Source organism: Eleutherodactylus coqui, chromosome 1 (assembly GCF_035609145.1).
Source record: "Eleutherodactylus coqui strain aEleCoq1 chromosome 1, aEleCoq1.hap1, whole genome shotgun sequence".
Classification (NCBI taxonomy): Eukaryota; Metazoa; Chordata; class Amphibia; order Anura; family Eleutherodactylidae; genus Eleutherodactylus; species Eleutherodactylus coqui.
In genome coordinates, this window is record NC_089837.1 from 177834974 (window position 1) to 177895921 (window position 60948).

The 60948-nt window shown below is 44.7% G+C and overlaps 2 protein-coding genes across 4 annotated transcripts; both read left to right on the forward strand.

The window, feature by feature from the left end:
• Positions 1-34333: 34333 nt before the first annotated feature.
• LOC136628356 (uncharacterized) lies at positions 34334-51042 on the forward strand. 2 transcript variants are annotated; one of them, XM_066604190.1, is made up of 2 exons: positions 34334-34630; positions 50495-51042. In XM_066604190.1, exons 1-2 carry the CDS (start codon positions 34418-34420, stop codon positions 50585-50587), a joined length of 306 nt encoding a protein of 101 aa, XP_066460287.1. In that variant the 5' UTR covers positions 34334-34417; the 3' UTR covers positions 50588-51042. The 2 variants fall into 2 exon arrangements, with proteins under 2 accessions (XP_066460287.1, XP_066460278.1); XM_066604181.1 differs by having other exon boundaries at positions 34354-34630; positions 50492-51042.
• PTP4A1 (protein tyrosine phosphatase 4A1) lies at positions 50911-58751 on the forward strand. 2 transcript variants are annotated; one of them, XM_066604162.1, is made up of 5 exons: positions 50911-51041; positions 52433-52525; positions 54999-55129; positions 55997-56071; positions 57529-58751. In XM_066604162.1, the coding sequence occupies exons 1-5, from the start codon at positions 50937-50939 to the stop codon at positions 57644-57646; spliced, it is 522 nt and encodes a 173-aa protein (XP_066460259.1). In that variant the 5' UTR covers positions 50911-50936; the 3' UTR covers positions 57647-58751. The 2 variants fall into 2 exon arrangements, with proteins under 2 accessions (XP_066460259.1, XP_066460266.1); XM_066604169.1 differs by having other exon boundaries at positions 57533-58751.
• Positions 58752-60948: the final 2197 nt, after the last annotated feature.

Here is a 60948-nt window from a genome sequence, read left to right on the forward strand (position 1 = left end):
TTTACGTGATCGCCATTATCCAATGAATAACGGCGAACACATGACCAGGAACTACATTCCGTGGCCCCGTGTGACATTTCCAGGCTCTCAGCTAAGTTTTGTAGCCAGAAGCAGGGAGATTTTAAATTACCCTGGCAATCCACAGCTTTTGCGCATGCGTCTGCCATTAAGGCGACGGGCAAATGCGCAGAAGCTGGGGTAAGGTCTGTGTATAAATCTGGGGGCCTTAGGTACGTCATTTCATCCTCCCTAACGGATATCCGTGAGGGGAGAGGAAACGTAAGCTTTTTAAACTTTTTTTTTACTTTAAATGATCCCCAGTGACATCTCTCTGCTTCTGGCTACACATGGTAGCCAGGAGCAGAGGGATTTTGAATTTCCCGGGGCGCAAGCCCCTCTGTGCATGCGTCCGATAAACGACATCGGGCGCGCATGCGCAAAATGGGAATTCGGGTCCCGGAAGACCAGGTCATCGCGGAGGTCTCAGGGAGAGTATTTTTAACCTCGTCCATGGATCCGATTCATGAGGGGAGGTGAAACTTAAACTTTTTAAAACTTTTTTGTGATCGTCGCTAATAATTGGATAGTGGTGATCACGGGCCGCTGGTTACCAGCTACCTTCAGGAGTCAGGAGTCAGGAGATTTTAAATTTGCCGGGGTTCCCAGCCTTCTGTGCATGCGCGTGATCATCAGGGCAGCTGAATCTTTAACTTTTTTAAACTTTTTCTTTACTTTATTGCGATTGGCGGGGGGGGGGGGCTCCCCGGGGGGGGGGGGGGACTCCCCACAGCTAAGGATGACAGATCCATGCTGTCGGCTACCTGTGGGCACTGACAGCATGGAGTTTTCACATCCTCAGCCAAGAGGGCTTTAATCCAAAGAGGATGCATGTCTTTACATCCTCTAGGATTAAAGTCCCCTTAGCTAGGACGTAAAAAGGCAATGGGGCCGTCACTAAGGGGTTAAAAGGGACTGGCTACATCCTGAGAAGCAGAATGAGCTGCATACCTTTACAGCTGCACCCTGCTGATTCCTTTAGTGTTTTTATTTTTGTTTCAGCCCTTGATCCCTGCAATGGTTCTTGTTAGCTTTGGGGTCTGATACTGGTCCATTGCCAAAGAGGTTGTCTCCAGCTCCCAGTGTCATTGAAACGCCACATCAGCTATTGATACAGGATTGTGGAGACAGTAGACTAGTATTAGGTTCCTAAATAATGGGACACGTTATGGGCCAACAGAGGGTCTAAAACAAAAGTAAAAACAGTGAAGAATTACTAGGAATGTGGTGCTGCTTGTCAGAGAATGTAAGAGATCCCTTTTAAAAAGAAAAGTGATTAGTTGTTATACTGCAGGTATCAGTTTGATATTGGCAAACTCGATAAAAGAGCTTAAGAGGGGCCTGGATGCCTTTCTTGAGCATTAAAATATTGCATGTTACGGTCAAAAAATAACTCAGAAAGGCTGTTGCTCCTGGGATCATTCCAAATGCCAGATTAGCGTTGGGCAGGAATTTCTTCCCCCTAAATGGGGAATATTGGCTTCTATCTCATTGGGTTTTTTTGAAGCGGGGGGAGGGGGGGGGGGGTTCTTGGTGCTGTACTATAACCATATAGTGACTGGTTTAGTTTGTCAAGGTCAATAATATTTAGTAAATTGTAGAACAAGCCAGTTCATCCTAGGCTTGGAAAATTAAAAACCAAATCTTTTTTTTCTTCTTAGTTTAAAATTTATTTCTACCACCTTTCAACACCCTCCACATTGGCACAGATATCTGTATTTCACAAAACTCAGCTGCCATAAAGTGTTGCACATGGGAAATGCTACCATGTGCTAAAAAATCATCTGTCTAGGGAAGCGCAGCCACACTGCCAAAGAGTCTTGCACACATACATTGCCTAGCCCGCATAATGAACTTGGTAGTCCAATGCTTCCTAAATAGAGATGAGCGAACGTACTCGTTTCGAGTACTTACGCACCTGAGTACCGCCATTTTCGAGTACTTCAGTACTCGGGTGAAAAGATTCGGGGGGCGCCGGGGGGCGGGGAGAGGCGTGGCGGTGCGGGGGGTAGCAGCGGGGAACAGGGGGGAGCCCTCTCTCTCTCCCTCTCCCCCTTACTCCCCACTGCTACCCCCCCGTGCCGCCACGGTGCCCCCCGAATTTTTTCGCCCGAGTACGGAAGTACTCGAAAATCGCGGTGTTCGGGCGAAAAAGGGGCGTGGCCGAGCACGTTCGCTCATCTCTATTCCTAAATAATACCCCATGTTTATATTGACTTCTTGAAGGGTCCAGGAAACTGTGTTCACACTTTTGTCATTCACACCCAGCCACCTTTCGCCTAGCAGAGGTGCAGCGACAGTTCGGGCTACCACCAAACTGCCTTATCTGTGATTTGCCTACATGGTAAAATTCAACATATGTTTAAACTAAGGACTTAAAGGGAGGGCAAACAGAAAGATAGGGGGGAAGACAGTGTAGACAGTGACCTGGGACTACCTAATGGAAATGTGGGAGAAGTGATGGGAGCGGTTAAAGCCCACATTACGAGAAGATATATGGGAGGGAGATGAACATGTGGATTGTCTATGGGTGGAAATACATAGAGGTAAAAACAACAATAAAATCCTCATTGGGGTTTTCTATAGACCACCAAATATAACAGAAGCTACTGAAAATCTATTGAAACAAATAGATGAAGTAGCAAATCACAATGAGGTAATTATTATGGAGGACTTTAACTAACTGGGAAGCTGAAACCTGCGGGTCTCAAAAGGTTACAACTTCCTGTTGATTACTAAAGATAATTACCTTACCCAACCTGTACAATACCCAATTAGGGGAATGGCCATTTTGGGCTTAATATTAACCAATAGACCTGATAGAAGAACAGGGGTGCAGATTGAGGGGCACCTGGAAAAACAGTGACCATAATATAATACATTTCAACTTGTCCTTCAAGAGAGAGTTTTATCGGAGAGCTACAAAAATACTAAACTTTAGGAAGTCCAAGTTCGAACAACTTAGTGATGTCCTTAACCTTATTGACCAGGACAATGTCCTCAAAAATAACAGTACAAACAATAAATGAGAAACATTTAAAAACATCCTAATTATTTACTATGAGAGCTTTATACCTCACAGGAATAAAAGACTTAGTGATAGGAGAAAACCAATATGGCTTAATAAAGATGTAAAACTGGCAATAAATTCAGAATCAGATAAAAGCAGCAAAGATGGAGATACAGAGACTCATTGCCAAAAAGCGTAAAACTAACCCTAAGCTGTTCTTTAACCATATAAATAGTAAAAAGATTAATACTGAAAGTTTTGGCTCTTTAATAAATAATGTAGGAGAAATTGTAGAGGGTGATGAGAAAACAAATCTATTAAATAGCTTTTTCTCCAGTGTATTAACAGAGGAAAATGAAATGTCAGATGTGATGCAGAGTGATAATATAAATTCTCCACTAAATGTCACCAGTCTAACTCAGAAAGAAGTGCATAGCCATCTTAAAAAGATTAAAATACACAAATCGACGGGTTCCGATGGCATACACCCCTGGGTTTTAAGGGAATTAGGTAATAAGATACACAGACCCTTGTTTCTGATATTTAAGGACTCTAAGGTGACAGGATCTGTTCCACTGGATTGGCGTGTAGCCAATGTGGTGCTGATATTCAAAAAGGGGTCAAAAAGTGAACCTGGAAATTACAGCTCGGTAAATCTAACTTCTTTTGTGTGTAAAATGTTTGAAGGGTTTCTAAGAGATGCTATACTGGAGTACCTCAAGGAAAATGGCTGTATAACTCCGTATCAGCATTGGTTTATGAGAGATGGCTCCAGTCAAACCAACCTGATGATTAGCTTCTACAAAGAGGTAAGTTCTAGACTGGATCGAGGAGAGTCATTGACTCTTGTGTATCTGGACTTTTCCAAAGCGATTGAGACTCTGCTGCATAAAAGGTTGCTATATAAAATGAGAATACTTGGTCTAGGCAAGAATATGTGTAAGTGGGTAAATATCTGCCCCAATGATAGAAAGCAAAGAGTGGTTATAAATGGTATATACTCTGATTGGGTCACCGTTACTAGTGGGGTACCACAGGGGTCCATTTGGGCCCTATTCTTTTTAATATATTTATTAATGACCTGATAGAAGGATTGTGCAGTAAAATATCAATATTTGCAGATGACACAAAACTATGAAAAGATTTTAACACAAGAGAGAATGCAAGGAGATTGGAAGAGGATCTGGATAAGTTGGGTGTTTGGGCAGAAAAGTGTTAAATGAGATGTAACACTGATAAATGTAAGGTTATGCACATGGGCAGAAGAAATATATGACATCGTTATACACTAAATGGGAAACCACTGGGTAACACTGACATGGAAAAGGACTTGGGGATTTTAGTTAACTGTAAGCTTAACCATAAGGATATTGTCTAAAAAGTTTATTGAAGTACCTTCAATAAACTTTTTAGACAATATCCTTATTGTCGAGCCCGGTTGTTTGTTGAGGCAGCGCAGGGGCAATTTTTCATTTTTTATAAACTCTCATCACTGTAAAGCAATAAGTGATCCACACTGTAAGGGGGGGCATACACACATCCCTAATGATAAGGAGATGGAGCCTCCAGCCATTAACCTTACCCATGTGGTTCTTGCTGCAGGGCTTGAACTGTAATTACATCAGGCCCGCTTCATGACATGTATATGGGGCCACGCCCACCAGCATTGGTCACGCTGTTCATTGCATCCCTTTCCCTTTTTTCTTGTGACACAGCCCCGCCCAATGATGCGCACCGCCCTGCATTGGTTGAGCGTTCCTGAGAGAGACTCCCATATCAATCCTAGACACCCTTCTTCCCACGAATCAATACTTGGGGCATAGATGGAAATCCCATTAGTCAGTAGTAGGGATCACATACCAAAGTAGCTAATTGCATAGCCGTGGTCCCGCTGTTATATACATAAGGACCCGCTTTGCTTGAAAGTGGGAACACAGTTGGGGTTGGGCATAAATGCCCCACTCAGGAGGTCTCTAGATAGTACAATTCTGGGGTCAGAAGCACTTACCCAGACGTGCATCCTTTATCCTAGGGGGAATATCAGGAGAGATGCATGTTATTGATATCTGTGACCACAGAGGTGACGTCAGTCTGACAGGAGTTCTCCTTATGGGGTGTCTCAATAGTGAGTGTGGACCGTCAGGACACCCAAGATAACAGAGGATGTAAGATAAAGAGCATGAGGAGGATGGGGGGGAAAGGCCCAGGTCCTGAATGATGACACAAATCAAGAAATTGGAGGAGATAACACTAAATAGGTGATAATAAACCGCTAGGGCACAGTTTGTCAAGGTATACCTCCAATGCCAAATAAGGCCAAGCAAAATAATTTCAAGTATAGGAGGGAATCAAGATAAGATTCTTGTAATGTCAGAGACTTCAAAACCGATACGGTAAAGTCATTTAAAAATAAATTACATCAAGTGATCACGCTGTTGGGGATAAAGACAAAGAGAGACCATACATGAGTTTCCAACGCATGGATAACCGGGAGAGGGAGATGAAAGGATATGACTAAATTAAGGATGCCTAGGAAGGAAGGGGGACCTCAAGCAATGAGAGAGTCACCCTTAATCCAATGAAGCTGCTGAACGATAAAACTTTATTCAAGCCATTCAGATGAATGGACTTCAGCCTGAAGGTTCACGCTGACTCTTTCTGCAAGAGTTTCTTGTCTATGTTACCATGTCTCCCAAATGTCCTAACTACCTCAAGCCGTTGGAATTTCAAATCCTTCACATTGCCCCCATGCACCTGCTACATGTGATTAGCCAACAGAATATTATCCCTCCTTCTGATATTCCTGATGTGTGCCTGAATTCTTCTCCTTAGTTGTTGCGAGGTTTTGCCCATATAGTTCATGGGACAGGTGCATGTGGCCATATAGATGACATTGGCCATTTTGCAATTAATAAACTATTCTAAAAGACTGATTTTGTTACTGCACATGTGAAGGATGAGCTTTTTGTGATAATCTCACAGGCCAAACGTTCGGAACAGGGAAAGGTGCCCTTAAATCTTGTTTTCCCAAGCCACATGAGATCAGACTGCCGGGGAGAGAGGTGGCTCTTGACTTCTTCCTCGGTGGAATATGATAGCTGTAGTTGCAGGGATCCAATCCCTCACATCTTAATCATTCAGCAGGGTGTCCCAATACCTTCACAGAACCTCTCTAACTCTTCTAGCCCCTGTGTCAAAGGTACCAATTACTTTAATGATATTTGTTGACTCGTGTTTTTGTGGATTTAGAAGGTCAATCCTATTCTGTCTAGATGCATGAAGAAAAGTATCCTTTACTGTTTCAACCGAGTAGTGTCTCTGAACAAAGCGTCGTTTTAATATTTGTCCCTCCTTCAGAAACTCCCCCTGTGTGGAGCAGTTACGTCTTGTCCGGATTAACTGTCCTCTAGGAATCCCTCTCCTTGGTGGGGTTGGGTGAAAACTGTCCCAGGATAATAGGGTATTAGTCGCCTTGGATTTGCGATGTAGAGTGGTAGTCAATGTACTATCCAGAGTTTAACTGATACAAATATCTCAGAAAGATTTTGATTCATTTTGCATTTCTGAAGTGAACCTTAGCCCCAGATTATTAATTTTGAGATGATTCGTGAATTTCAAAAAGGAGGCATCATCACCTGCCTTTTTAGGACATTATTCATCTGAACGTTAATGCCTATTTACACAGAGCGATGATCACTCAAAAGCGATTGTTTGAGCGATAATCATTGCGTCTAAACGCGCGGGGAGTGCTGATAGCATCGTTTCAGCTATTTAACCTGTCTGAGAACAAAGGAGCTCCAACTATTTACTACATTCAGATAAAGGCTTCATTTGCACGCTAATAAGCTATTAAGTAGCTGAGTAGCTACCTAATAGTTTATGCAAAATGATTGCTCAAAGCTGTCACTCAAACAGTCGTTTGACCGATTTTTGAGCAATTATCGCTCTGTGTAAATGGGCCTTTAGTCTGTCTCTTTAATTGGACTTAGCATTTTTTAGGAGGAGATTGTGCCTCCTGGGATCTTAGTTTGGGATGGGTGATTCTGAACCTTATCCGCCAGTACAAAGAGCAGTCTTTTGATATGAACTATATGATCTTGTAGCACTTGAATCAATTTTTATAAAGACAATTAGGTTCCTGATGAGTTGTAGGTCAAACAGAAATGCGTCGAACCCACTTGAACCTCCTCATTAACTTTGTCTTTGGCTTATCTGTTTTGAGTCAGGGATTAATTACCAAACTTCAATTCAGATTCTAAGGGGTCAGTCACGTGCGAGCCTGGGCCTGCAGAGCCATCAATAACTCTTAGCCTGTGTGGCTGCACTTCGCAAGACATAGAATCATAGAATGGTAGGGTTGGAAGGGACCTTTAGGGTCATATGGTCCTACCCCTGCTCTGTGGAGGATTCACTAAATCATCCCAGACAGATATTTTTCCAGCCTTTGTTTGAACACTTTTTTCTCTTAATACATCCCAAAATTGTTTTTGCCTTTTTGGCTGCTGCATCACATTGTTGACTCATGTTCAGTCTATGATCTATTAGTATACCCAAGTCCTTTTCACATATGCTGCTTAGCATATGAGCTTTAAGACAGAATTTTGTTTTTTTCCATGTGCACCACTGCAGGGAGGCCTTTGTTACATACAGATGTGTGCACATGTGAAAGCAGCTGTGCAATGCTTGTGTTCAGGTTTGTGGATGGTTGGGGTGGTATTGTTAGGTTCCTGAGGGATGGAAGACTGGATGCCAACCTGGGACTTGCTGGACTATGGGGTAGATGTCAATGTCAGTGAAGGTGGTTGTGATGGTGGCAGTTCAACTTCTACTCTTGTCAATTGCGGAGGAGAGGTTTAAAGTAGGCATGCTACTGCCTCTAGACAAAACTGCCTCTCTGTGCCCAGAGGCTGCTGCATGAGCAGGGAGGGAGATGATACAAGAGACAGCTATTTACACTATTTAGATTAGCTATTTATACTCACAGAGGTGAGTATAATTTTCTTTTAATTTTTAACACATTCTATGAATGATTTTTCAAGGTAGGGCTTATATTTAAAGCCCTTTCCTGAAAATCCCTGCAGGGCTTGCCAGCAGCCCATTGCTTTCAATGGGACTGCAGAAGTGTGGGTCCTATTGAAAGTAATCGGAGAACATCGCGACCCTCTGCCACAGCTGTGGCAGGGGATTCTTTACTCCCCGCGGGGAGTTCCCTTTGGCACTGATCACTGTGACAGTGCTGTCATGGTGTTCAGTGACAAGGGGACTCCCCGTAGGGAATATTTACACAGCAGCGGCAAAAAGGTGAGTATTTATTTTTGAATTTTTTTTAATCTTTTTTTTTTGCACAAACAGGGATGATTTTCAGGGAAGGGCTTATATTTAAAGCAGGGGTTGCCGGCAGCCCATTGCTTTTAATGGAGCCGCCGGCAGCAGCCGCGGCCCTATTGAAGGCAATGGGCACGGACCTGCATTCACGCGTGTTTGTGCATGTACATGGGTGTGAGGTTTTGTGTGCACCTATGTACGACACACGCACACGCTCATGTGAATGCACCCTATATGTTATATCTAGTCATGAATTCATCTAGGAGAAGTGAAACAGTAGACAGCTTGTAGAAATAAAGAAATGAAAAAAACTCCTGTGCTACTTCGCATCATTGTCAGATTAGCATTCAAAGATTTTACTTACTCCAAAATATGTGCATGTAATAAAAAATATTAAATTAGAACTAAACATATAACATATAGAATGGTAATGGTACATGTAAAGTATAAACACACACACACAAGCATAAAAGTGTTAGTAAAAGTATTTTTAAAAAATTAATTAAAAGGGGAGTGGCAATTCTGGCCAGATCAGGAGAAAATTGGTGACCTTTTCTCTATTTTACAAACAGAGATAAATTCTTTAAAAATTCTCAAGGACTTTATTTAATCCTTTGGAAGATAGGATATCCAAGCGAAAACTCCAGTACATTTCCTTTCAACATAGTTTATTAAATTCACGTATCCTTATTCTGGTACATAGAAAAGTGGTAGGAGACACAATGTTTAAGGAATATCCATTCTGAATATTTGATAAATGTTTATTTACTTTAACCCTCACTGAGTTGATAGTCTGTCCTATCTATTTTAGGCCATGAGGGCATTTTAGCAAATATATAATATATTTGGATCCAGACTTAAGTAAGCTTTTTTATCATATACGAGTTTCACCACCTAGAGGTATCTCTTTTCTTTTATGACAGATGTTCATGCAGAGCTTGCACCTCTTAACACCACATTTGTATGTTCCACAGATACGCTTGCCCCATGTGTCAGATAAGGCTCTGTTCTTTTTTCATGTTGTTTCCTAGGTAAGGAGGGTGCTAGTATATTACCTAGGGTTTTCTTCTTTCTAAAAACTACTTGAGGTTTATTTGGGAGGTGGTCCGATAGTAGAGTTCCCCTTGTAAGGTCTCCCAATGTTTTGCAAGGATACCTTTCATAGACATATGATGTGTATTAAAGAAATTATTTTCCCTTTTTTCACCATTGCTCTGAGGTTTCGGACTCAACGTTTGGTTTTGGGCTTTTGTTATAGCTGATGTTAGTAGGGTTTTCGGGTATCCTTTTTAAGACGTTGCCTTAAAAAACTAAACACTATCATGAATAAATGGTGAAATCATCCTAGTGATTTACCATGTGCTACAATATCTCCTCCTCTTAAATATTATCTATTGCTCCCTATTATCAGCGATTTCAGCATGAGAAGATGACTGTAGTGGGGTATGAAACAAAATCATATTTCCATATATATGTGTGATTTTTAATACAGGGTGAGCCATGAAAAAGTAGACCGGCACCACACTCTTATGAAAGCTGTCTAAAAGAAAATCTGGTTTTGTTGCCAGTGGCAACCAATTACAGCACAGCTTTCACATTACCTCAGCAGCATAAGAAATAAAAGCTGCACTATGATTGGTTGCTAGGGACACCGCACTCTTTTGAAAGCGGTCTAAAAGAAAATGTTTTTTTTGCCCATAGCAACCAATCACAGCACAGCTTTCATTTTACCTCAGTAGTATAGCAACCAATCACAACGTAGCTTTCATTTCTCATACTACTGAGATAAAATGAAAGCTGTGCTGTGATTGGTTGCTATGGGCAACAAAGATGGATTTTATTTTAGACAGCTTTCATATATTTCATCTAGTTCAGAGTTGAAAGGAATCTCATGAATAGACTGTGTTTTACTTCTTCACAAGATCTTTATAACTGACATTTTCATATTTACCTGCCTTATGAAGTTGTGTCGAACACACTCCCCATTTCTCAGCTTGAAGGCACTTCTAATTTTGGTAAAACTACTAGAAAACACTCAGGTAGATTTACTGATGCGATCAGAAGAAGACAGCTCAATGAAACCTCTACTAAGTGCACAAAAAAATAGGGAAGTTCACTGTGCTTTGCTTGATAAAGGGGCAGCAGAAGCTCCAAAACGCGTTACCAACCTTATCCATTTCTGTATCTTGTTTTTTGGAATATTAAAATTTTTACTGAACCTTTAAGACAAGTACTCTTCTTGGGAATACTTTTGGGAGGTCTACAGAAGTGAGACCTCCTACGCTGTAAGCGCTTTCTATACAACACTTATTTGCACCTTACCCTGCAAGCATTTAATCAATTTTCCTTATGGATTCACAAGAAAATAAACCCGAGATGCATAGAGCTGCTGCAGCTAATTATCAGCAGAATAACCCCAAGGCTCATAAAACTGCAGCAGCTAAATACCAAGAGAATAAACCAGAGATCCATAAAATATCATCAGCTAAATAATCCTGAAATTCACACAGCAGCTGTTAATACATTTGACAGAAATAATCCAAGAGGACAATCGGAAAGCCAATCGGTTCCATGGAAGGTAAAAGCTTTGTCCAGAATGTTGTACGATTTGGATGGTTATTATGAATCTGATAAAACTGTTGCTCTGGGAACTATGACTCATAAATGTATATATTGTAATGCCCTAAAGTGGACAGAAGAGGCTCATAGTATGTGTTGAATCGGTGGTATGGTGCAAATTCCAACTTTTGAGCCTTTGCCTGGGCTGCTCTATAACTTATGGGTCTTCATTCGGAGTGCATACATTTCACCATTGAAATCAATGGTATAACCTCGGATAACTGCTGGCTGATGCCTTATAATCCTGTTCTTTCACGTACATTTGTTGTCCATATTAAGGCCTTAGTCACACGGGCGTAAATACGCGTGTATATACGCGCATAAAAACCCACGGGCGTTTTTACGCGCGTATATACGTGCGTAAAAACGCACCTACAAAAGATAGAACATATTGGTGGCAATGGACATGGTCACGCATTTTTTTTACGCGTGTGACTAAGGCCTAACAAAGCGTATTGCAGTTCTGTAAAATCTATTAAATACATATGCAAATATATTAATAAAGGCAGCAACCAGGCTTCACTTGGTCTTGAAAATGATACTGATGAGATCAAGTTATATGAAAGCGTTCGATACATTGGCAGTTCAAAAGCCTTCTGGCATTTCCCATACACAAAAGGTTTCCAACAGCCGTTCATCTCGTTGTGCATTTGGGAAATGGCCAGTATATCTATTTTAATCCAAATGACAACAATAATTTGCTATAGAAGGTTAACAGCCCCCAGAAAACTACACTTTTAGCATATTTTGACCTATGCAAAACAGATCATTTTGCAAAAACTCTTCTTTATGTGGAAGTTCCTTCCTACTATGTATGGAAAAGGTAACAGATTTGAGAGGAGAAAACATGGAAATGATGTTGATGGCTGTCCAGCAGTTAAAAGGGATCGAGCTTTGGGCAAAGTGTACACCGTCCACCTTAATAACGCTGACTGCTATTATCTTCATCTTCTACTTCATGAAATTAGAGGTCCAATGTCATTCTTGAAGATTGTTAATGGTATTGTTCACCCGACATATCAATCAGTCTGTAAGCCTCTAGGCTTGCTATAGGATGACAAGCACTGGAATGCTACTATGCAAGAAGCTTCTCTTTGTGATTCTCCATTCAGACTATGGGAACTTTTCTCAGTATCGTTGATATTTTGTCAACTATCAGACATTTTATGTCTTTGTGAAAAATACAAAAATACTTGCAAGAAAATGTTCACAAACGTGGATAAAATGTATAATAAATTTCTGATTTCTATTGAAGAAGCAGTGTTGTCTTTGGGAGGACAATCTTTAGAACACTATGGCTTATCTCAACCTACAAGATATGATACAGTTTTACAAAATAGAATCACAGAGGTGAGGGGAAAAAAACAAACACATTATTCACAGAAAAAGCCAAAAATACAATACCTGAAGGTCTGCAAAGCAGACCTTGTCTGGCTAACTGCATATCTTCAGGGCTTATGGCCATTGTGCCTGCCCTACGGCGATTGTGCCGGTGGCGATTGTGCCTGCCTTATGGCGATCGTGCCTATGGCGACCGTGTCTGCTTTGCAGACCTTCAGGTATTGTATTTTTGGCTTTTTCTGTGAATAAAGGTTTACAAAATAGAGATTACCTTAGACAGAACAGTTATGACACAATTTTCTTGGTACAAGTAGGATTTAATAACAATAGTTTAACTAAAGTACAGTTTTAAGTTTACAACCAAATTTTAGAAAGCGTTGAGAAGGGCACTGGTCAAATATTTTTCCTGGATGCTCCTGGGGGTACTGGTAAACCATTTGTCCTAATTCTACTACAAGCCAGAATCCGGAAAGATTGTGGGATTGCCTTGGCTGTCGCCTCTTCTGGCATTGCTGCCACGTTACTAGATGGAGGTAAAACAGCTAATTCTGCTTTTAAACTGTCCTTAAATCTGATGTATGTAGAGACACCACTGTGCAACATATCAAAGCAGAGTAATATGGTGCAAATGCCTAAAGAGACTAAGCTAATAGTATGAGATGAATATTCAGTAGAACGCTGAAAGATATAAGGGCAAATGATGGCTTAATATGAGGTGTTACGCTTCCCTTAGCTGGAGACTTTTGGTAAGCTTTACCAGTCATGCCAGGGGGATGAAGTAAGATCATGTTTAAAATCTCCATATTTGTAGCCTTATAGTCAAAAGCTCACCCTAATAACAAATATGAGAGTTCTCTTTAGAGGTGACGGGTCAGATGTGCATTTTTCAGAGATGTTACTTAAAATAAGAGACGGAGAAAACAATACACTTGAAGGTAAGATCATCATAACACCAAACTTAGCCATAGTGTTGACATCTCTTGCAGAATTGGCTGCTAAGATGTACCCCGACATCTCTGACATCATAGCGAAGTCCATATATTGGTTATGCAAGCGTGCAATTTTAACTCCCAAAAATGACAAAGCAACTGCTATTAATGATCTTTTGTTTAAATCATTCTAAGGAGAAGAAATGCAATATACGTCTATAGATTAAGTACTACAAACCGGTGACGAAGTAAACTATCCCGTGGAATTCCTAAACACCCTCAACTCAGATGGTTTTTCTCCCACGTAACCTCATTCCTTAGATTAGAACACCAGTTATGTTACTAAGGAACCTAAACCCTCTGAAATTGTGCATTGGGGCAAGACTGCAAATAAAAGTTCTCCATTGAAATGTTATCAAGGCCACAGCAATCACTGGTTGTGCTAAAGGGTAAACTGTATTTGTACCACGAATACCGTTAATACCCACTGAGTACCCATTTGAGTTCAAAAGACTGTAGCTCCCTCTCAAGGTCTGCTTTGCAATGATGATCAATAAATCGCAGGAGCAATTGTTGCAGGTAGCTAGAATAGACTTGATGAAGGACTGTTTTTCACATGCTCAGTTCTATCTGGCCTGTTCCAGAGTCAGTTCCGCGAGCAGTCTGGTGATCCTTGAACTGAAGGTAATACTATGAGTGTAGTCTAAAAAGAGGTTTTTCACTAACCAAGATTAGTAAAGCACCTCTCATAATGCACATATTTTGAGAACGGTTATGTATAATAAAGAAACACCAAAGATAAATAATAAAGAAAGATAAAGGTTTATAACATAAGTTAATCAGCAATGGGTTAGCAACATAATAATTATGAAGATTTTTATGATTTGTATCATCTAGAAAGTGTAATAAGAATTTCACACGGACGAAGTTGCAGGCAAAATTTTGTTATTTATATTAATCAAAAGTTCCAATCCCGAATTGTTCCTATTAAGACCAGAAATGAAGGTCACTTTCCAGGTCATTCCATATTATCAGTATATCATCAATGAATCGTTTTTAAAAATTTATGCGAGAATCTTTCATGTAGGCCTCTTCAAATATCCCATGTATAAATTCGCATAACTTAGTGCTAATTTAGTGCCCATAGCCATACCTTTGATTTGAAGATAAAATTACTGTTATCAATAAAAGAATTATTAGTTAGAATAAATTTAATAGCATCAAGGATAAAAAAAATCTTTTTGTGGGGGAACATAATGGGATCAAAGGCAAGAAAGTCGCAAATGCATTGAATCCTTTCCTCATGGAGGATATTTGTGTAGAGGGATTTCATGTCCAAGGATGCCCAGAGATATGAATCCTTCAATTCAAAGTCTTTAATTGGTTTTATTAAATGTTTAGTATCTCTTGGTACATGAGAAATTGGTAGGTACATGACAAATGATTGTAGGTGATGCTCAATGTATTCAGACAAACTACTGGTTGTCGAACCCATAACGGCCATAATGGGAAGTAAAGGTGGATTTATAAGTGATTTGTGGATCTTTGGTAGAAAATAAAAATAAGTTTCTGAAGCATTAATGCAGATATAATCCCTCTCAGCTTTTGTCACACAATTTGTATCAAATGCATCCTGTAAAAGCTCAAATAAAGCTCTCTTTATGTCAGAACTGGGGTTGGTATGGAGTTTCCGGTAGTATTCCTCCTCTCCCAGAATTTTCAGCACTTCCTGGTTGTATGAATAATTATTTATAATGTCAACCCTGTCATCCTTATCAGCTTTTTTAATCACTATATTGTGATTCTCTCAGAGTTTTTTCAACTCTGATTTACTTAAATTCTTGTGTTGCTACATCTTTTGTTATTAAGTGTTGTAAAGTCATTCTTTACTTTACTGTAGAGAGTTTTGATAAAGGGGCCCCTGTATTCGGTTGGATAGAAAGAGATTTGGTTTTTTAAATCGGTAGTTAATGTTTCTTCAAAGAGAAAGTGGGCAATGTGTCCACCTCGGAAAGATCTCAGGGCTGTGCTTTGGGAGAGATTGCCATAGTTGTAGGAGTCTCAAGTTGTTTTGCATTAAAATATCTTCGCAGTATTCATTTTCTGATAAAATTATTTAGATCTACAAACAAATCAAAAAGATCAAGGCCTCTGGGGGGGCTGAAAGAAAGGCTTTTGCTCAGGATCCTCAAGTCCCATCTTGTGAGGGAATATAATTGGAAACATGAGGATACCAGCTTTTTTGGCACCCTCATTAGTTATTTCATGGGTACGTTTTGTTTTGGTCTTTTTATGTTGCTGCTCTTGTTACCCGCTCCTTCCACGTGATTTCTTTTTTTGGGAGTAGACAGGGTTGCTTTGAAGTATTGAGTGATCCTCAGTGGAAAAGGATGGTGTGACTGGTGATGAATATTTGGTTTCAGATGATGGATATCTTATGGCATTTGGTCGCGTTTTTCTAACTGCAGTTGGTTTTGGATTTCTTGTGGGAAGGATGGAGTTTGAATGGGTTGGGTTAACCTCTAAAAAAAACCTTTGTAGTCGGGTGAGTAATGGAATCCTGAGGGAGATGGCAGAAGCCTACGGTAGTCAAACTGATGGACTCAGTCTGCTGGGGAAGGTTGTAAATGGTAGATGGGTCAATAGATTGTTATCTGTAGAAGGAAGAGGAGTAGGAACTGAGATAAGAGGAGAGATAGAGAAACAGCCAATAGAACAGAGTTCGGTAAGCTGGCTGGTAGATGAGAGTGTGGAGAAAACCAGGTGGTTGAAATTGATGGGGGTCTGGATGAAGGCCAGGTGGTTCCAATGGAAGAGGGTTTAGAAAAAAAGTATTGCTGGGCATCGGAATAAGTCTGAAACCTACTATTGGTATAGGTCTTTGTATGACCTGTCCATGACTGATAATTATTGTGATTCCTAGAGTTGGAGTGGCTTTTTTTTAGATTCCCAGGGGAAAATTTGTTGCCAACAGTAGACAGCTTGACATACATTTTTTTTTTTGTCAGCTGCTATATTATACTAGTAGATAGCCTGCCCCAAGATGGTGACTCTAATTGAAAATGCATCCACTTAAAGGGGTTGTCCCGCGCCGAAACGGGTTTTTTTTTTTTTCAACCCCCCCCCGGTCGGCGCGAGACAACCCCGATGCAGGGAGGTAAAGAAAGCTTACCGGAGCGCTTACCTTAATCCCCGCGCTCCGGTGACTTCAATACTTACCGCTGAAGATGGCCGCCGGGATCCTCTGTCTCCGTGGACCGCAGCTCTTCTGTGCGGTCCATTGCCGATTCCAGCCTCCTGATTGGCTGGAATCGGCACGTGACGGGGCGGAGCTACACGGAGCCGGCATCCTGCACGAAAGGCTCCATAGAAGAAAGCAGAAGACCCGGACTGCGCAAGCGCGGCTAATTTGGCCATCGGAGGGCGAAAATTAGTCGGCACCATGGAGACGAGGACGCCAGCAACGGAGCAGGTAAGTAAAAAACTTTTTATAACTTCTGTATGGCTCATAATTAATGCACAATGTACATTACAAAGTGCATTATTATGGCCATACAGAAGTGTATAGACCCACTTGCTGCCGCGGGACAACCCCTTTAAGGGCACAATTTTTTATCCCAAGACAGCTGTAATATATTATATCCATTCTCACAAAAATTACTTGGTGGAACTTGGAATAATAGTTGAGTGCAGGACAATGTGGAGTCAGTTTGGATGAGATGGCTTACCCTCCCACCCCCCGCTTGGTGTCGCCTACATTATGGTATACATCCCTGTACAGCACTTTAATGTGGGTGCTGACTGTGAGAGTAGCCACTACACTGGTGAGTGGGTGATGTGGCATCATTTTCCCTAAACCCCCACACCACCCCCAGTGTTCTGTGTACCCTGTATTCAGTACTTCATATCTGTGTCCTGTCAGGGAAAGTTAGTCCCAAGGTTCCAGTGAGGGGATGCTCTCATCAGGACACCTACCCTGCATTTAGGCAGGGGTCTTCCCAGCTTCCTGATTAACTAACAGCAAGATTCTCCACCTCAGATTGCCTTGCAACTGGGTTCAGCTGCAAGCCACAACAGGTCTGATCCAAAAGCCAGGCTGGTTGTTTAGCACAGTGGGTTCACATTCGCTATCCATAACAGTCTGACTTTATTTGAACAGTTTTGATAACTGTTTTAACAGAAAGTGAATGAGAATGCATATTTTAAATAAAATGTGAATCTTCACTTCCTAAAGAAACAAAATCATATAACCATTTTATCATATTTCTCCTTCTATATTAGCTGAAATAGATAGTGAGAGTCTACCTGTGACTTTCTAAATATCCCAAAATATATTGTTTTACAGTTCACTTCGATAAAAAAATATTCCATTCCATTCTGTCCCCTTCACTAATAACAGGCAGCCTAGTGAATAGAAATACCTTTATCCTAAAGCAATTAAAATCCAGTGTTTCATATTGGCCAACTAAATTCAAAGTTGACCATGTAATACATGGATAGACCACATATGCTTTAGCAGAGCTATTGGACTTGGGCAGAACAAAGATAATTTGCTTCCTGATGTTCGCATGGATGCAGTTGAACTACATATCGCAGGTCTTTCTAGGTTTCTGCAGATTGTAATAGGACATCAGGCAATTACTGTGCTGCCAAGGCTTTCAGCTGTCTCTGCTCCCAACCCTTAGGCCTCATGTCCACGGGGAAAATAAGAATTAAAATCCTCAGCGTTTTTCCCGCACGCGGATCCGCGCCCCATAGGGATGCATTGACCACCCGCGGGTAGATAAATACCCGCGGATGGTATTTAAAAGTGATTTTAAAAAATTCTGGAGCATGAAAAAAAATGGACATGCTCCATTTAAGTGCGGATCACGCGTGCGGGAGCTTATAGAGCACATAGCTCAATTGGGCCTCATGCCCACTTACAAATTGGGATTTAAAATCCGCAGCGTTTTTCCTGCACGCTGATCTGTGCCCCATAGGGATGCATTAGACACCCACAGGTAGTTAAATACCTCCGGATGTCATTTTTCCCTGCAGACGCAGATCCACGTGCAGGAAAAAATCCGGACCACGCTCCATTTGGTGTGGGTTTCACGCGCGGACGGCTCCCGCAGGCTTCTATTGAAGCCTATGGAAGCCGTCCGATCCGCGGGAGACCTAAAATCAGAATATACTCACCTGCTGCGAGCCGTGTGTGTCTTCCCTTCTTCCCGGCCGGATCTTCTTGCTTCGGCCCAGCGGATGTGCCCGGCGCATGCGCGAGGCACGCAGCTGACGTGCCGAGCACATCCGCCGGGCCGAAGAAAGAAGATTTGGCCGCGAAAAAGGGAAGACACGCACGGACCGCTGCAGGTGAGTATATTCTGATTTCAGCGCTCATGTCCGCGGGGCAGGAGGGACCCGCTACGGATTCTCCATGGAGAATCCGTAGCGGGCCTGATTTTCCCCGTGGACATGAGGCCTTAGTCCTGCTGCTTTACCCAGCCGTATCTTGTTTGCTATTGGGATGTACACATGATACACCTATTCTTCTAAAGGGCTAATATGTGCCAAATAGTTCCTGCTCAGAAAAAGGGCAGAGCATTCCTTTCTATTTAAACCTTCCTTTGCTAACTTTACCTTGCCGAATCAACAATGTTCCTGTTTGATTGCAAAAGTGTTTTTTCATTTTCTTAATTTGAAATTTCTGACCTTTGCGTTCCAATTACTGACTGCCCTGCATTTGGGTTTCCATAATCATTTAACTAGGCCTCTCCTGACTTCAGATTTGTATGGACATGATTTTGTATTACAATTTAATAGCTTGCTTCAGAATATCATCATCAAACGGTCAGTGGTTATTGACCGAGACTATGCAATAGACACAACCTTGAGATTCCGTATTTAAAGTCCATATCCCCGTGAGGGGTGTTTTAAAGTGGAAATCCATTAGACTCTGCCCCCTGGTTTAGCCCTAAGCGAAATACAATATTAACATTCCCTGTCAAGAGGCCTGTCTGTGACACAGATGTTTGCTTTTTTTTCTAGCTGTTTTATATACACCTCAGATTTGTACTTTAATTTACCTCTGGACCTTACTGGCTTAATATGTAGAGCATCTGGCTACTGAAGGACACACTCTGCACTTCTTTCTAACTTGGCCCTCTTCTCTATGCTCTTAACCCATTAAGAACCAAGGACCAAGCACTGTAAATTCACAGCGCATGATCCAGGGCTTAAAGACTAGCTGTATGTAAAATTACAGCAGGGATTAAAGCCTCCTGCTTCTGCAATCAAACAGAAGCAGGACGGGTTGTCAGCTGTTAGTCACAGCTGATAACACAGAGGAGGAGGGAGAAGTTGGTTTTAATCCTTTCTGCCTCCTCCTTTATTTAGCACACAGTGCTCAATGAGCACTATGTACTAAAAAAGTGAAAGTGGAAATCTTTCACTACGGGAGCCGGCAGTCAGTGACGGCCGGGTGACCTCTGGCACAGCAGAGCTGCAGGGTCCCAGCGGATCCTGATCAGCTCTGCCAGTGACTAATGTCACTACAAGGGATGTTTCTCCCTGTAACTGAGGCTCCTATGGATGCCCCAGCTACAGTGGAAAAATGTCAAATTAAAAAAAACCAAAAAAACATGTGAATGTCCCCCAGAGGTCTTGTATGACGTCATGGGGGACATAGACAGTAAAAATAGTAATCACATACATAAATAAAACAAAATTACAGAATAAAACAACAATATATACATAAAGAAAATAACCCAAAGCCGACGCCAACCAAAACCGTCGTTATATCCATCCTATACTCCAAAACCATACATATTATATATCAAAATGTCTGAAACTAAATGAGGAACTCATTCCCATACTTTATTTTAGCATAAATATACTAATTAAAAAAATAACTATAAATGCTTAGCTTTTTACCCCCAAAAAAACTAAAGAACTGAAAAAAAAAATCTGTGAAAAAGCTATTAAAAAATAACCTTATATGTCACGGAAAAAAAAAACAGCAAAAATAATTTTGGTAGCTAAAGGAAAAAAAATAGGGCACTAAAACTACCACATGGGTAAAATCCCTAAATGGTGACTGGTCCTTAAGGTACAAAACAGCCTGGTCCTTAAGGGGTTAAAGCAGTTGTCCCACCAATGTAAATTATCCCTTATTGATAACTTACTCAACGTGGGGATCCAAGCACTGGGACATCACCAATTCCGGGAAAAGCTGTCTAAAGTGTCCTTGGATGAATGGAGCAGCGGTTGAACATGTGGGCTGCTGCTCCATTCATTTCAATAGGGTCACTGGAGATAGTGGAGTTCAAATGCTTGGCTATCTCTGGCAGTCCAACTAAAATTCAGCGATATCATGCATTTGTGGCAGCCACTTCATTCATTCAGGAACACTTTGGATGGCCGTTCTGAGGTTCGGTGGAGATCCAAGTGGTTGGACCCTGATTATTCCGCAAGTAGTTATGCCTATCCTGTGGATAGGGACCACTTATTTTGGTGGGACAACCCTTTTAAGATCCCCTGCCAACATGACACCATATTGCATTTTAACCTCTGGCTTATACAAAAACACTCAGGATTCTCTTCCTCACACTAGCCTCCCCACTGGTCTATAAGATCTAGGCTCTTACCCTATGCTTGTAGCCTGCACCAGAATATAGCAGACCTTTTCTGTTCTCCTCATAATGTTTTATCACTTGGTTTTATACTTGAACTCTGGAAGTAAACAACTACTCTTCTATTCTAGATGTTTATGGATATGTTGAGGACGTACAAATTGTTTACACGTCTTATTAGGAGTGTCTCTGGAGTTCCCACTTCTAGTCCTCAGACACACACTGATCACTGTTCTGTTAACCATGCAAATAATTTGGGGCTTAGGGCTCATGTCCACAGGCGGTTTTTTTCACCGCATATCATGCATACGCTGCACGGCTGCGCGATAGGCAGTGAATGAAGTCAATAAAAGTCAATGGACGTTCATCAATCTATTCACATGTGCTTGTAGACACTGTGCATGTCCGTGTGTGTGTGTGATACGCGGGCATGCGCAGTGCACTCACAGCCATATGCTCTCTCTGCTGGTAGAGCTGGTATTCACAAACATTGGCATTGGACATGAGGCCTAAGCATAAGACAACAGAGGGAATAAGCCTTTAGTTTAAAGCCTTTTTTACTTGGCACTATTACTGTGCAAACAGCTCTTTAGATCAAGTGGTTTGCACAATAACTGTGGAGCATAAACACATGCAGTGAAAAACCGATCATTGATAAACCGCTAATCAGATCTTTCATGTAGACCATAAAATCATTGCTGGACTGCTGCTGCATCTGCTTGTATAAACAGGCATTCAATCATCTATAAACGACTGCCTGTTTACTGTGAATGGAAGCGGGTGGACTAAAACAATCCCTGGCTTACTCTGCCTCCAATCACTGAGCGATGATCACTCCTGTGTGAAAGCACAAGAGCGATCATCTCTGGGACAGCTGTGGGGAATTGCCGGAAGTGTAAAGCCGCTTCAGCTCCCATTGACTTCAATAGGAGTGAGGCCAGCTAGGCCAGTTCCACTCCTGTCTCTTATGATGCAAGTCCAGCCCCAGTCACTGCCAGCTGATCCCTAGGGATCCCATGCAGTGGGTCCCCGGCGATTAACTTTTGATGACCTATCCTGAGCATAGGAACCAAACCATAGCAACCAAACACAGCCCAGCTTTCATTTCTGAAAGTCCTCTGGTAAAATGGATGCTGCTCTGCGATTCGTTGCTTTGGGCAGCAAAGCCCATTTCTCTTTTAATCAGTTTTGATATAATGTATTCGTTATAATTTTGTCCTTGAGAGTTGTCCTCTCGGCATGTGGCTGAATAAGAAACGCTGTTTACAAGTGATGAGTTCTAGCTGAGCTACGAGAGGGGCATTCATTAAAGATTTCCCCTGATCCACTTCTATTTGTTGCAGGATGCTGAAAGTGCAGGTGTAATGATATAGGTCTCTATAAGTAACGTGCCAAACTGATAACGGTCTTTCTTTTACAGGTGCTGAAGTGGTGTGAGGTCAGATAATGGACCCAGTGAAATACAGAGCAGTCATCAAGTTCCTTTATTTGAAAGGCCGCACACCAAGGGAGACGTTCAATGAGATGAAAGAGGTTTATAGGGAGGATTCCCCATCACATGATCTAGTCAAGAACTGGCATGTTCAATTCAAATGTGGTTGGACTTTCGTGGAAACGCCCCTATATTATGCTTTACTGCTGCAGAAATTGCGGGAGGCCATCTAAACCAAGAGATGTGGCATGCTCACCAAAGGTGTTCACCTTCTGTAAGACAATGCCCAGTTCACAACTCACATATTGCCCAGATGGAAGTACACTGCTGCAGGTATGAAATTCTACCGCATCCCCCTTTATTAACCCTTGCACCATTGGACTTCCACCTCTTTCCAACAACAAAGTCATTTTTGAAGGGCAAGCATTTTCCAGATGATGAGACTTTGATTTCCGAAGTCACAACATGGCTTTTGAAGCAACCCGTCGACGTCTACAAGCAAGATGTTTACAGTTGCATAAAGAGATGGAAGAAGTGTGTGTCCCTAGGTGGCACCTATGTAGAGAAGATCTAATAACTGTGCCAAGTTTCCTTGCTCTCAGTCCACAGGAAGTGGGTCAGGGGAACTCTTCAATGAACGCCCCCCTTGTATGTACACATAACTTATCTATGGACCTACTGGATTTTGAGAAAATGCATTGTCTATGTACTTTATGTTGCCTATTGTCTTCCCCAGTTGACTTCACAGAATGTTGTACACACTGCCAGAAGATGATGTGCTCAGTTATTTATTATGTCTAAACAAACCCATTAAGATAATCACACATTTGTACAGCGCAAAATATCTCAATAACTTGTATAAAATGTAGCAAAGTTTAAGGGTACTTTTACGTAGACCAACATCTAGCCGAAAAATTACTCAAACAGTTGATATTAATCGATAGTTGTCCTGTGTAAAAGCAGGACCCAACAGGGTACTGAATGAGAAATCGCTGATTAGTCGCTTTGTTTTAGGTCACTCAAACAAAGCCACTATTGAGTGATTTCTTGCTCAGCTTCAACAGGCAGTCACCTATTTTTGAAAGACTGCCTGTCCATATCCATTCACTAAACGACCCCTGGTCATGTATAAAAGCACAGAAGGGATAGTCGTTGGAACAATTGTCTGGCGCTTCTGTGGGCTTACTGCACCCCTCCTAGTGAGGAGGAGAATGATTGGAGCAAGAGTCGCCCAAGCCCACTGCCATCCATTAATTTCAATGGGACTGTGGAGATACCCAAGCAGCAAGCACCTGGGTATTTCTGTCAGCCCCACTAAAAATGAATAGAGTGTCAACTACGCATTTTCGGCCAGCGCTCTATTCACTATAATGTCACTGCGGGTGGGAGAAGCATCTCTGCAGTGATGAGAACAGGGAGACATGGGACTCCTGTTCTCAGTATGGGTAGGGGTCCCCACTGATCAGTTTGTTATCCCCTATCGTGTGGATAGGGGATAATTGTAATTCTAGTACAACCCCTTTAAGATTGAGTAATATGTTGCAGGAAGATATCACAGGCAAATTAAACTTTGTTACATCTATACAAAGCTTTCTGTTTTTTCAGTTTTAATAAATATATCTACCTAACATATTAGCTTTTTGCTGTTTTCTATCTATTTTTCTAATTATTTTTAATATCGCTACCTGCAAGTTATCAGCTATTTATTGGTCTTATTACAACGTATTTAAAAACAAGTGGAGAAGGAGATAAGCAATATATATTCTCCAGCTCTAGCTGTATGAATGAGCTATGTATACAGATGCATGCAAAGCAGCCTTAGGGTGCTTACCCACTAGCGATATGTTTTCTAGCAATGAGAGAGCGTGTGCCTCGCAGCGAGGGGGGATAAAGGAATCCTCTGCCATAGCTGTCACGGCTGTGGCAGAAGTCTGTGATGCTATCCCATTGCTTTCAATGGGGTTGACATTGCTGTGGCCCCATTGAAAGCAGTGGGTTGAGGACAACCCCCGCAGCAATGATTTTCGGCGAAGAGCTTGAAATATAAGCCCTTCCCCGAAAGTCAGCCCTAGCTGTAAAAAAAAAGTTTAAAAAAATTATACTCACCTAGAAGAGCCATCCGGTTCTTCTGTCAGGCCCCGGCAGTCGTCTTCTTGAGGCCGGGGTTTGAAAAATCCCCGCCCCCAGAAAGTGCTGGTCTCATTGGCTGAGTGCTCAGCCATTGAATGACAGCTGAGCGCTGCCTGCAATTTGCTGAGCGCTGTGACCAATCACAGGCAGCACTCAGCTGTCATTCAATGGCTGAGCGCTGTCTGTGATTGGCTGAGTGCTCAGCCGGTCTATTGAAAACACTGAGTGATATCACAGATTTTTTTCTCTGCGTTGCGAGGCTTGAGAGTAAAAATTGCAAATAAGTATGAAACCTTTAAAAATCATTGGTTTCATAATCATTGCTCTCGCATCACAGGAAAAAATATCGCTAGTGGGTAGGCACCCTTACAGCATTGCTATTTATGGACCCCAAACAGGATATAACCTGTACTCAACTGTTCATCAAGAGCCCACCCAAGCAACAAATTTGAGTTATGTAAAGAATGTTAGGTCAACAGGTGCACGATCAGAAAACATAATATTACCAATTAAATTCAATCAATATTTTTATGAACTACTGTAATGTTAGAAAAAGTAAATAGTCACAATTATTTATGTACATATCCACCACTAGTTAAGGGTGTGTAACATTTTTTAATGCAATGTAATGGGACATTAGTTAAGTGAAAGGGTCCTCTTGAGATATCCTTTAATATCAAAGGCAAAATGAGAATTCTCACCAAGGCTTACTGAGAGCAATCTGATAATGAATTGGGATGTAAATCCTAGTTTATGTGACTAAACAAAGGGCTAGTCTCTTGATAAATAAAAACCGACCATTCACATCTTGCGATTTTCTAATAAATTGACATGGGAGTGACCAGCTAGGCCACTTTTGCTCCGGTCACCTATGACACATGTCCGGCCCACTGCACTGACAGCTGGCCAGGTGATCGCTGGGGATCCCATATGGTAGGTCCCCAGCAATTAAGTATTGATTATCTATCCTGAGAATATGTAATCAATCATTTTTGCCCAGAAAACCCCTTTATAATCTGCCAGTTCATGTTTTTTTAATAGAACATTTTTCTGATCTTGAAGGAGTATGAATAAATTAACAACAGGTGTTACCATTACCCTTGACAACACTGTGTAGGTGTGTAGGAACTCTCCCAGGACTTGAAACACCCAATTGTCAATTTATTCAGAAATTTCTAGTAGGAATAACACAGTATTCCAAGCAAAGGTGCCTAGAATTGTTATGTTATGGGCACTACAGTTATTTACTAACTCAGACATGTCAAAACCAGCTGCCAAACCCTATTAAGGCCCCCTGTCCACAGTCAAGGCGGAATATAGCTAGCGATATTCCACCGCCGGGGAGCAGGGGAGAGAACTGACAGTTCTCTGCGGTGAGCCTATCTGCCAGATAGGCTCACCGCAGAGAATCGTGGAAAATCGCAGCATGCCGCAATTTGAGTCCCACGAACGGAGAATCGCTATGATTCTCTGCTCGTGGACAGGAAGTTGCGCTTTCCATAGCAACGCTATGGAAAGTGTGCACTGCGTTACTCACAGCCGGATTATCGCCGCAAGTAACGCAATGCACTATCATGTGGACAGGAGCCCTAAGCCAAATAAACAGTTAGAATTTGGCAGTTTTTAGAAATGGTCATAAATAGTTCAGATGCAAACAACCACTCCCTTGGTCTGCCTAGAATGCCACCAAAATTACAGTGTTAATTTGAATAAACTTGACACTTTTGTAGTCTAATTTGTGGAAAAGTCTTGCAGGTATGTATACTTTCCAATACAGTGCTATAGACTTGAAAGGATTTGTCCCACTATGTGTTTTGATGTAGAAGCAGATAGCTCTATACATTGTGCAGTGGCCAAGGTTGGTACTGCAGGTTGAGTTCTATTGACGTTAATGGGACTCTGTCTTTCCCTAGTTCCAACCTGGGCCACTGTGCACTGTATAGAGCTTTCTGCATCTCGCAGCAAAACAGCTAGGAGCAGGACTATAAAGTCTATAGCACTGTATTGGAAAGTATACATTCCTGCCAACAGACACATTTTTCATGAGCTTTTTCCACAAATTAGACTACAAAAGTGTCAGGTTTATTCACATTTTTGCATACCCTCTCCCCCCACACTTTAAAAAACACAGAACACCATAAAAACATATCAAAACACTATGGTGGAGTTTATTATGTGATTTACGTCTGTTATCTGACGCAAAAAGTCCCAAAATTCTGCATACGCCTTTTTGCCTAAAAATTGCTACTTTTACACTTTTGCGCTGCTCTTAGCACTTTTCAAAAAAAGTAGATGGAGCTCAGTTGATGAGGCAGAGCTTCTTTCTCGTGCTTGGCAGATTTATGATAGTTTAAGGGCTCATGTCCACGGGCAAAATATGATTTAAGATCCGCAGCGGATCTCCCGCATGCGGATCCGCATCCCATAGGGATGCATTGACCACCCGCGGGTAGATAAATACCCGCGGATCGTCAATAAAAGGGATTTAAAAAAAAATGGAGCATGGAAAAATCTGGACCATGCTCCATTTTCGTGCGGGTCTCCCGCGGGGACGGCTCCCGCGGGCTTCTATTGAAGCCTATGGAAGCCGTCCGGATCCGCGGGAGACCTAAAATAGGAATTTAAAGTATTTACCATCCGTAGCGGACCGGGAAGGTCTCCTCTTCCTCACGGCCGCATCTTCCTTGCTTCGGCTCGGCGGATGTGCCCGGCGCATGCGTGCGGCACGTCGACGACGTGCCGCCGGCGTCAGGAATTCATCCGCCGGCCGAAAATGAAGATCCGGCTGTGAGGAACAGCTGACCTTCCCCGCCCGCGCCGGATAGGTAAATGCTTTTAAATTGCTATTTTCGGCGCTCATGTCCGCGGGGCAGGAGGGACCCGCTGCAGATTCTCCATTGAGAATCTGCAGCGGATCTGATTTTCCCCGTGGACATGAGGCCTAAGGCCCAGTGTCCACGGGCGGATTTGAATAGCGAATCCACAGTTCAAGCCGCCCATAGGGAAGTATGGTGCGTCTGCACCTCAATTAACACATCCGGATTTAATTTGCGGATGCCCCATGCGGAAAAGAAATCACAGCATGCTCTATTTTAGCACGGATTCCGTGCGGAGGAGCTCCATTAATCTCTACGGAAGTGAGCGATCCACAATGCATCCGCAATTCAATTGCAGATGCATTGTGGATTTGTAGGTAGATACCTTTCTGGTTGCTTGGAGACCAAGCAGGGAGGTGGGGAGGAGGGGGAAGGCAATCACTTTGGGCTTATGATTTTTTTTTTCAGTGCATCCGTGTGGAAAAAAAAATTGCATACACGATCGCCGGTAAGCATTTAAAAATAATTTCTGCACTGACTAGCAGGTCTTTCGCTGCAAAAATCCGTGTGCGGAATTTGACTATATCGTGGACATGAGCACACTCCGATCTGCTAACACACTCAGACTAAACACCCCTCTAATACGAACTTCACATGCTCGCCTCCAAGACTTCACCAGAGCAACACTCATCCTCTGGAATTCTCTACCCGAAGGCATCCGGACAATCGCCGATGCAGGAAATTTCAGACACGCCTTAAAAACGCACCTCTTCAGGGAGGCATACCAAATCCCCCTGCCCCTCCCTATGGCTCCCCTTTCACCCTGCCTATCGCACACGACCTCTACCCCTGCGCCTCCTAATAACTGATTTCCACATGTAATTCCCATACTGCCTGTGTTCCCCCATGCCTCGCTCCCCACCTTGTACCTCCTGTATCACCCCCACCCCGTTTATTTCAAACTGATTGCATATCACATGTAACTGTTGTATTGTCTGTGTTGTCCCATGCATGAAAGCGCTGTGGAATAAGTTGGCACTATACAAATAAAGATTATATATATGCGTACATATATACATACATACAAAGGATATACAAAAAGGTTGTTACACGGGAGTATAAGGGAATACAGGTATACACAACAAGACAGTATTTAAAAAAAAAAAAAAAAAACAAGGAAAAAAGAAAGAGATCAGATTTGGGATGTCCGGCCCAAGATTCTGATCTGTGAAGTCACTGAAGCAATGGGAGCAGCCTTACACGAAGGCATATCTCTGACGTCTGGTTTATGGTGACAGGGAGTCTGCAGGAACTTACTGAGGTGCTAAGCCTCACTGGCAAGGAGGTCAATTAACATCTACCTGTCACTGACTAATTTATTGCCATCATAATCAAAAGACTTCCTGAAGCCCAACGCATATCAGAGGCCTTTCAGATGTGAGGGAGGAAGGGGAGATTAACATTGAATTCATCTTTCCTAGAATCAGTGGCAAGTTGCTATGGATATTTGGGGACACTTTATCAATATCTCTATATTACACCTCCCCTTTTTGAATGGGCGATGGTGGTTAATCTCTACAGATCACTTCCAAAGCCTGTACCTGTCACCTCGTTTTGACAGGACAGTTCATCTGCATTACCTTCCTTTGTTGTGCTGGATAGTGAAGTCATAGGACTGCAGCACCAGACTTCAGCGTAGGAGCTTGCCATTTTCTCTGGTCACACAGTTCAACCAGCTGAGCAGGTTGTGATCCGTGACTACCATGAAGTTACACCCATATAGATACGGCTGTAACTTCTGTAGGGCCCAGACTATGGCTAAACATTCTTTCTCGACCATGGCGTACACCACCTGTCTAGGCAGGAGCTTCCGGCTGAGGTAAAGCACAAGGTGTTCTTCTCCATTTGCATTTACCTGGCTTAGGATGGCCCCAAGGCCATAAACCAGACTTCCCATAAGCTATGCCAATGATGCCTTTCAGGATGGAATATGCATCTACTGTGTCCTATTTTGGTGTATGTACGTGTAACGCTAAATGAGTACTGGTGCGAACTACATAGTAACATCGTATGTTAGGCTGAAGGGAGACAATGTCCATTTAGTTCAGCCTGTTTCCACCCCGCTTGTTAATCCAGAGGAAAGCGAAAAAATCCCAATGAGGCTGAAGCCAATTTAGCCCATTGGGGGAAAAATTTCCATAATTGCAGTCAGAATAATCCCTGGATCAACATTTTGAAAGTTCCTACCTGACTCCCAAACCCGGATTAGCAACCCCGTTGCTTAATGTTTTTATTCTCTAATATAGCACTCTAGAAAAACGTCTAGCCCCCTCTTAAACTACTCTATGGATTTTGCCATCACCACGTCCTCAGGCAGAGAGTTCCACAGTCTCACTGCTCCCACAGTAAAGAACCCCCTTCTATGTTGGTGATGAAACCTTCTTTCCCCTAGATGTAGAGGATGACCTCTTGTTACCATTGCAGTCCTGGGTATAAACAGATCATGGGAAAGATTCTTGTATCGTTCCCTCATGTATTTATACATAATAATTTGGTCACCCCTTAATCGTCTTTTTTCCAAGGTTAACTATCTCAATCTTGATGGCCTTTCTGGGTATTCTAATCCTCCCATTTCGTTTATTAGTTTAGCTGCACGTCTTCGAGCCCCCTCAAACACTGCAATGTCTTTCCTTAGTACTGGTGTCCAGAAATGTACATAGTATTCCATGTGAAGCCTGACAAGTGACTTATATAGTGGAAGAAGGGGGCCCATAAGGCCTCTCTTCTCCATATAGAGAGCCCAGTACTATGAAAAAAGCATACAGATTTTGCATTGGGGCCCAGGAGCTTTAAGTTACACCTCTGCCCTCGCCCCTATACCTCTTTTAATGCACCCCAAGACTTTATTTGCTTTTGCAGCCGCTGACTGGCATTATTTGCTCCAGTTAAAGGGGTTGTCTCGCGACAGCAAGTGGGGTTATACACTTCTGTATGGCCATATTAATGCACTTTGTAATGTACATCGTGCATTAAATATGAGCCATACAGAAGTTATTCACTTACCTGCTCCGTTGCTAGCGTCCCCGTCACCATGGATCCGTCTAATTCTGATGTCTTCTGGCGTTTTTAGACGCGCTTGCGCAGTCCGTGCTTCTGGCTGGTGAATGGGGCCGCTCGTGCCGGAGAGCTGGTCACCGCGTCGTCATCGTAGCTCCGCCCCATCACGTGTGCCGATTCCAGCCAATCAGGAGGCAGGAATCGGCAATGGAACGCACAGAGCCCATGGTGCACCATGGGAGAAGACCCGCGGTGCACCATGGGAGAAAACCCCAGTGCATCCCTGGGAAAGGACCGGCGGCCATCTTAGCGAGATTTTTATAATTCCATATTTCGTCGGATCGGTGAGTAGCAAGCGGTTTAAAAACTGCTTTAAATTGCTATTTTATGCCAGGGGGGTGACAGGGGGAATGGGGTAATGTAAAATTTTGATGTTTGCCGCGAGACAACCCCTTTAAGTCTACAGTCAACTAGTACCCCCAGGTCTTTTTCCATCTCACTTTTCCCTAGTAGTAGCCCATTTAGTGTATATTGGTGACATCCGTTTCTCCTGCACATGTGCATAACCTTACATTTATCGATGTTGAACTACCTTTGCCATTTTTCTAAAAAAAAAAGCCTCCAACTTATCTATCTCCATTTGTAGCCGTACATTGTCCTCTGTTGTATTAATTTCCTTTTATCATTTTGTAACATCTGCAAATATCACTATTTCAGTCCCTCTATCAGGTCGTTGATAAATATATTGAACAGACTGCGGCCTAATACTGAACCCTGTGGCACCCCACTAGCGATGGTGACCCAATCAGAGTACTAACCATTTATTTCCACCCTCTGCTTTCTATCTCTGAGCCAGTTCCTTACCCAGATACACACGTTTTCACCTATACAGAGCTGTCTCATTTTATATATCAACCTATTATGCGGCAAGGTGTCAAATACTTTAGAAAAATCCAGATATGCGAGATCAATAGACTCTCCCAGGTCCAGCCTAGAACGTACTTCATCGTAGAAGCTGATGAGATTGGTCTGACATGATCTGACATGATCGACTTCTCATGAACCCATGCTGATAAGAAGTTATGCCATTGTTTTCCTTGAGGTATTCCAGGATGGCATCTCTCAGAAATCCCTTGAATATTTTCCAATTATTAAAGTAAGACTTACCGGTCTGTAGTTATTAGGCTCTCTTTTAGACCCCTTTTTGTATATTGGGATCCACATTGGCAATACGCCATTCCAGTGGTACAACCCCGGTCTCGATAGTGGCCCTAAATATAAGAAATAGCGGTCCAGTTATCATGTCACTTAGTTCCCTTAGAACCCTTGGGTGTATTCCATCTGGTCCCGGCAATTTGTCGATTTTAATATTTTTTAACCGACTCTGCACTTCCTCCTGAGTAAGGCAGGAAATATTTTGTTGGGGGTTCGTTTTATCCCTCTGCATCTTATGTGACATTTCGTTTTCCTTTTTGAATACACTTGAGAAAACTGATACCCTTGGACCTGTATTGCAAGACTCAATTGGTACTTTTTGAGATTTAGATACAAAAATAGAAAGTGCCACGTCTGAAACCTGGTGAATACAAGAATATCTAGAACTGCCCACCTGTCTGTACGGTGTCCGATGCACGGAAAACTTACGCATAGCCTGCCAGCTCACATGCGTGCAAAACATCCCCGCCCTGATTTAAAAAGCTATTTAGCCTAATAAGGTCCAGATGTGTTCTTTTTCACAAAATTGCATGTTCTTGTGTTTCACGCACCTCCCATAGACTTCTATGGACCCCTTGATGCGCAAATAAGCAGGAAAATAGAACAGCTTTGATTTTTTTCAACAAGTGCAAAATACAGAAATGAGAACTAACCGATTGAAATCAATGGGTTCTGTTCTTTGTATATTGCGTGCGCAAATATAGTCATCTGAGGGAGCCCATAGCCTCTTTTTTAAGCAATTCTCCTTATGAATGAGCCTAAAAGGAGGGAAACCGTGTTTCCTCAAAAATAAGACCCTGTCTTATATTAATTTTTGTCCCAAAAGATGCGCTAGGTCTTATTTTACTTACCTAGCAAGCTCGGTCCAGGTCCCTCCTGCTGCTCTCCGGAGCTCCGACGTGCTTCTTGTAGTCCTCTGTCGCCCACAGAAGATCCCTTCCTGGCTACGGGATTCATAAATCCAGTCACCAGAAATCGAGGGCTCTGATTGGTTCTCAAACACTGCTCAGCCAAGCAATGCAGCGCTCAGAAACAATCAGAGCCATCGCTTCTTGGAGGTGGGATTTATGAATGGGCGGCCGAGGACTGCAAGAAGCACGTCGGAGCTCCGGAGAGCAGCGGGAGGAACCTGGATCGAGCCTGCTAGGTAATGTATTTCGTGTGTGTGTGTGTGTGTGTGTGTGTGTAATGCAGCTACGGCTTACTTTTGGGTAGGGCTTATATTTCAAGCCTCCCCAGAAAATCAGGGTAGGGGTTATTTTTGGAGAAACAGGGTAATTAAGTGGGGCGAGATCAATCAAAACTGGTGCAAAGGAAAACCAGTTAAAGCCAGGCTCACAGGAGCGCAATTTGAGTCAATGAAAGTACATTGATTTTCATTGATCCATTCACACTTCTGTATATTCCTTGCGTATAGTAAGCACGAACAAAAGAATACAGTATTCTCTATTCTACTGCTTATTTACCCTTTCCAATCCAATTGTTATCCTGATTTTCCTAGGGGGCTTACTCTTTTTTTGCCGTTATACAACGGCGCTATAAGCTGGCTAAAGCCAGTACTGCATGAGGTGACACGTTGGATAGGCTCCAACAGCAGAGAGGTTGGCAATATACAGTAAGAGAACCCCGACGGACGTCTTCCAACATCGAAGCTGTACAGCCTTAAATCATAATGTCTTCAGAGGTCAGACAGTGGATTGGAAAGGGTTAGGCGCGAGAGCCCTATTGTTCTCTAAGGCTGGGTTCACACGGGGCAGATTTGCCGCGGAATATGGGAGCGCCGGCCGCAGTGGAAGAGCGAGCGGCCAAGCCGCATCAACACCTGTGGCTAAGTGCCACGGGTTTTGAAGCAGCGCTTCTCCCAGCGGAAATCTCACGGTTTTTCGCTGCAGCCAAACTGCGAGATTTCCTCCAGTCTAGCGTGAGAACCCAGACTAAGGGTGCGTATGAAACCGCTGTACATACATTACATTGCGGCATTGCAGATGTGTGGTATTTTATATGCATGTTGCTAGGAAACAAAACAAAGAAAGTAAAAAAAAACAGAAAAAAAACAAGGAAGCCGGTGGGACACCGTGCAGGAGATACACAGTCATACACAATCAGAGTCGTGGCGATCACAGCTCCACACACCTTGTGAGCCTGGCTTTAGTTGCCCATAGCAACCAATCAGAAGTCTGCTCTCATTTTTCAGAGATGCAATCTGATTGGTTGCTATGGGCAACTAAACCTTTGCAGCAGTTATAACCCCCCCCCCCCCCCCCCCCCCGAGCTGATATAGTGCATACACTCTTCTGGGGCACTCTGCATTTGTCTGCTTGGCCATAAAGCTTCGGCCTCTACAGTATTTTTTGCTTTCCTTGCACACAAAGGTCTTCCCCGCACGCGCTACCTCTGTAGTAACAGCTGCCTAGAGACAGCCGTGTGGTAACGTGTCCCCCGCAAGGACCGCGTCACCACCAATCAGCTCTTTCATCCTGCCGTGGAAACATGAGAGATTCAATCTGATTGGTCCGTCCCGCCAGCAACAGCTCTTCTAAATCACCTCAGCGCGTCACACAGCAGCCGCTGGTGATGTATAGCAAGGCCCGCTCTATCACACGGAGACGTGTCACCGCCCCCCACAAGCCTGTCTACCGTTATCTCAGCGCCCCTCCCCCTGCCCATACACTACGTGGGATCTTTGATTGTTCAACCGGTTCGCACCGGCTTTCAGCGGACTGACGTCAATGCCTCACGTCTCCCGCCGTAACACCCCTTTCCTGCTAGTGAGCTGCGCGCTGATTGGCTGGTTAGACGTTCACGTCACCATCTCTATATAATGCAGGCTTTGTGACGCGGCGTAAGTGTGAGTCGTGCGTGAGCCGCGTCCCATGCTGGTTACTGGTCACGGAGGAGAAGTCAGCGAGAGAAGACCGGGGCCGCATCCAGCCCGTCACAGGAGCCGCCACCACCGCGCCCTAGCCTCGGGATACAGCCGTCTGCTGTATGCTCCATCCGCGCCCGCCCCACGGCTCCAGCACCGATTCTTCCTAGGGACCGGCTGTATGATTAAGATACAATCTTCAATGAGTAAGCATAGCCCTGTAAGTATCGGCGGGGGCTCCTCCGCTGCCGCCATTGTGCTCCGTCTCCATTACTGGGAGGCTAGCCTCCGCTGCGCTCAGCACGGCCGCCATGTCTGGAGCGCTGCTGCTGTCTCCTTCTTAGGTCTGTAGCCGTGTGGGACATGTCGGGGCTAGTCTGAGCGAGCGCGTCCGTCAGCAGCTGCTGGCCCGCAGCCGAGGATTACAGGCGGCTGTGAGGGGGCTCTGTACATCAGCTGGGAGCCGGCCGCACATAGCGCTTGTCTGTGAGGGACTCGGTGCACTGCTCTGGGGGCCCGTGTGGGGGCGCTGCAGGGAGCCGGCTGTGCTAAGACACTGGCTCGTCTACTGTTTGCAGACACAAGGAACTTTTTTTGTTTTATTCATTCTATATCTATATCTTTTTTTTTTTAAGCAACTAGAATAATCCCCCCCCCCCCCCCCATATTATCTTGCTGCCCTCCTGGTGTGTGTTACCTTGGTTAATCTGGAACTCCTGGCTTTCCTCAGATGGTCATGTGATTGCATTTCTGACCAGCTCAGGTTTAGGCTGCCACGCACAAGGCATGTGTGGATTTCTGCGGCAGAAGACTTACGAGTCAGTGCTGAAACGTTTTTTTTTTTAAATACTTGCTGGTGATCTTTGCATCTGTGTGGAAAAAAAATAAATAATTGGAAGCCCAAACTGCTTTCTCGCTGCTTGGTCTCCATATCTGCATACAAATCTGCAATGGAAGTGCGGATCACTTGCTTCCTTAGAGTGGATCCTATCTGCATGGAATCTGCTGTAAAATGAAGCATGTTGTGATTTCTTTCCCGCATGTGGAATCCACAAATCAAAACCGTGTCTGAGAAAGCTCCATGCTTTCCTATGAGCGACTAGTACAGCGGGTCTCTCTTGCGCGGGTGCAAATCAAATCCCCGCCCCTGTGCGTGAGGACTTAAGCCCGCTGCATACGACTGGATTTGCATTGTGGAATCCGGATCTGGCGGCCGCCTGCAGACGGCCGGGTTGGATCCGGCTGCAAGAATTCTCGCAGTGGGACCCGAGCGTCTGCAGAGAGCAGCTTGACACTCACCTGCTCCCGCGGCCCCGGCTCTCGCATGCGCAGAGCGGAGCCGGAGGCTGGTGAGTGACGTTTCTGTGCAGGGCTCTGCACAGAAATAGAGCATGCCACGGTTTGTTTTTAGCGCGGTTGTCTGCATAGGATTGCGTTTGTTAACGCAATCCTATGGCAGCTTCCAGGGGTGGAAATTCCATGGGACATCCCGTCATGGAATTTCTGCCTGTCTGCAGGCGGCCTTGGGGTTCTGCAGCAATTACCTTCCATAGCGTGCAATGGAAAAGCACTTTCAGCTGCGCAGGAGGACAAATCGCAGCCTGGTCTAGTTTTGAGCGAAAGGTGCGTGGACGGAATCTGTCTTACCTGCGGCCCTTCCAGATGCTGTCAAAAGCAGGGTTTTTTAAAAAATCTGTATTGCCCATGTCTGACGGTGAGCTGTACAGACCATACGCAGCACAGAAAATGACAAGTATGTTCGGTCACCGGCCGAGCAGAGGGTCGAATTCTGCATGTTGGAGGCCCCAGCGGAAACCGCCCCTGTGCCTGGCGTCTGTCTTTATACTGTGAATGTAACTGGCGGCTCGCCGTCGGACATGTGCATCTTAAAATGCCCCCTCCACTTGTAAAAATCGCAATTTGATTCCATGAGTGCAGGAAGAAGCAAGGCTTACCTGCAGATTGCACAGTGCAAATCCGTTTGTGTGCAGGTGGCCCTACCTGGTTTAATGATATTTGAAACTAGTCAATTTTCTCCTTCTGTATGATTTATACATGAACCCTACACACAAACTGTCTACAGGAACACCTGTCACACCTCATTATGTTTACATGGCTCCTGTGACAGTTATAATAGAGGAGGTCACAACTCATCCTCCTTACTGTATACTTTTGGTTTGATGCTTATTTAGGTGCATATAGAAGGTAAAGATAACTGAACTCCCATCCCCCCTCTCCCCAAGTGAATATTTCACTTGTTGGCTTGCATTTAGAACAATTATCATTGAATTTCGCTAGTTTGAACAATTTTGTCCAAAAGCACCCTTAAAGGGGTGGTCTCACGAAACCAAGTGGGGTTATACACTTCCGTATGGCCATATTAATGCACTTTGTAATATACATCGTGCATTAAATATGAGCCATACAGAAGTTATTCACTTACCTGCTCCGTTGCTAGCGTCCTCGTCTCCATGGTTCCGTCTAAATTCGCTGGCAGCTTGCTTTTTTAGACGCGCTTGCGCAGTCCGGTCTTCTCCTTTCAGCACGAGCCGCTTCAGTGAGCTCCCCGCTACAGCTCTTCTGCGCATGCGCAGACGAGCTGTCACTGCTCAGGAGCGCGCTGGAGCGGCCATTCTGTACCTTCCTCTGTTAGAGGAAGGTGCAGAAACTGGAGCTGCCGTCCGGAGAAGCCGCCCAGCTGTCCTGCCGTCCAGCCGTCCAGGTAAGTGATGGGCTGGGGGGGGGGGGGGGGGGGTCTGTCGTCTGTCGTCGCTGTGATGCGCCGGGGGGGGGCTGCCGCTGCGATGGGGGGGGCTGTCGCTAGGCCGGGGGGGGCTGTCGCTAGGCCGGGGGGGGGCTGTCGCTAGGCCGGGGGGGGGCTGTCGCTAGGCCGGGGGGGGGCTGTCGCTAGGCCGGGGGGGGGCTGTCGCTGGGCCGGGGGGGGGCTGTCGCTAGGCCGGGGGGGGGCTGTCGCTAGGCCGGGGGGGGGCTGTCGCTAGGCCGGGGGGGGGCTGTCGCTAGGCCGGGGGGGGGCTGTCGCTAGGCCGGGGGGGGGGGCTGTCGCTAGGCCGGGGGGGGGCTGTCGCTAGGCCGGGGGGGGGCTGTCGCTAGGCCGGGGGGGGGGCTGTCGCTGGGCCGGGGGGGGGGGCTGTCGCTGGGCCGGGGGGGGGCTGTCGCTGGGCCGGGGGGGGGCTGTCGCTGGGCCGGGGGGGGGCTGTCGCTGGGCCGGGGGGGGGGGCTGTCGCTGGGCCGGGGGGGGGGCTGTCGCTGGGGGGGGGGGGCTGTCGCTGGGCCGGGGGGGGGCTGTCGCTGGGCCGGGGGGGGGGCTGTCGCTGGGCCGGGGGGGGGGCTGTCGCTGGGCCGGGGGGGGGGCTGTCGCTGGGCCGGGGGGGGGCTGTCGCTGGGCCGGGGGGGGGGCTGTCGCTAGGCCGGGGGGGGGGCTGTCGCTAGGCCGGGGGGCTGTCGCTAGGCCGGGGGGGGGCTGTCGCTAGGCCGGGGGCCGGGGGGGGGCTGTCGCTAGGCCGGGGGCCGGGGGGGTAAGTGATGGGTCGGGGGTGATGTTTACTGACAGGTGAAGGCCCCGGAGCCCAGCGCTGGGCTCCGGGGCCTTCACCTGGGCTGAGGGTCTAGCGCTGGGGAGCCGGGGGCTAGCGCCGGTTACCTGCTGCCTGGCGGTGGGCGTCTGGTCGGCGGCTGCGGGGCGTCTGGTCGGCGGCTGCGGGGCGTCTGGTCGGCGGCTGCGGGGCGTCTGGTCGGCGGCTGCGGGGCGTCTGGTCGGCGGCTGCGGGGCGTCTGGTCGGCGGCTGCGGGGCGTCTGGTCGGCGGCTGCGGGGCATCCGGTTGCCATGGAGACACAGCTGGCAGCGTCTCGGGAGCGCGCACGTCGGGCTGCAGCGAGCGACGGGGAAAGAGCCGGCGGCCATCTTGGGGAAACTTTTATAAGTTGCTGAAACGCTGGAACGGTAAGTAGAAACCAGCTAGAAAAGTAATTTACAGGGGTAATTAGTAATGTATGTTTAATTAGGGGGATTGGGCAAAAAAAAATCACTGCTTCCTCGAGACATCTCCTTTAACTATTATATCCAATGTCACCACCTTTAGCTTGTGCAATTCTAACAAATTGTGGTACTTGGTGTAGTATAAATTTATCTTTATTTTGTGGGTGAATAAGAATCTGGCTTTTTTTAAATTTTATTTTAGTTCTACCTTTGCATACTAAACCCCTTAACGCCACAGGACATAAGTTTACGTCTTAGCAGGATGGTACTTAAAGGGGTGGTCTCGCGAAACCAAGTGGGGTTATACACTTCCGTATGGCCATATTAATGCACTTTGTAATGTACATTGTGCATTAAATATGAGCCATACAGAAGTTATTCCACTTACCTGCTCCGTTGCTAGCGTCCTCGTCTCCATGGTTCCGTCTAAATTCGCTGGCAGCTTGCTTTTTTAGACGCGCTTGCGCAGTCCGGTCTTCTCCTTTCAGCACGAGCCGCTTCAGTGTGCTCCCCGCTACAGCTCTTCTGCGCATGCGCAGACGAGCTGTCACTGCTCGGGAGCGCGCTGAAGCGGCCATTCTGCACCATCCTCTGTTAGAGGAAGGTGCAGAAACTGGAGCTGCCCAGCGGAGAAGACCAGCCCAGCCCAGCTGCCCCGAGAAGCCTCCCAGGTAAGTGATGGGTCGGGGGGGGCTGCCGCTGCGCCGGGCTGCGCCGGGGGGGCTGCCGCTGCGCCGGGGGAGCTAGCGCTAGGCCGGGGGGGCTGTCGCTGCGATGGGGGGGGCTGTCGCTGCGATGGGGGGGGCTGTCGCTAGGCCGGGGGGGCTGTCGCTGCGCCGGGGGAGCTAGCGCTAGGCCGGGGGGGGCTGTCGCTGCGATGGGGGGGGCTGTCGCTGCGATGGGGGGGGCTGTCGCTAGGCCGGGGGGGCTGTCGCTAGGCCGGGGGAGCTAGCGCTAGGCCGGGGGGGCTGTCGCTAGGCCGGGGGGGCTGTCGCTAGGCCGGGGGAGCTAGCGCTAGGCCGGGGGAGCTAGCGCTAGGCCGGGGGAGCTAGCGCTAGGCCGGGGGGGCTGTCGCTGCGATGGGGGGGGGGCTGTCGCTAGGCCGGGGGAGCTAGCGCTAGGCCGGGGGGGCTGTCGCTAGGCCGGGGGAGCTAGCGCTAGGCCGGGGGAGCTAGCGCTAGGCCGGGGGAGCTAGCGCTAGGCCGGGGGGGGGGCTGTCGCTGCGATGGGGGGGGGCTGTCGCTAGGCCGGGGGGGCTGTCGCTGCGCCGGGGGAGCTAGCGCTGGGGAGCCGGGGGCTAGCGCCGGTTACCTGCTGTCTGGTCGGCGGCTGCGGGGCGTCTGGTCGGCGGCTGCGATGCGTCCGGTTGCCATGGAGACACAGCTGGCGGCGTCTCGGGAGCGCGCACGTCGGGCTGCAGCGAGCGACGGGGAAAGAGCCGGCGGCCATCTTGAGGAAACTTTTATAACTTGCTGGAACGGTAAGTACGAACCAGCTAGAAATGTCATTTACAGGGGGGCTTAGTAATGTATGTTTAATGGGGGGGACTGGGCAAAAAAAAAAATTAACTGCTTCCTCGAGACATCTCCTTTAACACATCAGAAAGTAAACTTGTGTCCTGTGAATGGTGCAGGCGTAGAAGTGAATCTTTGCCATCCTGCAGCAGGAGCCGGATGTGAATGATAGATGGGCTCCTGTTGCCACAGTGGGGATCAATGAAAGCAGCAATCCCCATGGTTTTAATCTTCTACATGCTGTGATCTATGTAGATTGCGGCATGTAAAGGGTTCGGAGGGAACGTCGTCGGCTGTCACAGTGGGCCAGTGGGTTGCAATGGCAACCATACACTGTTGTCTGGGTCTGCCATAGCCTGTGATCACTATTGTAAGCGATAAGGCACCACAATATGGAAGTACCACAATGCATGATCATGGCTGTTATGGTTTAAGTCCCTTACAGGGATCTAAAAAATGGTGTGTTTATAAAAATAAAATATTACCAGTTTTGCATGTTTTCCAGTTTGTATAGATTATACCAACTATGTGGGTTTTTTTTATCAGTAACAACCTTAACACGATTGAACACCCTTATTTAGGGCACCTACACACGAGCGAAAATTCTGCGGTGGGATTTTCGCTGCTGCAAGCCTGCATAGGATTGCGTTAACAAACGCAATCCTATGCAGACGGGTGCGGTTTGGTCGTGCGGCAAACAAACCGCAGCATGTCCTATTTCTGTGCGGGGCTTGCAGAGCCCCGCACAGAAAGGTCACTCACCCGCCGCCGACTCCAGTCTGCGCATGCACCGGCAGTCGGCACAACAGCCGCAGGCGCCGATAAGTACACGCTGCTCTCTGCAGGCGGCCGGGTCCCGCAGCGACAATCCTCGCCACCGGATCCGACCTGCCCGTCTGCAGGCGGCCTTATCCTGCACATCCTATCCTGGTTTTTCAAGCAAAGAAACAAGTCTGGCAGCAGCTTGCTTCCCTCTCCTCATCTGACCATATTTTAGGGGTCATGAGGGGTTGTCCAAACAAGCTTTCTAAAATGTACAACCAGGCATGTACTGGGGCTTGAGTTGCTTGTTTCTAAGTAAGCATAATTTCCAGTGTAAATCGGCAAATGTGACCTAGCATTGAACGGGGACATGATCTGTAAGTCCTATTGGGGCTTAAACTACACTGCAGATACTACCTATATAACCATGTTAGAAACTGTAAGCATCCAGTAAATGACTAACACTAGTACAGATGGAGGGCCCTGCTTATAAGGGCTTACAATGTACGGGGGAAGAGTTGGTGCTCATCTTGTGCTGGCAGGCACGGTTACTATAGGTTTGAGTCTGATGGGGTTGAAGTAGCGCGTTCCACAGGATAGTTGACATGTGGTAACATAGTATGTAAGGCTGAATGAAGACAATGTCCATCTAGTCCAGCCTGTCTAACCTGTGGTAGACATTCTGGAGACTATTATGTGAGGACCACACTAATGCAGAGTAGAGTAAGGCCCCCTGTCCACATCTGAGCTGTGGGCGAGGAGGGGGGAGCCTATCTAATAGATGGGCTCACCGTGGAGAATCGCTGTGATTCTCCGCTCATGGACATCGGCGCTGTGCTTTCCATAGCAACGCTATTGAAAGCTTCAGAGTGATCCACTGGCGATTAATCGCCTGTGGACAGGCAGCCTAACTGGAGGTATTGGGAGATTAGGTTAGATTTATGGAGGTGATGTGGCTAGCTTTGTATGTCATTGATAACTTGAACAGGGTTCTCTGGTAAAGGTCCATTTAGACAATCATCGCTCAAAATTTATTACTGTCAAAAGTGAGCGATGGTTTTGCTTTTAAAGACAGGCGTTTTAACCTACCGAAAATGCACGTAGCAGTCAGGCATTTCAGACGTTATCATTGTGTAGTGTTTGCATTAAGAAATTGAGCTACAGTTTGTTAGGAAGGCATGTGCATTTAGTGAAGGGGAAAAGCGCTCTTATTTGTACAAGGAAAGACTAGAAGCAATGAGATGAAACTGAAAGGGAGGAGACAGAATAAATATTAAAAAAAAGCTTTGACAGTGAGGGTGATGAATGGAACAGGTTGCCACAGGAGGTGGCAAGTTCTCCTTTCATGAAAGCCTTCAAACAGGCTGGTCAGACATCTGTCTGGGATGATTTAGTGATCCTTCATTGAGAAGGAGGTTGGAACCGATGACCCTCGTGGTCCCTTTCAACTCTGATTATAGAGGACTAGAGGGTCCTAGTTTGGGGCATTGGGGGATGCCAACATAGGGTAAGAATGGGGTGTGGGAGGCACTAAGCTTGGTCAGTGAGGTATGTGAATATCAGGAAAGGGCCAAGTTTGTTATTTCAAGGGAGAGGAGTTTGTAGTGAGTGGCAACTGCCAAAGGCAGAGGATGGGTCTGAGGTGGGCATGGGGTATTGTGTTGAGGCTGTTGCAGTAATCAAATTGTTAGCTACTTTGGTTAAGGCTTTCAGTAGAGTGGTGGGGTCGGAAACTGGATTGCAGTTGGTTGAACAATTTGTAGGAGACAGTTCAAGGTGTACATGGTGTTAAATGAGTTTTGATGCAAAAATGAGCAGCAATATGGGGCGGTAGCTGGACAGAGGAAGGATCAAGAGATGGATCCATGTTTGACTGAATACTGGAATCTTCCTTTTGTCCATCAGAAGATTAACAGGGGGGTTTAGTGCTGGGATGAACATGGGAGTAAGGTTGGCAATGTGGTGGGATGGGAATTGGATCAAGCGTACAGGTAGTGTGATTTAGAGAGTAGGGTGGTGAGGTTGTCGTCAGTAGTGGTGGGGATGCTGTTAGACATCGGCTTCCTGTCACATGCTTTATTTGTTACACTCCTGCAATGGAGCGCTGTCACTCAGGGTCTGCAAGGTGTGAAAATGCAACCTTTTTATCCTTAGACTAGTTTAATCCTTCCAGCAGCATGAGATAAAATTGGCCAATCAGAAAACAATTCTGTGTGCTTGTATCATGCCAAATGCATTTAGTTTCAGCACTACAACCAGTTTTCCAACCTGTTATTTTCAGCAGACATGAGTCAGTCGTCCCTATCGCAAATAGTTTGTGTAAAATTTTACAAATGCTTGTCACACTGGCTTTTTCAGCTGACTTGTTTAAGCAGCTTAAATATGAACCTTCATTAGGTTTTTAGGACCTCCAGAAGGGGCTGTAAGCATACAATCGCTGCCACATGTTCTGTGGATGGTCATCGCAACTAACCTACCTATAAAAGTTAAAATCAGAGGCGAGGGGAAAAACATAGACATAAGGCTGCCTGCACACGAGCGTTCTGGATTCCGCTAGCGGATTTTCACACGCGTATGGTACCTAAAGGTGCGGATGCGTGAAAAATCACGCGCGGATATATGCGGATGTGTTGCGGGGAAAAAACGCGCAGAAAAACCAGCAGCCGCCCCTTATTGTAAACCCAACCTCTAGAGAACTGCCCATTCCTTGGAAAACAGCTTAAAAACCAACACCCATACTCCGTTTTGTCCCTCTTGCTTGTGCGAGCACCATTAAATTCTGGCAACATGCTTTCACCCGGTGAGCAGATGTCTTTGTGGGCATGGTTGATCCATGTAACTTTTTTCAGGCGCTTCTCCAGCGTGACTTTATTTCAGTCACTGCAAAAAAATTCACAAGGGGAATTCATTACTACAGATTTTGCATTCTTACATCCTGCATTGGCAAGAAGTACTACCTATCTCCCTCTACACATTGCGGGTGTCTGCTGAACAAGGCTATTAACCCAATAAATGCCGCTTCAGTGGCACCAGTGGAAAATACAACTGTTCCCGCAAAAAACAAACAGGGAGGCCTTAGTAACTTGGGCGCATCCTGGCGGCTGATGCACCCGTCTTCCTGCACAAGACGGCCGCAATGCAGGATGGACGTCTTTCCACAGAGCTGGAGGAAAGAACACAAGTCCGGCAATGGAGCCGGTCATGTGCTCTTTTCTGCCAGCGTTGCGGAGAGTCGCCCGTCCTGCAGTGTGACCGTTTTGGTATCGCTGCATCCGTAAAAGTCTGATCTATCAAAGTAATGTATGATTTACCCTGCACGGTGAATGTGGTAAAAAAAAATAAACTACGCCCTAAATGCACTTTTTCGGTCACCCTATTTCCAAGAAAAAATGTAATAAAAGGCAATCAAAGTCAACTGTATGCGAAAATGGTACCAACAGAAACGTCAGGGCATATCGCACAAAATGAGCCCTCACACAACTATGTCGCAAAAGAAATAAAAGTTATTGCATGCAGAAAATGGGCACAGAAAATAATTTTAAAAAATTATATGTCTTAAAAAAAAAAATACAAGTACTACAGCAAAAAAACTATATAAGTTTGGTATCGTAGTAATCGTACTGACCCATAGAATAAAAATATCAGGTCGCTTTTGTTGCACTTTGCGCGCTGCAGAAACAGGACGCACCGAAAGATGTCTTTTTTTTTTTTTTTCTCTCCGATTACAATTTTTTAAAGGTTTTTTTTTCAGTAAATTATATGGTACAATAAATAGTGCCATTGCAAAATACAACTCGTCCCGCCAAAAAACAAGCCCTCATACAGCGACGTCGATGGATAAATAAAGGAACTACGATTTTTTTAGGGGGAAAAAAAGCAAAAAAGCTCCGTCACTAAGGGGTTAAAAGTGGGGATGGAAAAAAGCACAATAAAAACAAAAGTAAAACTGCTTGGCCACTAAGGGGTTAAAATGAAAAAAAAGGACATTTGACGCAATAGCAAATAATACTCACGCAAGTTCTTCTCTTCCGCTTCTATTGCGTTCGTCCAGGCATCCCCATAAACTTGAGCGGAGAGTTGAAGCCAGGATTGTTCCTTTCGATTCTTGTTTAAGTACTCTGGGGCGTTACTGTCCCATATGCTAGGGAAGTCCTGCATCATTGCCACAAGTTTGCCTATGTCGATCATTATTCGTTACGCCTGGTGGCTGCAGGCTGGTGGCTTGTGGCAGGCTGGTGGCTTGTGGCCGCTGTCTGGTGGATGAGGTGACTGGAAGGACAGTGCTGCTGCTGAAATTTGCCTGTGAAGCTCTGTGCTGTGTTGGGATGCCTCCTACCATGCCTACTTCCTGTAGTCATAGCAACCAGTGACTCCATCTGCAGCTGCACTGCGGATGTACTGCGTGAAAAAACGCACCCATTCACTTGTATTGGAGGCTTCACGCGCAGAATCCGACCCAAATTAGAACAGGTCGCAGATTTTTTCACGCACGTGAAAAAACGCTATACAAATCCGTCCGTCTGGGGACAACTGCGCATCCTCATAGGAGTATATTGGCTGCGGTCTGGGGCAGATAATGTGCCTAAAATAACGCGCTGGAAACTCCGTTCGTGTGCAGGCACCCTAACTCACAGAAAAGGGAGCTAAAAATGCACCATAGACCCTGGTAGTATGCAGAGAGCCAGATTGCAATATGAGCAAGCTAATTATTCATGTGCCAACTAATGTATAGTCACCCAGCTCAACCCAGCCCGGAATGGGGAGAAGTGACTGCTAACAAACATAGTCTGCACATAAGATCTGATACTAAGGATGCCAGCCATAGATAAGTGTGCCACACCATACTAGCATGACATCCTAGGCTCTCCCAGCATCTATAGTAAACTTTATGGGGGGGAAAACACTGATAAATGCAGGTGTTTGCGTTTTGGCCAAAAAACACAAGCTGATTGGCCATGGCAAGGCCGTGGCCAATCAGCTTCTGTGTTTTGGCCAAAATGCTTTGGCATTAGGGGTTGTAATCCTGTATGGTGTGTACGCTTCTGTCTGACATCCTTGGTATCAGTTCATATGTGCAGACTGTTTGTTAGCAGTCACTCCTCCCCAATCTAAGCTGGGTGGTTGTATATCAGTCGGCACATGAATATTTAGCTCGCTTGGGGTCTAGTTACATAAACGAATGTTGGCCATCGTTTGCCCGCCATTCGTCCTGTGTAAATGGGCCTCTATATTGCAATCTGGGTCTCTGCATGCTACCAGGGTCTGTGGTGACTGAACCTGTCCTGCAGTTTATCAAATGGTACACTTTTGGCTCCCTTTTCTGTGAGTTATACCTATAAAAGTTTGTTTAGTGAGACAAATCTGAGGTCAAGTTATTTCCTTTAGAACAGGTCATGTTGGATGTCAACAAGACTAATTATCTCCCAGCAGATCAAGACAGAGGGCCCCAAAAACTTTAGATTGCTGACTATATGTATGGGCAGATTAAAGGGTTTGCCTTGACTCATGGCTGCACCAGATAAGAGGATCTGCCCCCAAAGATAAGAAACCTGTAGATAAAAAGGTAGAGCCTCTCCCCATGCCTTAGTGGTTTCCTGTTCTGGGAGGGAGACCTGCAGCCCCTGGCTGACCAGAAGGTTTTTTTCTTTAAATTGGTCTAAGTGACTAAAGGCCTCTTTGGACACAATTATTGTTCAAAAGATGTCTTGAGTGATAATCGTTGTCATTTACATCGCAAGATTGCTCAAACGTTGAGTAATCACCTTGCGCTCTGGAGGATGCAGAAGACAAGCGGGGGGGCTTGTTCTCTGCATCCAGCTGTTTCCAGCAGTCATACAGCCAAGCGCTCCGATCGGAGGATGCAGTGAACAAGCGAGGTGTCCCTGCTTGTCTTCTGAATCCAGCTGTTCTCTGCATGGAGCGCCTGGCTGTTTTCCAGCTGATCAGGGTATGGAGAACAAAGCTGGGGGGGGGGGGCTCTTCTCTGCATCCAGCTCTGAGCAGAGGATTCAGAAGCCAAGCGGGGCACCCAACTGTTATACTGTTTATACCCCTCGTCTTTCAGCATGCTGAAAGACAGCAATGAGCGACGGCTTAACAAAAACTGCATGATGTCACTGCAGTTACACACGATTATCGCTCAAAAGATGGCTTTTGAGCGATGATCGTGTCTAAATGGGTCTTTAGGAAGGCCTTGGTCCTTTTGAATGAACAGATTCTCATTTGAATGAGGTCACCACCAGCTCGTTTGCTCTTGCGCAGATGGTTTAGACAGGCAAAAGTATTGTTGGCTCATTCAAACGAGAATTGTTCAGTCTTTCACATTCGCTGTACAAGCAAATAAAGGAGTGAATGACTGCTGCCTAATCCAAATAAGCGAACAAGCCAACGCTGATTTTATGCTTGGGTAGAATGAACAATTCTTTTTAGTCTAGTCGTTCGCTCGTGTTTGGACCAGAAGATATTGTTCACCTTCACTCGTTAGAACTATAATCATTCTAACAGCACCTCTAGGTGAATCTAAAGACAATGGTGCTTATTTACAATTCAAAATTACTGTCTTCTGGTGTGAGTACACCAGGAGTCTGTCTTGTGTGCTTGTGCCACATGTGTTTCTAGACACCTTTCAGACAGTTTTCCTGACATGTCCAAAAGGGGTGTGGTTTAACTTGCACCAAAGTGCCACAAGTTCAGTCATAATTTAAGTGCAATGTTTTTTGGTGTAAAACTAACTAAAAAAAATAGATGGTCTAAGCATAGCCTTGATGATCTTAACCCCTTAGTGACCAATTTTTAAAAATCTGACATGTCACTTTAACATAGAATAACTCTGTAAACGTTTTGCAAATCCAAGTGATTCTGATGGTTTTTTGCTACATATTGCACTTCTATTTAGGTGGTAAAAATAGACCAATAGAACTTGTGTATTTTATTTAAAAGTGCCAAAATTGGAAAAGAGTTGAATTTTTTTTCACATTTTTAATTGCAATATGTCAAATGTGCAAACATACTGTGCAAATATTTGGTGCAGTATATATTTCCATCTGTTTACTTTATTCTGGAAACACATTGGAAAAACTAGTTTTTTTTTCTTTAAAAACCATTTAGGAGACGTACAAAAGTTGAATTTAACATTTACATTTTGAACACTGTTTTCCTACACCAAACTAAGATTGCAAAGGCTCATGGGTGTCAGAATGATAGATACCCCCACAAACTATTAAAACAAGCAGCACACAGGGAACCATAGAATTAGTCTTTACATCATAGGATGCTCCTTTGTCTCCATCAGTAAAATACAACATTTCGACCAATACCAATGACTGGGGACTACAAGCCACAGCCCTCAGTGTGTGCGCTCCAGGAGCTGTCTGCAGAGCCCAGTGTGACTAATCATACACTCAGCTGTGCAAATAACTGCATTGTTCTCATTGGGGCTGCAGGCAGAATACAATGTAATCTCCCATCGCCTACAAAACAGCATGTGGTTTATTGGGTGATACTTTGTCTCCCTGCAGCTGAACAATTGATTTAAGTTCACCTTAAAATCATTGTTCAGACAAAGTACATGGAACGATTATCGTTCACTTTCAGTTTGAACAAATTTTGAGCGGTAATCATTGCATGTAAATGGGCCTTAACATTGCTACTACTTGTACAGCAAGATCTTTAATGACTGGAAATCAGCTAGATTTTCAGGTAAGTAAACTGGAGAGCAGCTGCTTTCTACAGATCGATCAGCAAGTGACCTGTTTAAGTAGATTTATTGGCTGATACAGTGAGACTAACAGCTAGAAGGCACTTTGGTTACAAGAAACTGGTCAGGGGACTTGCAATCTAAACAATCTTTGTTTAGATTGCATGTGATTCCCTGTAGTTTTGTATGGTTTTGGCGGATCTTCTAGATAAAGTCTTGGACACATTAGAATTTCCTAGTCCATCTTTCAAAAGGCCATTTTGATCTTGGGTCTAAGCATGACACATGTCAGAGGGGAGGAGAGGAGGTGGAGAGGTTCAGGAGATAGGAGAGTATTTCTTCAATAGAATCCCTGCAGGGTATGGGAGAAAGCCTAGACGACCATACCAGATTCTAAATGCAGTAATCCATCACTAGTCCAAGATAAGTCATGCAATGTTTTTGGAAAGTTGCTCAGCCTTTTGTGAATTGGAACTATATATAACTTCATCTGAATACACCCAAACGGGAGTATTATTGGGAAAAGGTGGAAAAAATGAGGGTTTGAGACCTTTGCTTCTGTCTAAAAATGGTACTTCATGTAACATTTGGATTGTCATGCTTTTGTAGTGGCATCCAGGCCTGCCACTGATGGGCTAATGTTTGCAGGTACAATGCAGTACTTATGTTGCAGTTTCCTAACGGGACCAAAAATATATACCGTAAATACCGGTGTATAAGACTACCTTTTAACCCCGGAGAATCTTCTCCCAGTCAGGGGTCGTCTTGTACGCTGAGTACAAGCTGTAAGGGAAAAAAAATACTCCCCTCCCGCAGCGTTCTGTGGCGCTGCTGCAGGCTGTTGCTCCTTCCTCGCCGACAGAGCATTGCTTTCTGGATGTGCGGATTGAAGTCCCCGCCTCCAGAAATCTAATGCTCTGATTGGCTGACGCTGCCTGAGTTAGCCAATCAAAGCCATTCAATGACATCACCTATTTACTTTTGGGGAAGACCAATTTTAATTATGATACTCCCCATAGACTATCTCCCAATTTGCACAGGGAGTTTACTGTAAATACACTAAAGCATTGGTATCATATAATAACCCTTCGGTGTCAGTGGTCAATTGGTCTAACAGCACAGATTTTAAAGCTACATTTACACAGGGTAACTGCCACCCAGATTATTGCCAAAAACTGAATTCAGGAGATGGCTGAATTCACACATACAAGCGGCCGTAGTGCACTGGCTAATTTTTCACTTGTCAGTCTCGGTGTTTAATTCTCCTAAAAACCAAGTGACTGTCCGTCCATGTGACCAGGAGTCACTCAGTCTTTGAGCAACTGAAGAGATCCCAGCCTGCTCTGCCTCCATTCACAGGTCTATCATCCTATGTAAAGCCAAGGAGCACTTCAGAGCAGTGTAAAGGGGCCGTATGTTTATACTGTCTGACAGAATTAGTTAATTGCTGCATTGTTTGCCATTTAAGTTGCTTAGTGTAGCTCCCTTTTCCCAAGGGGCAACTGACTGTTGCTTGAGATTTCACCAGCAGACCTACTGCTGCAATATCCTATATCCTGGATAATTGTAGGGAACCTGTCACTAGCCATGAGAACATAGACACCATTGTGATGCTCAGAGCAGGAGTCGAGGGTGGATATAGATCTATATATCAATTTGCCTGCCTCCCAATGTCCACACACTCAGACTCAGGCGCAAACTTTTAGGCATAGTCTCTTCTTATCCACTGTCCACACCATTTTCCGAGCCACGTTTCAGTAATCCGCATGCAGTATACAGTAAAACCTTAGACTAGCATTGCCATCTACTAAGGCTGATTTCGAGTAAGGGCTCCTGTCCACAGACAATCTTGCATCGCATTACTTGTGGTGGTGATGTGGCCTGCTAGTAACGCAGTGCGTGCTTTCCATTGTGTTGCTATGGAAATCGCAGCTCCCTGTCCACGAGTGGAGAATCATAGCGGGACTCAAATCACTGAATTTACAGACATGGCCTGTATCTCCTAAATCGATGCCGCTATGTGTGCTTATCATTCAATAAAGAAAGCATTGACTACTGTGCTAGTTATCCTATACTCCAGGAGCAATGACTATTTTTCTTTCTCTTTACAGCAGTTCTGTGGTGTTCTTGGTCACACATTTATGGAGTTTCTGAAGGGCAGTGGAGACTACTGCCAGGCACAGCATGCGCTCTATGCAGACAAGTGAACTGTAAAAGAAATTCATTACTACTCCACGAAGAAACCCCCTTAAGAAGTCAACCTGGACAAGAAGTGTTGGATTGAATTTGGCAGTGCACTTTAAGTAAGGGGCTGAAACCTGGATGGGGTAAACATCAGTGCACTACTTGTCTCTTGTCTCAGTATTATTGGATTGAAGATTTGCTACTTCTCGCAAGGAGGCTCGTTGCACATTCATTGCTTCCATCCAAACAAGCGCTGAGAAATTTATGTGGAGTAGAGAAGCTAACTTCAGTTGATAAACCGAATTTCCTTTTTGATTAACTTTAAGTTACGACTTTTTTTCAAAATCTTATTGTTTTTCCAAATTGAGAAAAATGGCCCGAATGAACCGCCCTGCTCCAGTGGAGATAACCTACAAAAACATGAGATTTCTCATCACCCACAACCCCACCAATGCAACCTTAAATAAATTCATAGAGGTAAGTCTCATAAACTTAGCTTCTGGTTTGATGTAAACTTGTGGCTCTGATAAGCCTCTGATGTGGAGTTTCCTTTACTAGGAGACGGGTTGACTTTTTTTTTGCCCTTCTGGGGACCATACTTACACTGGGCTCGACTTTGGTAGATTTCCTAAGAATTGGTGTTCCTAGGGCAACCTATCTCTAAAATTAACATGGCCACACCTTTGGTAAATTATGACAAACCCAGCCTGTGACTTAAATAAAAAAAAAACTCACAGCAACGGATGGCATTAAACAAACTTTCTGCCTTTTTCAAAAGTGTTCCTTAATGCAGTGGTCCCCAGCCTTTTTTCCTCCAGGGACCGGCTTCAAGCAAGACCATTTTTTCCATGGGTGGGGTGGGGCTTTGGTCATATGGGGGCAGGGTTATGCAGCACTATACACCAAACAGTGCTGTAGACTGGGGGGTTGCTGCTGGGACCACTGTACAGTGCTGTAGACCAAGTCCCTGCCAGGAGCCACGACACTGTGGCCAGATCGCTGAACTGCCCCACCGCACCCTACATAATGTGCTGTGTCAGGAGCCACGTCACTTAGGTCTCCCAGACACTCCTCGCATAATGTTGTTTGCCAGGAGCCGCGTCTGAGGCCAGCCTACAGTGTGCTCTGGGCTGCCGCACAGCACACTGTCAATGTTTAGTGCTGGTAGGTACTGTAATATGTCACCACCGGAAAGCTTAGGCTGCCTGACAGCCAGGTGACACCCCCAGTTCCTGATTGGCTGCTGGGGTTCCTTAAAGTTTTACTGCAGGGGGAGTCTGTGAGCTACACTGCTGCATGCATAACTGCTGGCCTGCTACACTCCCTGGCACCCTCAGATGTGTGCTCACCAGATCCCCCAAAGCGCTCTCCCTGTGCCCATGTTCCCCCTGCTACACTCCCCAGCACCCTCAGATATGTGCTCACCGGATCCGAAGCACTGTCCGTGTGACTGCCAAACTGCCATCTGCAGTGATATGCCCTTGTGTAGGCCCAAAGGGCTGCCATGTTTTTCTGCCTATTAAGTGGTGACTGACGCCTTGCAGTAAATTGTGTAGGTGATCAATCTATCGCTCACGTTCCTATGGGAACTAAAAGTAAAAATGCTATGTACATCAACTTATGATTTTACATTGTTTAAAACTTGGCTGCTTACTTCCATTTTAAGTGAATGAGGGCTGTTCCTGTAATGGCAAGCTTGCTCTGGCAGTGTACCCCTGCCAACTGGCTTTTGCTCTATCCTATGGATAGGTCATCAATTTGAGCTGGAAAACTGCTTTAATGTTATGCTGTACAGGTAAGAGATTGCTCTATTTTTGCCTTTGCTAGTCAACTGCAGTGTTCTAGACCATTTTTTTTTTTCTTTACAGGAACTTAAAAAATATGGAGTTACAACAGTAGTAAGAGTGTGTGAAGCTACCTATGACACTGCCCTAGTGGAAAAAGAAGGAATTCAGGTTTTGGTAAGCATACATGTGGTAATCGTTGCCTGACACTACAGGGGAAGTGATCATATGTGGGAGGTACTAGAAATCTAATCTAAAACCATATAACTGATTTCCTCAAATGCAGCTAATTGCCAGAATAAGTGCTATAGAGCAATTAGATCTATTTGGCACTTTGCTTCTGTTATAAAACTCTGAATACATTTTAAGCAAATTATGATTTATTTAAATGACTTTGCTAGTTTGTCAGATTTCCAGTTGCAGAAATATCTAGGCTAAAAAAGTGTAAATGATATATAGAGCTGCCAATCTGTAAATTGGTGGTCCAAAATAGGGCTTCACAGCCAACATCAAACACAGATTAGATTTCCTTTAACCCCTTAACACCCCAGGGTGTAACTGTACATACTGGCAGGAAGGTACCTGGCACAACATGACGTACAACTATGCCCTGAGGATAGCGTGGGATCTCTTCTGATCTTGTGCATCTGGCAGCAGGAGCTGGCTCACCAATGGCCAGCCTCACTGCAATAGCAGGGGTGCAACAGGACAGTGACCCCATGCTGTTAACCCATTACACATTACAATCTATTTAGATCACAGCATGTAAAGGGTTCAGAGGCAGCATGGTCCCTTTGACATTGACTTTTGAAATAATCATAGAGAGCCCAACAGGTTGCTATGGCAACAGGACACCAGATACAGGCATCCTGCATTGCCAGTGCTTATGATCGCTAATACAAGCGCTAAGGCATTGCAGGACAGAAGTCCTGCAATGTTTTATATTAGCTACAATGATGCAAGTCCCCCATAGACACAAATGGTGTGTGTGTGTGGGGGGGGGGGGGGGGGGAGACAACTCTTTTTTTTTTGTGCTTTTTTTTTTTATACTAATAGGGAAAAAATTGTTTTAAAAATTACCACATTTGGTATTGTCATAGCCATAACGTCTCGCACAACAAATTGAACACTTTTTAACCTGCACAACAAAAAACATTAAACAGAGGCAAAATGCTTGTTTCATTTTGCCTCCCATAAAAAGCAATAAGTGATCAAAAGCCGTATGTACCCATAAAAACTACAGCTCATTATGCAAAAAAACAAGCCCTCACAAAGCTCCATCCATAGAAAAATAAAGTTATAGAACTTTGAATGCAGCAGTTTAAAAAAAACTTATTGCAAAGGATTTGTTTTTAGAGTGGAAAACCTAAAAAAATAGGTTTGGTATCGTTGTAATCATACTGTCCCGCAGGAAAATTTAGTATTTGTGCTGCATGATTAACACAAACAAAACAAAACAAACCATGGCAGAATTGATGTGTTTTCTCCTGCCTGAAATTATAAAAAAAAAAAAAATTACGTCTCAGGCTGCCTGCAGACAGGCGGGATTTCCCGTGGCATTTCCGCCCCTGGAAGCTGCCATAGGATTGTATTTGTTAACGCAATCCTAGGCAGACTGCCACGCGAAAACTCACGCGGCATACTCTATTTCTGTGCGGGGCTCGTCACTCACCGGCCGCTGGCTCCGCTCTGCGCATCACCGGCAGCCGGCACATGGAAGAGCCGGGGCCGCGGGAACAGGTGAGTGTCATGCTGCTCTCTGCAGACGCTCAGGTCGGGTCCCACTGCGAGAATTCTCACAGCCGGTTCCAACCTGGCCGTCTGCAGGCGGCCTTACACATGCACCAATACAGCTATGTTAACAGAAAAATAAAGTTATGGCTTTCGAAAAGTGGAAACAAAAATTCCCCAAAAATCGTTGTTTTCAACGTCAAAATAGGACACTTCCTAAAGGGGTTGCTAATGTAGACCAATGTATGTTCATGTACAGCTCTTTAAAAATGTAACAGATTTTTAGACTTCAATTCTGTTTCCAGCTTAAGTATCTAAAATGCAGGAATTACACACCTTAAAGTGCACCACTAAATCCTTCCTGAAAGCAGATTCCAGTTCTTTCCACAGGCTGACACTCACTTTGCCTACATTATCACTGCACAATGCAGACAGCCCTTTGCCTCCATGCAGACATGGGCTGCCTGCAGATGGCCAGGTCGGATCCCACTGCGAGAATTCTCACAGCGGAATCCGACCTGTGCTCCTGCAGTGACCACTGGCTCACCTGCTGCCGGTATCTCCCCTCTGTGGCGGCTGCCACCCAGCCGGCACATGCGCGGAGCCAGCACGTCACTAGTGATGTTTCTGTGCGGGCCTCTGCGAGACCCGCACAGAAGTAGGACATGCCACGATTTGTTTTTCGCGTGGATAATGCATAGGATTGCATTATCTAATAGCAGGCACGGGCAAAAAATCCCGACACGGAATTTCCGCTTGTCTGCAGAAGGCCATACTGGGGTTCACAAGCGGCAAACTCTCTGCTAATTACCTGTCTGAGGCCATGTCCTCACTGGCTAGAGGAGAACCCCTTTGAGTGTGAAGGCTTAACAAACCATAGTGTTTCTTAACCCATGTGTCTTTGCTTTTATGCTTACAGGACTGGCCTTTTGATGATGGCGCACCACCTTCTAGTCAAATCGTAGATGACTGGTTAAACCTTCTGAAAGCTAAATTCCGTGAAGAACCTGGCTGCTGTATTGCAGTCCACTGTGTTGCTGGTCTGGGAAGGTATGTTACTGCCAAGTGCCGTAATAGACAATTGTTAAAAGCTGTTAAAATCCAGCTGTGAGTTAAAGAACAAACAGGCGTTCCTATAAATGAGACTATCCTGATATTGCAGCTGCTTAGTGAATACTTTCTACTGAACAAATGACTATATTAGCTGTCAGTATTTAGATTAAACCTGTTCATGGAGACAGGAGGTGGTGGTGTAGTGAGAATCTCCAGTACTGCACATGGGAAAACCACAGCCAAATGTCATGGGATTGTTGGTGTACATATTTCTGTCACAAGTAGCTGCATCTGCATTGTCAGTTGCCCAAAGAAAATTATATATATTTCATTCATATATATATATATATATATATATATATATATATATATATATATATATATATATATATATATATATAAATTTCATAGCAACCTTTGACTCACAGTGCTACACAGCAATCTTTTGTGTGGCCATACCCATATTGTGCTTTGGTAACTTTAACAGGCTTGTCAGTTACTGCCTATTATGCCCCTTTAGTGCTGAAATTAGTACTTGCCTGTACCCTGCTTCCACAGTCCAGTGCCTACAGCCCTGCCGTAGCCCCAGTGTTCAGAACAGGGATGCTGTAGCTTCTAAACACCTGTCACTTTGGTGCTCAGGATGTGAGTGCTGATGCCAGGAGATTGATGCTGCAGCCTCTGACTGCAGTGGTCACCTGACTTGACATCAGCAACTAACTGGGACCATGGCAGGGCTGCAGCACTGGGTTGTAGCACAGTGGGCACTAAAGGGGGTGATGTTGGTAAACTTTTTTTAATTGTGCAGAGCTAAGTTTAGTCTGTAACTTATTAGTTTGAAATATATCTTTCCTTCCCTTCCAGAGCTCCAGTACTTGTTGCCCTTGCTTTAATTGAATGTGGGATGAAATATGAAGATGCCGTTCAATTTATAAGGCAGTAAGTATGCAACACAAGCCACACACCCCCATGTAAAGGAAATAAAAATGTAGTCCATACTCCAGGTAGCATGTGTTGGTGCCGATTTATTCATTTCTTTTGGTAAAGATTCAGTCTAACTCGTATTAATCTCTGCACATTCTGGATTTGGGGGTTTAGCCAGTGGTTCTACTCAAATAAATCCCTATGGAAGTGTCAATCCTTCGGTATGTACTCCTAATTAGTACCACTTTCTCAGCCCCTAAAGCTAAAATGAGTAGAGTTGAATTAATAAATTACTAGTTCTACTGAATCTGTCACTAAGGCTGGGTTCACACGGGACAAATCTTGCAGAGTGACCCTTCGGAAATACCATGAGATTTTGCCGCAGATTTTGAAGTGTCTTCGCCACCAGCTTTCAGCTGCGGCCATCTCTCATAGAGGAGAGCGGAAACGGGGAAAGAATTGACATGCCGCAGTGCGGCTTGTCCGTGACGGATCAGCCGCAGAATGTGGATGAGATTTTTGCAAATCTTGTCTACTTGGCTGACTATCCTGGGATAAAAAGTTGCCAATGGAATGTCCATGCAGAAAGTCACAAGACTAGTCATAGTAGACTAGTAAAATTATAGTACCAGTGCACATCACATACAGCTCTGCTATGTTGCTTTAGCGTATGAGCTGCACGTGATTTACTTCAGCTGGTGACTGAGGTGACATTGTGGCTTGTCACTCATGTAAACTGCATTAGCTTCACAGCGATGTTGAATTCTCTGGTTACATGTTTGCATGACAAGGATTGTTTTTTAACACTGGACCATGGTTGACTATTAGATGAAGGCTGGACTGGTGTTTGGTGGCATTAGCACTTGAGATGAATATCACGTTCAGGAGATGTAAAGATAGTGGTGAAGGACTACACTTCATTATTGGTCAATGTACAAATGCATAGCTGGCAGTGCATATTTGTGAGGTGTCATTTATCAGTCGCCACACAAGTGTGAAGCAGTCTCACAATCGGCTACAGACTGAGTACTGCTGAAGCCATAGCAACTGAGGCTGCAGGGGTTTGTGGGGGATCTAGTGCACCACAATCCCTCATTCAGTACATAAGGATAAAGGACCTGTGGTGACATCACCATCATGTGATCAGGCGCTGTAGCTAAGAGCCAGTAACTGACATCACAGGTGCTGTCGGGCTCTGCATGTAACTTGCACATAGAATTATGGACCAGTGGTCATTGGAATTTTGATTTCAAAAATGAGGCCATGCATCAGTCTGTTACTTAATCACTGGCCCATTTAACTTTTTTATAACTCTTCATAAGAGTTGGGGATATGCAAAATATACAATTTACAGGCAGTTTGTTGGCGTAACAGTAATGCCTAGTGAGTAGCACATTCTATAATGCCACATGCACAATGCTTGTGTTTCTTAGAACACCACAATAAAGTACTCCATTTGGTTATTTTAACAGGAAGCGCCGTGGAGCTTTTAATAGCAAACAGCTACTTTACCTGGAGAAGTATCGTCCTAAGATGCGGCTACGTTTTAAAGATCCCAATGGCCATCGTAACAACTGTTGCATTCAGTAGAAGCTGCAGAAGAAAATGGAAAAATGTAGACCTGAGCAGGATCCAATGCTAACATCTGGTTAATGTGTTATAGGTCAAGTGATGCTTTGGAAAATGTGTAGGTCGCAGCCCTTCCCATTAGAAAATTGCTGATGTCACATAGATAAATGTAATTGAGCTTGAATTATTTGCTTATTCGTTTGTTTTCAGATTCCCTCCTTACTACTAAACTCGTTTAATCATGCAGTAAACAGTTTGTTTTCCAAGATTTGTATCAATGAAATGAATGACTATACAATGCCAAAACAGGTGTTTTTTTTTCTTAGTGCAATTCCAGTCAGCTGTAATGTTACTTCATTATATTAAGATATTGCCTGAATATTTGCTGGCTGCTCACTGTATGTTTACATCTTCTCCCACACTTGCTGTAAAATCGGGGCTTGCACAGTTCAGTATTGTGCAAGTTTTTATTTTCCTTTTTAATAACATTGCCAATTATGCATTGAATAGGCATTATGCCATATCATAAACTTTTCTGTTCTGTAAAAGCACACCAACCATATTGTAGAAGTCTCCAGACAAAGCCTTACAGTTTGAATTGATGTTTGCACCTTTATGGTGCACTTTACATTGAGGACCTTTGGTGTATTTTTTTCTTTTCTAGTAAAATGTTGCCTTTTGTCTTGTGCAGGAAGTGTAGAATATGCCATTTTCTTCCGTAACTCTTTTTAAACAAAATGTAGATGCTTTAACATAGCTGGGTTCTTAAAGTTTCTGAAAGGTCCTTTCTTTAACTGTATATTTGAACAATTTTCCAACAATTGCTTTGTGACTTATTTTATTTCCCTTCCTGAGAGTCTGCCTTTGCAAAGGCAGAGCTCAATGTCTGTAATATTTTGTATGCCTTTTGAGCTGTGTAACTTAATATTTGAATACTTGATTATTTTGTTTTATTATGTAATTGATTAAAAAATGGTGATCTGTATCAATGTTAGCTCAACCATATATTTATAATGTCTTGGGAATGTGTGATGTTAGTACTGTGGGAGAATAAGTTACCAGTGTTTCACCAGCTTGTAAATGTAGTATGAAAGCATAACATCTAAATAAAGAAGGATACAAAGTCTGATGCTCTATTGGGCTTGTCCTGTGCATGGACTGGTATGTGACAAACTTCTTTGAGTAATAGCTGAAAAAATATAGCTGTTAATTTTGTAGTAATGCAGCATTCAAGTTAAAATTTTTTGCTTTTGCTGGCATAAAGCAGTTCATACATGTCCCCCAATATGTAAGCAAAAGATGGAATACTCAGGTGCTGCCATAAAGACTTCAAGGAAGAAAAACTTGCAGAAACTTTTTTCAATTTGCACGGAGGGTATTATGCCTTGATCTATGGATGGGATATTACTTGGGTTTAATTTAAATACAATTTTGCTATCAAGCTCCTGAATTGACAAGGTCTGAAACCCACTAACACTATAGCCTGATGTGATTGCTTAAAAATGTTACAATATACATATACACTTTTTAAAATCCCTATTGTCAAGGCTCAAATGATGCAGAACATAAACCTGAGACCACCCAGTTAGAGTTCAGGAAGCTACAACGTTCTGAATAATGGGTTTAATCTGTCAGATTTCCTGGGTCTGCAGATTCCTGAAAGCAGAACTTTATTTCATAAAGGAAGCTGAGAGCTGCAAGCTCAATTTTTAGAATGTTAGGAGCAAGACCTAAATCTAGACCACTGTAGAAAGTCCAATAAAAGAATATAGGGTGTCGTGAAAGCAACTCTAGCATTCCCCAAATTGTTCACAGATCTGCAGGGAACAATCTATTCCTTTTTTTATATGCCAGCTCAAATGCCTTATCGCTTTTTGAATATTCTTTGTAGAATACACTCTGGAATGTTGTGCTATATTCAACACTGCCTCAGAAATCCCACTATCTCATAACGGGGACTGATCAACCTCTGGGCTATCGGGTTGAATAACTTTAGATATGGGCAGAGCTGTGTCCCCAGAGATATCAGGATGTGCATGCGGGAAGGTCTCCAATAACACAATGAATGGTGACTGGCATGGCCTAGTCATCTTACATGCCCTTGGAATTGTGGAAACTGCTTGAAATAGGCCAGCCTGAACCTCCCAAGGGATGGATAAAGGATTGTTCTAGTATAGGGAGCCAAGTTTTCTCCACCTTGAAGTTCAGGCCACACTCTTTTCTGGGTTCAGGCCACACTCTTTTCTGGGTTCAGGCCACACTCTTTTCTGGGTTCAGGCCACACTCTTTTCTGGGTTCAGGCCACACTCTTTTCTGGGTTCAGGCCACACTCTTTTCTGGGTTCAGGCCACACTCTTTTCTGGGTTCAGGCCACACTCTTTTCTGGGTTCAGGCCACACTCTTTTCTGGGTTCAGGCCACACTCTTTTCTGGGTTCAGGCCACACTCTTTTCTGGGTTCAGGCCACACTCTTTTCTGGGTTCAGGCCACACTCTTTTCTGGGTTCAGGCCACACTCTTTTCTGGGTTCAGGCCACACTCTTTTCTGGGTTCAGGCCACACTCTTTTCTGGGTTCAGGCCACACTCTTTTCTGGGTTCAGGCCACACTCTTTTCTGGGTTCAGGCCACACTCTTTTCTGGGTTCAGGCCACACTCTTTTCTGGGTTCAGGCCACACTCTTTTCTGGGTTCAGGCCACACTCTTTTCTGGGTTCAGGCCACACTCTTTTCTGGGTTCAGGCCACACTCTTTTCTGGGTTCAGGCCACACTCTTTTCTGGGTTCAGGCCACACTCTTTTCTGGGTTCAGGCCACACTCTTTTCTGGGTTCAGGCCACACTCTTTTCTGGGTTCAGGCCACACTCTTTTCTGGGTTCAGGCCACACTCTTTTCTGGGTTCAGGCCACACTCTTTTCTGGGTTCAGGCCACACTCTTTTCTGGGTTCAGGCCACACTCTTACCATCTATCACATTGTGTCTAATATGACATCAGAAATCTGCCTTTTCAGGTCGTCATCCAAACGGCCCCATTTACATATGGAGGTTGCCCTCTGACCTCAGTAGGGGCAGGAAGAGCCCTTACAGCACGTCTCCTTCCATCTCCTCAGTGTCTTCCTCTCCCTACAGTGGCCAGGTGGCACAAGCTCCAGGGGTTACTCACTAAGGGCACGCTGTTCTGAAGAGGCCAGGTCTGCATACCGCTCAGTCCCTGCATTCCTGGCCTGTGCCGCCATAGAGCCATCAGTCACCTTGTAGTGCGGGTCTGCTTCAGAGATCTGCTGCTGCCTGTGTCTCCGGTAGTTCTTCCTGGCAGCGGCAGGAGGTGT

What these genes read in the sequence shown, in the direction of transcription:
- PTP4A1 (XM_066604169.1), top strand. Translation starts at nt 50,937, where the DNA reads ATGGCCCGAATGAACCGCCCTGCTCCAGTGGAGATAACCTACAAAAAC. An exon ending in AAGAAGGAATTCAGGTTTTG is followed by an intron (nt 52,526 to 54,998) that starts GTAAGCATACAT and finishes TTATGCTTACAG; the next exon opens with GACTGGCCTTTTGATGATGG. An exon ending in GCCGTTCAATTTATAAGGCA is followed by an intron (nt 56,072 to 57,532) that starts GTAAGTATGCAA and finishes TTTAACAGGAAG; the next exon opens with CGCCGTGGAGCTTTTAATAG.
- LOC136628356 (XM_066604181.1), top strand. Translation starts at nt 34,418, where the DNA reads ATGCTGGTTACTGGTCACGGAGGAGAAGTCAGCGAGAGAAGACCGGGG. An exon ending in CAATGAGTAAGCATAGCCCT is followed by an intron (nt 34,631 to 50,491) that starts GTAAGTATCGGC and finishes TTCTCTTTACAG; the next exon opens with CAGTTCTGTGGTGTTCTTGG.